Source organism: Prionailurus bengalensis, chromosome F2 (assembly GCF_016509475.1).
Source record: "Prionailurus bengalensis isolate Pbe53 chromosome F2, Fcat_Pben_1.1_paternal_pri, whole genome shotgun sequence".
Lineage (NCBI taxonomy): Eukaryota > Metazoa > Chordata > Mammalia > Carnivora > Felidae > Prionailurus > Prionailurus bengalensis.
In genome coordinates, this window is record NC_057353.1 from 41,912,582 (window position 1) to 41,984,670 (window position 72,089).

Here is a 72,089-nt window from a genome sequence, read left to right on the forward strand (position 1 = left end):
CTGCCTAGAGCTCTTGTGAGTGGAGGCTGTTTGTTCTCACACCTCCGATTTACATTAGGCCTCGAAGCCACTGTTGACATTCTTGTAACTTCTTATTGCTGTTTATAGGCAAATAAAGTTCCGTCCTTTGAGAACTATGCCATCCTCCTACACCGTCTGTAATATTTAGGCTTAGTTCTTCTGCTGACAGAAAACTAAAGTAGCAGTGTCTCAAACACATAAGACTTTATTTTTTAAGTTAGAGAAGTCTCAAAGGTAGATAGCCCAGAGCAATTAAGTTGGCTTCGTGAGGTCCTCAGGGAACCGGTCTTCTTCCTGCTCACTTCTCTGCCATTCCTAGTTTGAGACCCTGGTCCTCATGGCCCAAGACACAGCTCAAGCTTCAGTTGTTACACAGGACTTCCAGGTTGGCCACGGAGGGAAGGAGATAAGAAGGCTTATAGAAGTACCAGAGAGCAGTCACCTGGCCACCCCAAGATGCCAGCTAGGTTGGGAAATGTGCTTTTAAAGAGCCTGGGTGATGGTGGTTCCAGCCAAAAAGCAAACTCCGTATTGCAGAGGAAGAAAGGTCAGGTGGGTATTTGGCAGCAACTTTCAGTCTCTTCCATGCTCTTCTCTGCCATCCTTGTTGTGTCCTCCAGCTACTGCTTGGTTCTTCTTCACAAGCTCTGAGGACTTTAGTGCTTGCATCATCCTGGGAGACCTCAGCACCCCTGTCAACGACCGACTCTTTGACCTTCCTGTGCCAACAATCATTACTTCCATCCAGCCTTTCATCCCCATGGCCACAGCGTGGAGCTAGTTGCCCCACCTCAGAGAGGAGTGGGGTGTTGTCTGACCACAACCGCTTATCCTTCAAGCTCCCTCCTCCCTCCAACTGAGGGATTCTGTTCCGAGACCTCCTTAGATCTTGAGTTCCTTGACTCCTGCATTTAGCATCCTCAGTTCACTCCCCAGGGCACATGATGTCCTGCCCGTCTCTTCCCCACACCCCCAGGTCCCTCCCTCCCTGACTAACCCAGCCCATGCCTCTATCTGCAAAGCCCGCTCCTACAGATGCCATACAGCCCAGACTCATGGTGTCCAATGGCAGCTGCCTCCACACACTACTTTTAATGTCTCTTACGTGGACTTTGTCAGCTCCTTCTCCCAATTCTCTCTGCAGAGATTTCAAACCCTAATGCCTCCCTTAAGCCCTCCCTGCCCCCCAGTAATGACCCTGCTTCTGCTTTAGCAAAAGGGTCCTCCACCTCCTTCCCCCCGCTTGCAAGCTTCTTCAGTTTAGCCTTTTCCTTCTGCCCCCACCTCCAAGGAGGATGGGTCTCCTCACTGTGCCAAGGTTGAACCAGCTACAGGCAGTTATGCTTCTACTCTTCCTTTGAGTAGCCCCTCAATTCTTCTGTTCCTTCAACCTGTCTTCCTTGGCTTCTTCCTGCCTGAATAAGAATATGAAAAAGCCCTCGTGGGGGCTCCTGGCTGGCTCAGTCGGTTATGATCTCGCGGTTCATGGGTTTGAGCCTGGCATGGGGCCCTGTGCTGACAGCTCAGAGCCTGGAGCCTGCTTTGGATTCTGTGTCTCTCTCTGTCCTTCCTTGGCTCACATTCTCTGTCTCTCTCTCAAAATAAATAAACACTGAAAAAAAAAAAAAGCCCTCATGGATCTCACTCAATTGGCCTATAGAGATCCTTTCAGCCCAGTTTGCAGAAGAGTTGCCTACCTTCCCTTTCTCCACTTTCTCACCCCCTTCAGACTTCCACTCTTTCCTGTCTGGCTCCTACTCTTACTATTTGCTGGAAACTGGGCCAAGGTGCCTTTTCTTGGTGAGTCCCCTGGGGCAGGACTATCAGCCACTCCCTCCCTCCTTGGAAGTTCTCAGTCCCCTCACAGCTTTCCTGGCAACATCTTCTCTAGTTACCCTTTAAGGATCTCCTGTGTCAACTCCTTTTCCTCTGGCGTAGATAGGAGTAATTCATACACCCTGTGATATGGAGACTGCCCCCATGGCCTGAACCACATCACAAATCTAAATCAGCCCAACTGATGGAAATGCCTCACTGTTAAGAAAAGCTAACATGGACCAATCACAATCCTCTAACTCAGCTTTAGCTTACCTTTCCCTAGAAAATCGGACCTGATGGCCTTATAGGGAAATTCCTGACCTTGGCAATCATACCCTGTTCCCCAGTTGCTGCTTCTAAAGCTCTATATAACTTGCTATTGCCCAAACATCTCTCTGGAAGAGCGCTCCACTGCTTAAGGGGTACTGTATTCCCCATTCCACGGATTGTTTTCCCTTGCACAAAGGGCATCAGGCTCCTATTTTTGTCACCTGACAGAGTCTTGAGACGGTTGGGTTCTCCCTCCCCACCCCCCCCACCCCCCCCACCCCCCCCCACCCCCTACCCCTGTCCCTCAGGCCCACTGCTCTTCTCAGGGTCCATATCCCCTGTGATCTCCTTCTTACCCGCATCCCGGCAGGACTCTCTGGTTTGAACTGAACAAAGTCCCCTGGCTCTCAGGCATGTTTGGGCATGTCTGGGGGTCAGTTGGATGGGATTGGCTCAGGTCTGTTGAGTAGTGGACTAGAGGTCTCCTGGGGGAAAAACACGTTTAATGTTTCAACTTCCTCCATCGCAGATCAACAGACTGATCACAGAGCTAATCCAGTACACACTAACACTCATCTAGACACTGGTGGAGGGCACTGGGGGCTGGTCAGCAGGGAACAAAAAAGACAAAATCTTGCCTTCATGGACACAGGCATAAACAGCAAAATAAGGAAGATACATTGTGAGAAGTGCTAAGGAGAATAATCACACAAGGTGAAGGGATAGGAAGGGATAGGTGAAAGGATCGGAAGTGTGTGTGTACGTGTGTGTGTGTGGGGGGGGGGGCATTTGATATAGCATACTGAGATGGTGAGCCAAGACTGAAGGGGCAATGTGTGGCTGTATGAAGGGAGAGTATTCCAGGTGGAGAGAACAGGAAGTGTGAACGTCCTGAGAGGACAGAAAAGGTCCTTTGCTTGAGGACCAAAGGGAGCCAAGTGAATAAGGAAGAGCAGCTTAGAGATCATGTCAGAACATTATGAGATGTGTGTGTGTGCGCATGGCGGTGGGGCAGAAGGGGGCTGTGTTCAGGGCTTTGTAAAGACTTGGGTTTTATTTTGAGGTGGGAGGACAGGGGAGGGTTTTGAGCAGAGGAGCTACATGGTCTGATGGGTTTAAAAGTTCACTCAGATTGCCGTGTTAGGAATGGGTTAAAGGGCAGAAACAGGAAGACTAGTGAGGAGGCTGTTGCAATAATCCAAGTAAGACATAATGGTGTCTGGGGCTGGGCTGAGAACAATGGAGGTGGTTAAGTGGTTAGAATTTGGGTAGGCTTTGAGAGTAGTGCCAACAGAATTTGCTAATGGTGGACCCATAGACGATATTTAAGAATGAACGATCCAGACTCTGGGTTACTGATTATGGCCCACATGGACTATGCCTTTGGATTACACCATGTGAATGGGGTTAGGGATTTTTTTTTCCCCTGAAGCAAATTGATGTTTCCAACATCAATCATTGTGGAAAGGTGCCAATCCTGGGGTGGGAAGGAAGCCAGGCTTGGACTGGGGCCAGGCTGTGGAGATGCTAGGAGCATTCCTAGTGATGGTGGTGGTGGTTTAGGTGTTGGTGGCAGTGTGCGCTGAGTTAGTCCTGACCTAGGTGGGACCTGGCCTGCTAAGGGACTAGGGTATAATTGGGTTCTGTTGGTTTTCAGAGTAGCCACTTATAACAATGGTCATACTTGATTTGCTTGTTGCACATTTGTTCCTTTTTTTCTTTCTTTTTTCTCTTTTTCTTTTGGTTTTTGTTTTTGTTTGAGAGAGAGAGAGCGAGAGCGAGAGGGAGAGAGAGAGAGAGAGAGAGCACGTGAGCAGGCATATGTTCTAGTGGGGGAGGGGCAGGGAAGAGAATTTGAAAATGGCTCTGCACCTAGCGCTAGAGCTCACAGCGGGCCTTGTTCTCAAGACTGTGAGATCATGACCTGAGCTGAAATCAAGAGTTGGATGCTTAACTGACTGAACCACCCAGGAGCCCCTCATTTGTTCCTTTTCATTGTAGACATCAGTGCCCTGGATGGAGGACACTGGCTCCAGCTGGGTCATGGCTAGTGTCATGGCTCTTAGAGAGCACTGGGCCCTAGGCATGGCTGAGCCCAGGTGGCCCTCAGTGAGCAGAACAGGGCGGGGGATGGGGGGAAACCATGGATACCATGTGGCAGCAGAGGACTAGTTCATGAAGTAAGTTCATGTAACATACACCCTTTTCACACAGCCAGAGGTCCCCAGATTTCCCTGGGATGTGTGTGAGAGGGGCTGGACTTTCCTAGGAGCAGGAGGAGATCCAGGCACAGAAAGACCATATTGGGTGACTCACTGTCATGCTATTTTCCATGCCAGGCTTCTGTTGTCTGGGAAATGTGCCTTCTTCTAGCTGGCTGACTCCTGGTCTCTGGGTCCAGGCTTGCTTTCTCTCCTGGTATCCATACCTCCCGGGCATCTTGGCTCTGGATATTCAGGAGCTCAAGCCCAACATGTCCCATAGTGAGCTCTTCTTCCTCTGCCAACCTCTCTCTGTCCTTTCAGTCTCCAGAACAATACCATCACCCAGCCAGCTGCTGGCCAGACCCTGGAGTGAAACTTGACTCCCTCTTTCCTTTTGTCTGTCAAACCCAATTAATCAACTGGCTCTATGTGCCACCTCCCAAACACCTCGATTCCCTCTCCTTGTTTCCATCCTTGCTGCCCGGGCAGAGTTCTAGGGTGACCCCTGGCAGATTACCCTCCCACCCTCCTCACTCCACAGTGCCCAGAGTGAACTTCCTAGTCTTCCTAGTGCTATCACCACCCTGCTCACCATTTTTCAGTGGCTCCCCATCACCTTCAGGGATGAAGCTCTCCCTCACTGCACACTATATGAGGCCTTGTGTGGCCAGTGTGGCCTCCCTCTGCAGCACTTCCCATGGCAGCCACTCTGAACACTACTGGGATGGAGTGGGCTGGAGTGGGGGCAGTTATTCCCAAGGTCTTCTGTTTCTATAGACTGGAAGGAGTTTCAGACTCCCCAGAGGGAATGGTTTAGAAGATTTACAGCCCTCCCTCTGTTCTTCTGGGGCTGGCGTTGGGCCATTTGTTGACTTGGGAGAAAAACAACACTTTCAGCCAGGTATCTTCCCTTTCCTGTCCTGCAGAAAGGTGCATGTGGGCATGTTTTCCAATGTTTGTTGACTGAGGTGGGCTTTGCTTTGGGAAGGGGGAGGCCTGTGGTTTGGGGTGGGAGGAATTCACTTTATGGAGGACCCTTAGAAAGCCTACTCATTCCAGAGTGCTATTTATTATTCCCCTAAAACCCTTGCTAAATTAGGCACTCTCAAACCCTCATGCTTCAGCCTCTGCCCTTCCCTCCCTGAAAGGTCCTGCCCCTCTTCACTGTGAATTTCTTTCTTGTGTCTAATCTCACTCAGGTTCTGCATGAGCTGTGGTGGTCACCCCCAACCCCTTTCTCCAGGCCAACTCCAGGATCCTTCCTCTTGTTTCCACCATACTTGGTTAATCCTTCCATCCTTACAAGTTCCTAATTCTACTGCAATGTCTGTATGTCTAATGCAAGTTTTTGAAATTTCTTTGTTACCTCTTTTTCATCTTTGTTACCTCTTTTTCATCTTTGTAGCTCTTGTTCCTAGCACAAGCAAGGTCTGGCACGTTGTATTCTGCTTGGTGAAAGTTTGCTGAATAATTTAGTTTAATATTTGGTATAAATTATGTTCTAGGCAATCTAAGCATTGGGATACAAGAATGAATAAGATGGGGGCCCCTGGAGGTGTATGGTTCAGTGGAAAAGGCACCCATACTTGCAATTAAATAATTATCAAATATACTAAATCCTAAACCAAATCTATGGAAGATGCAGTTCCTATATGGTTAAGTACTGGATCTGGAGTTATGACCCAGGTTTTTCTTTCTTTCTTTTTTTTTTAAGTTTACGTATTTGTTTTTAAGAGGGAGAGCACAAGAACAAGAGGATGCACACAGGGGATGGGCAGAGAGAGAGAGGGAGACACAGAATCTGAAGCAGGCTCCATAAAGCACAGAGCCCAACAGGGGGCTCAAACCCAGGAACCATGAGATCATGACCTGAGCCAAAGTCAGATGCTTAACTGAGCTACCCAGGTGCCCCAGGACTCAGATTTAAATCCTAGCTCCACAACCTCTGTTTTCACAGCTGTGAAATGGGAGCAACAGTACCTCTCTCAATAGACTAAGGATAAAAGGAGATAAAATATGCAGAAACATCCTGAGGGGTTCCTGGGCCCATAACGGATGTCCAGTTAGGGTTTGCAGAATTGTCTCTGCTGCATCATGTGGGAGCCTAGTGTTGGGCAGACTTCATGGAGGAGTGACACTGGCACTGGTCTCAGAGACAGCGCTCTAAGTTGCATTTCTAGAGAGAAGTGTCTCTGTGAGGGGGGCTGTCACTCTGTGAAGCCTCAGGCAAGGCAGTTTCCAGGGGAGAAGTGAGTGCACAGGAACAGTAATGAGATCTGGGGTAATGTGTCCCCAGCCTGCCTCTGAAGTTGCTGAGTTAGGCCCAGGCCCAAAGGGCTCTGTTTTGCTCCGAGGGAACTTGTGGCTGAAGGGACAGGCCTGGGCAGGGCCGGGTGAAGGGACTTTGTGCCCAGTTGTTTCCTGGGAGCAGCTCAAAGCCCTGCCCTGCTGGGCCCCTCCCCTTCCTCCCACCCCTGCAGGCTGCAGCCTCCTCTCTACCCCCCACCCCGGGAGCCTCAGCCCAGATTCCTAAAGTGAGTTCCAGCTAGGATTTACGGTGGGGATGTTTTTTGGCCTGGGTTTTTTTTTTTTTTTTTTTTTTTTTGATCCAGCCCCCGAAGCAAAGAATTCTTGACTGGAAAGGTGGTTTCAGCCCGGGGTGAAATCCCAGGTCTTTGAGTTTCTAGCCTCGAGCGAGTAGTCTCGCCTCGTTAAGCCCATGCACTCTTCTGTAAAATGGAGAGACTACCACCAACCTCCCAGGATTGTTACCAGAATTAAGTAAGAAAAGCTGTGTTTTCTTACTTTGCACAAAGACCTTCATACTGAACATTTATTATTCTCAGGGGTCATTTGTGAGAGTGAAAGAAATGAACTAGAGACTCACCTCTGATCTAATCAAGCTTGGAGTTGCACAGAAATCAGTTTCCCAAACGTTCATGCCGCCCAGAGATCTGCACTATGGATTCTGATCCTGCAGGCCTGGGGTGGGAGCCGTATGTCTGTTTTTCTAACAAACTCCCAGCTAACAAGGGCTTCTCACCTCCTTCAGGGTTCCCTACCCTCTTCTCCTCATTGGCCTGGCTGTCTCCAGCCTTCCCCAACGCCCAAGTGGACCACTCATGATTGCCAGACAAATCTTACTGAGGCGAAGGAGGAAATTTCTGATGTACAGCCATGAACGATGGCAGAATTAGGGCATCTGTCTCAGGAGTGGATGGGCTTTTATCTAGCATAACATTTCGGAGGCTGCTTGGGTGTGGGAGGTGAATCACCCAGGGCTTGTTTTTTTGTTTTTTTTTTTTAATTTTTTTTTTCAACGTTTATTTATTTTTGGGACAGAGAGAGACAGAGCATGAACGGGGGAGGGGCAGAGAGAGAGGGAGACACAGAATCGGAAACAGGCTCCAGGCTCTGAGCCATCAGCCCAGAGCCTGACGCGGGGCTCGAACTCACGGACCGCAAGATCGTGACCTGGCTGAAGTCGGACGCTTAACTGACTGCGCCACCCAGGTGCGCCACCCAGTGCCCCACCCAGGGCTTGTTTTTAAGGAGACCTTAAGTGGTGTGAGGCAGAGCAAGAAAGGTGGCTATTTTTTTTTAATGTTTTATTTTTTTTTAAACTTTTTTTTTTTCAACGTTTATTTATTTTTGGGACAGAGAGAGACAGAGCATGAACGGGCGAGGGGCAGAGAGAGAGGGAGACAGATTCGGAAACAGGTTCCAGGCTCTGAGCCATCTGCCCAGAGCCCGACGCGGGGCTCGAACTCACGGACTGCGAGATCGTGACCTGGCTGAAGTCGGACGCTTAACCGACTGCGCCACCCAGGCACCCCTTAATGTTTTATTTTTGAGAGGGGGGTGCGGACAGAGGATCTGAAGTGGGCTCTGTGCTGATAGCGGAGAGCCTGATGCGGGGCTGGAACTCATGAACCTCAAGATTATGACCTGAGCCGGAGTCAGATGCTTAGCCAGCCAAGCCGCCCAGGTACCCTGAAAGGTGGCTATTTCAAATGTGACCTTTCTCCAAGTGGGGGATGGTTGCTGTTAGGCTTTTTGCTGGGACTCAGTTTCTCTGAGAAAAAGGCTGAACAGGTTTCTGGAATTCCTGGATGATTGGCAGTGAGGAAAACCTGTTCTAGGAGAAAGGCCAGATGCAAGGCCCAGAGTCAAATCTTTCTGCCCCCTCCCTGTTGAACTCCAGTGCCTCGTGGTGGGAGGAGGAGGAGAAGGCTTGGTTTAGTTCCTTAGCCTTTTAGAAACGATGATCACATAGGCATTCACACAGATCAAGGCCTGCATTAAAAAGCTGGCGGCCGTATCCACAGTGTGCTTGGAGATACTCTGGAGAAAAGAAGAAAATGGGCAGACAGGTGCTGGGGAATAGTGTAGGTGTCTCTGTGGTGTGGTTCCCAGCATTGCCAGGTTCTGGATCCCACACAGGCCTTCCCCTCAGCTGGGACGACTTCCCTGTTTTCTGGTAACTGTAGTGTCACCTAACAAGAACTGTGCTGCCTTCACATAGTTCAAATGTCAAGAAATATAAAATTGAGATTTAGTAAACTGAACAACACTGAAGGAGGAGTTGTGCCTGGGCAAGGAGGGGGGTGGCGCCTGGAGTTGTAGCCAAAGATTCCGCCACCAGGGGTTGGAGTGGTTGATTTCTAAGGTCAGATTCTAAGAGCAGATTCGGAGGAACGTAATTTTCTAGCTGACGAATGAGAAAATGCAGATGGCAATTACTGCATATAAACTGCATTCAGGACACTGGGGCCCCTGTGAAGCTTTATGCACTTTTTTGGTCTCCTTGCATAAAAGAGATGATTGGCGTGAGCCTGGCTGGTCTGTTAGCTAAACACAGATGTGTGCTTGCAGCTGCAGCTAGACTTCCCGGGGCCGTCAGGAAGAAATTGCGTATTGTGCATTAGTGAGAGACTAATCAAGGAGAGGAAGCTGACAGTCCACCAGTGGTGGCTCTGATTCCACTCTAACAACATGGACATAAGATAAGGAAATGCTTTAAAACACGGGAGGGCCTGGAGTTAATCTGGCAAATTATTTTACACCCATGGTGGCTCTGTGAAAAAAACAAACGAACAAAAAACCAATACAAAACCCAACCAAACCCATTTCACAATCTTCTTCTTCCATTTATTTATTAATTTACTTCCAGAAAGTAATGGAGGCAACTTACAATTAAAAACACATATATAGCGGTGCCTGGGTGGCCCAGGTTTAGCATCCAACTTCGGCTCAGGTCATGATCTTATGGTCTGTGAGTGCAAGCCTCGTGTCAGGCTCTATTCTGACAGCTCAGAGCCTGGAGCCTGTTTCAGATCCTGTGCCTCCCTCTCTCTCTCTGCCCCTCTCCTGCTTGTACTCTGTCTGCCTTTCTCTCTTTCAAAAATAAAATAAACATTAAAAAAAAAAAAAAACCACATATATGAACTGGATAGCTTAAATAGAGAGGAAACAGGGAGAAAATTCTGCCCAGAACCTAAGGTAAGGATTTTAGGCACTACTTGCTTGTTTTCTCCACCTTATATATGTGACCCTGAAGAAGTTGCATTTCCCATGGCTCCCTCCCAAAAGAAGTTACGAAAAATTTCTCAAGGAGTTCAAAGCTGGAGCCTGGATCAGCTCTCAGGAGCTTTCAGAGCCCAGGGAGAGAGTTCAGGACCATCCTTTTTGATTCTGTGGCCCAAGGCTGTGCTGCCTTCTCCTTGCCTGGAAAGGTCACTGCCCCATGTTTGTTCTTGACCACAGATCCTGTGAAAGTCCCTGTCCTTGTCTCAGCTCACAAGATGGAAGTCCATTTGAGAGGCAGCCTTGGCAAGTACAGGGAGGACAGGTGCTGCACCTGACAATAGGTCTTGAGGACAGGCCCTTGGCTGGTGCTTGCACCTGGACCAATTCCCCTCTGAATGCTCATCTGAGTTGGGGGTGTAGCACTAGCAACGCAGGGAGAAGCCAAGGTGGGAGAGACAGGAGGCTGGAGAGTGGACAGGGCACTGAAGGTCATGGTGAACATGGAATTCTTTGTTTTAAGCAGGGAATTGACCTGGGCAGATTTGATCCTCATACTCACATAGCACTGGGTCCCCAGGTACTGTGATGGATGACAGTCCTCAATGCTCCCATGGTCCCTGTCATTCCTCAGGCCTGCTCTCTGAGATTCTGTCATATTGTAAATCTTTAAGTTCCTCTAAGGGGCTTCATTCTTTCCCATACCTAGGCCTTTCCATGGGTTTCCCCTCCTATGAATATGAACCCACCACCTTCACTTGGCTGATGACTTCTCCTTCCTTAGGGAACATGTCCTTGATGCTTTACCCTGGGACAGGTGACCCATGGCACCTTGTAGTTTCCCTTTGAAATATTCTCCTCACTTGAATTACATGGATAGGGTGGATAGTGCCTATTTTTGTGGTCTAGCAGCCTATTTTGCATGTGTAGCTACTGTACCTTTGTTTTATTTTGGGGTACCACCTCACCTCCACTCTCAACCTATGTGCTTTGGGTAATGTTGACCCCTACCCTGGGCTCTGAGAGTGGAGCATTTGACCTAGACTAGACCAATCAGAATAGTCCATCCCCCTTGGTTTCAGTGATTGGCTCAGGAATGGGCAGGTGACCTAAATAAGCCTATCGGGGCTAAGGGCACTCAATTCCCGAATATTTGAGTTTTGGGGATCATTGACTCACTCACTTCTAATGGCCTAAGGTGGTAATCATATGAACCTCAGGTTGCCTGGGCCACCATTAATTGTGTGAGAATTGAACCAACTGAGAGGGAGCAGAGCCAAGATGGCTCCTAGTGACATCATTTAAGCTCTGAATCAAGCTGTTCCTAAAGCCAACTCTATCCTTCTAGGCTTCAGGTATAGGAGTCAGTCAATTCTCTTTTTAAAAAGATAAACCTGTTTGGGTTGGATTTACTGTCAGTTGCAGTTGAAATAATATAAATGAAAACTTTGGTCTATGTTGTCTTCCTTTTGCCCTGAGTGCAGGGACTACATCTCTGTCTCCAGGGCCTAGTTTAGTGTTTGACCCATAGGAATGTTCAACAAATGAATCAAAGAATAAAGAAAGGGGTCTAAGAGCTCCTCCAACTCCACCCCTCTTCCTTTCAGACTTGAAAATGAGGCAGTAGGTTGTGGTTCTCTCTGGGTGATGATCTTATTACAGACTCCCATTGGAACTAATTTTCATTAGAGCAGGGAACGTGGACTACAAGAAAGCAGCTGCTTATAAGTCATGTCCAAAGTGTTTTTGGGGCAGATCTGTTGCTCAATGAGATTTTTAGAATGTGTCAAGTTCTACTGTCAAGATTTCTCTGGATTACAATTCTGAGAATTCTTTTAAGAATTCTCCGTTAACACATATCTGTATCTGCTTATATGAGTACAAAGAAACTCTGAAAAGGTATAGAAATGGTTATCTGCAGAGTTGAGATGGGAATTGGCTCAATGGAAAGTAGGCATAGGAATGAAAATTTTTATATTGTTTGAATTTGAGCCATATGAATTGAGCCTTTCCAAAAACTAAGAAAAAAAAAAAAAAAGAATATCCATGAGTGCAGAACCACTAGGAGCCATTATCAGCTTTTAACAGCTGGGATGGGTAACATTTATTTATCACTTGTTTTTCAAGTGGGAGAGCTGGTTTCGGTGGAGGAGGCCACGATAGTCTGGATAGGAGTGGTTTGTCTTGGTTGAGGGAGGGGAGGTAGAAAGAGGGATGAAGAACCTGGGGAACCATCTGGTGAGGTCCAACCTAAGCAGGCCGCCCATCTGACTAGGTGAGAGTTAGGAGAATTAGGTCAAAGGGAGGGGTAGGGCATCAAAAATACTCTTTCCTAGGGGCCTAGGACTGCCTCCGGCTGGACTTGATAATTTCCAAGACTCCTCTTATCTAAAAAAGTTCCTGATGCTATTATCTGTATGTCTGTAGGCATGTCCTCTCAACTTTCTGAGATTGTTAACTTATCTATAAAATGAAGGGGCTCGATGTCTGATGTCCTTTTCAGTTCTGATGCTCTCATTCTAAAATGCTGTCTTCTCTTCTAGCAATCTGTTCTAAAGCCCTGCCCCATCCAGAAAAGACACAGGTTATAATCAGGGAATAATACATGTATCTTCAGGACATGCTTATAAAGTGTTTTTTTAGCGTTTATTTATTTTGAGAGAGAGAGTGAGCTGGGGGAGGAGCAGAGAGCAAGGGAGAGAGAGAGTCCCAAGCAGGCTCCGCTCAAACTCACAAACGATGAGATCATGCATGACCTGAGCTGAAATCAAGAGTTGAACCCTTAAGTGACTGAGCCACCCAGGCAACCCTAGGACATGCCAAGCTTAACCACTGAAGAGAGTTTGGGATTTATAGTATCTAGCAAGGACATTCACAGTTCCTTCCTGTATGTAAATGTTGCTCATGGAGGTTAAGTGGATAAGTGAGCATGTGAGCTGACTGTGCTATTGACACGCTGCCCGCCATGCTCACCCTGCACCTCTGAGTTTCGCTTGCAGACCCTCTAATGCCCTCCTGATGCAGCAGACTCCTTCACTGGCTAGCGGACTTTTGCAGAGCCAAAAACCTGTGCTGGTGACCATAACCCTAGAGAGGCTGCTGTCCCTCACCTCTGAGAGAATGGAGAAGGCCCTTACCTTAGAAGCGTAGCAGAGGTAGTTGCTGTGGTTGTCTGTCAGTGGCCAGGGGGCACCAAAGAGGGTACAGGTAGCATTTGGGGATGACTGGAAGAACATAGACCTGATGTAGGGTGATGGTGGAGAACCCAGGCTGGTTTGTGAGACTGGAAGATGGATGTGGACCCTTTGGCACAAGGTCTGTTAAGGAATGGAAAGACAGGAGGCCCAGAGGGCACATTCACCAAGTGCTCAGGTTTATATTTCGATATTACAGCAATAAATATAGGCACAGAGATATAGGGACAGGACTGGAAGGTGTCTGGCAGCTTCTGGCCTCCAGCTCTTATGGTAAAGCAAGAACAGCAGCAGCTGTTCACAGGTAGGAGAACAGAGCAGTAAAGAGAGTAAAGATGTCAATCAAGGCATGTAGGACCTACTGCCTATAATGTGCTGTTAAAAATAAAAGGAGGGGGTGCACCTGGGTCTCTCAGTTGGTTAAGCATCTGACCAGCTCAGGTCATGATCTCATAGTTCACGGGTTCGAGCCCTGTGTCAGGCTCCGACAGCTCAGAGCTCAGAGCCTGCTTCAGATTCTGTGTCTTCCTCTCTCTCTCCCCTCTCCTGTTCGTGCTTTGTCTCTCTCTGTTTCTCAAAAATAAGTAAACGTTAAAAAATATTTAAAAAAATTAAGAATCTGCAACTTACACTAAAAAATTAAACAAAAAACATAATTAAAAAGTATATACACACATACATTTTATATATCATATATAATATATATGTGATTAAATTCTGTAATAATCTTGTGTGGCTTGTACTTTTGTATTAATATAGTAATTTGCTCAATGTAATAATTTAAATGATATCAGAATTTTTGTGACCTTGTTTTGAGCATTCATTTTCTGAGTGACTGGGAAGCATAGCATGTACAGGCAGGCCAGGCTCTTCTCTGCCAGGAGGCCCTGTGGGGGAAACCGCTGTCCCCACTGAGCCCTCCTCTGCAGATGGTGGGCTTGAGTTTGCCCAGTCTGCTAATAGGACTCCATGTTTGTCTTTGTTAAAAAAAAAAAAAAAAAAAAAGTCAGTAAATATCCCTAATCATCCATCCATCCAGGAGGATGGGCACCAGATGAACAATGTTTACCTCTTGGAATAGTGGTGGGATGTCTGCATTTTTATACATTGTATTTCAATACCCAAAAACGTGAGAGTTACAAATGATTTTTTTTCTTTTTTGTTTTTCTGTACATTTAAATAAGCAAAATTAAAAATAAAGCCAGATCCCGGTATTCTGGGAATATTTGTGCTGAATAATCATGCTCTAAGGTCATGAAGATAATGGTTTCCCGGTCTTAGAAGGCTAGTCAGCACAAACTTGTTCACCCCTGCAGTCTCCTCAATGGCCTCTGCCAAGCCTGTCATCTGGATTTCCCATCTTTTGTTGGTGGTGAGGAATCATTTCATTGCTCCTCTCTAACTTTCGACCCACTTAGATTCCTTGAAGTACTTAAGGAGTCTTTTTTTTAATTAAAAAAAATTTTTTAATGTTTATTTATTTTTGAGAGAGAGAGAGAGAGAGCAAGCGAGCACAAGTGGGGGAGGGACAGAGAGAGAGGGAGACACAGAATCTGAAGCAGGCTCCAGGCTTTGAGCCCCAAGCTGTCAGCACAGAGCCTGACGTGGAGCTTGAACCCATGAACCTTGAGATTATAACCTGAGCTGAAGTTGGATGCTTAACTGACTGAGCCACCCAGATGCCCCAGGGAGTCAATTTTTTGAAGTGAATTATTTACATTGTTCCAATTTTCTTCTAGAGGTGGGGCCACAAGTCCAAGATGACAAGGGCTTTCATGTAGAGAGAGCTGTTAAACTTCCTCGGTAAAACATCTAGTGTTTAGTGCCCACTCTTTTCTCCTAAAAACAGACAGATGGTTTAGACTACAGAGGATTTCTAAATTTGGCCAGAGAAAAAACACTGAACTCCACCACTGCAGGATATCATTAACAACAGCAGGCAGACTGATGAAAAATGGAACGGATGATGTTTTAGAACAGTGTTATGGGTGCTTTTTCCAGACCACAGAACAACAAAGAAATTTTATCCCATTCTCAGTGCAGGTCTGCCCCCTATTGGCTAGATTCTCAATTTATTAGTTTCATGGCTTTTCTTAAATCCCTAAATCCCCAGAGTAAAATTTGTGTCTTTCTTCTCCACTGTAACTAGCTGTAGCTCCATAAAGACTTCTTCAGGACCGACCTCCTTCCTTTGCTGGGTTCTTCAGGCCTCAGGCATGGCCAGAGTTGGGTTCAGGATGTGACCCTATGACTCAACAGCTGACCTGAAATTACAGTAAGAATTTTAGACTATAAAAGGGGAAGTTTAAGCAAAGTGCTTTCCTTTCTCCTTGCCTGGGAGAAGTGTGTTTCTAGAACAATTACTGGCACATAGATTAGCAGTTTCCATTTGGTCACATTATAACCAATGATGAACAAATGGCAGGGGGTGTCCTGTGCTGAATTTTACTAGGTTGTGAAATTGTCTATGTGTACCAAGTCTGCCTGTAGATGTCTGTATTTTGATGTTTGGTATTCACCAGTCAGACACTGAACATAAAAGAACTCATTATTACAGTTCCTTAAGAAATAACCCACTTTTGGGGTGCCTGGGTGGATCAGTTGGTTAAGCGTCCAACTTTGGCTCAGGTCATGATCTCACGGTCCGTGAGTTTGAGCCCTGCGTCGGGCTCTGTGCTGACAGCTCAGAGCCTGGAGCCTGTTTCAGATTCTGTGTCTCCCTCTCTCTGACCCTCCCCTGTTCATGCTCTGTCTCTCTCTGTCTCAAAAATAAATAAATGTTAAAAAAAAAAAAAGAAATAACCCACTTTTTACCAACTCTACTCCTGGATATGACCAGCAACTCTGGGCCTGCTTGCTGCTAACCCAGCATAGTGCAGGTGGGCACTTTAAGTTAAACACACGTGTGATTTGAGGCTTCCTTTAAGTGGGTCATTTTGGGTTTCCGTATAAGAGGAAGCTTGGTGGTGGTGATACATGTTTAAGGCAAAATAGGAAGAGTGCCGAAGGAAAAATACCTATCTAGAATTGTGGCAGAAAGTAGTGTTTAAGGTATGCACTTTTACATTGACAGAACTCAGCAAAGAATTCACACTTACTAAGCACTTACTATGCGCCAGGTGCTAAAAGCTAAAAGCTTTCCATTGATTATTTCATTCGTTTCCTCACACTAATTCTGTGAGGTAAGCGTTCTTACAACCTCTGTTCCACTAGTCAGGAAGAAGAGTCTCAGGGAGGATAAGTGACCTGCAGAACATCACATGCCCTGAAGTTGCACGTGACAAGATTCAAATCCAGGCAGTCTGACTACGGGTCTGTGCTCCTAACCTCACCTACTATAGCAGCTTATTTAGGGTTCAAGCTCCTGATTATCGGGGGCAAAGGCATAAGGGGCATCTGGCTCCTTCACCGAGGACATGGTGCATAGCTCCGTTCGTGGACACATCTATGCCTTTACAGGTGGGGTCGTGCAAATCCTCTCCTTTTCAGTCCCTGGGTTTATCACTGGACCTGACATATTTCTGAATAAATTTGTGCTTGTAATTAGATTAAATATCCAACATTCTTCCATAAAAGCCGAGTGCAAAGTAAGCGGTCGAGGGAAACCAAGGCCAGAGATAAGGGACTTGGAAGACATTTGCTGGATCCTTCCGGGCACCAGATGTTGAGGCTGAAAATGATCATAATATGATATGCCTCAATCTACTGGGAAAAAACCTTGTTTAATCACCCATCCCTCAATAAAAATGTAAAAATAAGGCAGTACATTCTTTGAGAGCAGATCTTTTATAATTCTCCCTACACATCTTGTGGATGTCAATTAAAAAAATCTTCAGTATAAGAACTTAACGATGGCTTCTAAGTTATGTAAAATTTCTCTATTGATTTAAAATTGTTTGCTATCTACTTTCTAGAGTCCTGGTTTCTACTTAATATTAGTAGCAAGGGCTGCTCTTTGCAGTGGAAGATGGTGCCAGTGACTCACTTTCTGGAGGGCCACATGCTCGGAGTGGCTTCTCCTCGTGGGAAGGATTTGCATCCTTTACATTTGGAGGTTGACGTTCTTCCCCATGTAAGGTGAATAGGTCATCGTGGGACTCAAACCTTAAACTCAGCATTGACACCACACTGTTTCCATGGACTAAGAAAAGCACTAATGACAATATATGTTGAACCCTAAATGAAATACCTATTTTAGAATGATTATACCATGAAAAAGATTCATGAACATTTAATCCCAGAAGGGACGTTGAAAATCACCTACTGTAATCACCAGGGGCACCCAGGTGGCTCAGTTGGTTGAGCATTTGACTTCAGCTCAGGTCATGACCTTGTGGGTTCATGAGTTTGAGCCCCACTTCAGGCTCGCTGCTCTCAGCCTGTCAGGGCAAAGCCTCTGTCCCCCTCACTCTGCCTCTCCCCTGCTTGTACTCTCCCCCCAAACAAATAAATATTAAAAAAAAAATCACCTACTGTAAGCTTATATTTTTATACTGGCAGTAAGAGCTTTTAACAAATAACTCTTTAATTTATTTACTTAAGGATTTTTTAAAAACATTTATTCATTTTTGAGGGACTGAGACAGAGCACGAGTGGGGGGAGGGGCAGAGAGAGAGAGACACAGAATCTGAAGCAGGTTCCAGGCTCCATGCTGTCAGCACAGAGCCCAACATGGGGCTCGAACTTGTGAACCGTGAGATCATGACCTGAGCTGAAGTCGGACACTCAACTGACTGAGCCACCCAAATACTTTTTTTTTTTTTTTTAAATGGGTGAGAACAATAAGCACCCAGAGGAATGTGATGTGCCCAAGATCCTATTGCTACTAGTAATCAACCCTGACTGCACAATGGAGTAACTGGGAGAGTTCTTTAAAAATACTGATGCTTGGGCCACACTGTAGACAGATGAATCAGAATTTCTGGGCCTCCACCCTGGGTTCTGGCACTTTTTAAAAAGCTCCCAGGTGTCTTACTCTGAAGCCAAGAGTTGAGAACCACTGAGCTAGGCAAGAACCTAGAGTAATCAAATCCACTGTAGTCTGTCATTCCTCATCCCTGAGCCCATGACAGACTTGCCTAGTGGATCATGGAATGCTTTCCTGCTGTGCCTCACCTGGCCTCCTCCTCATACTGTTCCTGGAAGCTACCACCTGCCCATCAGCATTGGGTGACAACCTGAGACCTAGCTATTTCTGGGCACTCACGGTATCTTGCTTCCTCTAAACAAAATTCTAGAAAATATCTGAAGGTATTATTCTGGTCAAACCAGGATCGTATATTCTCATAGTCCAGCGTGGTCATCTGTTTGTCCATCAGGGCTCCGCTAGGGCATACCAGGGTGAAGTCCCTGGATTACTCAACTAAGGTTCTGCTCTAGCTCATCCTGTGGAAAACAATTTTCCCTTTCCCTCCACACACAGATGCAGTTGGGTTGATCTAGGTTTTTAAAAAATTATTTATTTTTTATTTATCTTAGGGAGAGAGAGAGAGAGCATGAGTCGGGGGGAGGTGCAGGGGGGAGAGAGAATCCTAAGCAGGCTCCATGCTCAGTGCAGAGCCCAATGCAGGGCTTGATTCCCATGACCCTGGGACCATGACCTGAGCAGAAATCAACAGTTGGATGTTCAATCGACTGAGCCACACAGGCACCCCAGGTTGATGGAGGTTTGAATCCTACTCTGCTATTTACAACCCATATGATTTTGGGCAAGTTCTTTATGTGTCAGTTTCCTCAACCCTTAGTAAGAATAATGATGAAACTGTCTCATGGGTTCATTCTTCTTGCCTCTCTTCTGGTATTGGTCTCTAGCAAATTGAGGCCTTCTTTATCTATCTGAATCCTCTGGGCTCCTTGATAACAGCTTGTTCTGACGAACAAATTCTTGACAAGAAAGGATTGGTGCTTAGGCCTCACTCCCTAGTACTCCAAGAGCCTATAATGGCCTTCTGAAGACAATGACTATGTTTCAACACATTTTTTTCTTGGGGACTTTGTACTCCCCTAGCCAGAGATAAGCTTTGAAATTTCCTAACAATCTGGATTATTTGAATCGATTCTATTCAAAACTGAGAGCAAAGGATGCAGACTTTTGATCTGGATGCAGGAAACAGCAGTCCAGCAGCCTGGGTCACCACTCAGGGCCATGAAAGAGTCACGCAGACACTGCCTTGTTTCTAATTGGAACCAGAGTTTCATTTAGATCCTTGAGGCAGGCCAATCCCCCAGAGCTCTGATCCCTATTGTTTTTTGGTTGAAGTGTGAAGTTCCTTCCAGCCTCTGCTTTCAACACTGCTCCATTCTTGGCCAACTCTGTTCACCACGAGTTCTGGAACTCCCATTCTATGGTAAACTCCACATGCTCTCCCTCTGCCTTCACTGAACATAGCTTTCCTGGGAATGCCTCCTTAAGATTCTTTCATTGTCAGGGTGTGGGATATCATTCTTAACCCTCTGAGCTCAACAGGTGAGGATGTGCAGTCCTCTTGGAGGGAGGGGAAAGAGTAATTGTGAACAAGAGCACCACACACACTCATGTCCCTCAGAAAAAGTGTTTGTCAGCTTTCTCTCTCAGCTGCTTCTCCCTGTTAGTTCAATTTCTATTCCATGGGACTGTAATGGACAGGTTTCCTCATTCAACCCTACTTGCCTGGGTAGCCTCAGATCTTACTGCTGCATTCCTCCACCCACATTCACTACAAAAAAATCAAACCATATCAATTTACTTGTAATTCTTCAAACACGTCAAGACAGCTTGAGAATAATCTTCTCCCAGGAGGAAGAACCTTCTTCTCTCCCAACCTGATTTAAATGCCTGTCCTTTGTAAGGACCCTGTTTACTTCTGAGAGCAGTCATGGTCTCTGTAGTAAGTGGTTCACTTGTTTCCCCCACTGACTGAAGGCTCTAAGAGGATGCATAGTGTCTTTTTGAAACCCATGTTTCTCTGACCCTAGAATCTGGGTACTTCTCCACTACAAGTACTGCACCTCTCAGTGTATGGATGGTACAACACTGGGTCCCCAAGTCCTTTTAAGAGGAACAGTATTCATACCATTTTCAAGGCAAAAGGAAACATGTTATTAAATCCAACTCTTATTTTATACATGGGCCAAAGACACAGTGGCTTCCCCATGGTGCCCCAGGAAGTTAGTGGCACAGCTGTCTCAGACAGTTCCTCATATACCAGTGAGAGATCATTCAAGACTTTAAAGAACTTGAAATCTAATCTTCAGGATGACTACAGTAAGCCACAAAAAATACAAGGTATTATATGAGAAAAAGTTTGAAAGCAGATGAAAGGGGGAGAAATCATATCTTCAGGCTGGCATGGGGTGTGGGTAAGGAGGATACAAAGGATTTGTAGAACAGCTCTCAACCTTTTTGGTCTCAAGACCCTTTTACACTCTTAAAAATTATGTGAACCCCAAAGAGCTTGTTTTTTGCAGTTATATCTATTGATATTTATATTAGAAATTAAAACTGAGAACATTATTAAAACTATTTAAAAGTAATGAACAATTATGTTGTTATATTTTTATGAAAATAACTATATTTTACAAAACAAATATAGTTAGAAGAGTGGAAATTTGGATTAATGGATTGGCTCAGTTGGTTAAGCATTCGACTCTTAATTTTGGCTCAGGTCATGATCTCACAGTCATGGGTTCAAGCCCTGTGTTGGGCTCTGCACTGATAGCGCAAAGCCTACTTGGGATTCTGTCTCCCTCTCTCTTTTTCTCGAGATAAATAAACTTAAAAAAAAAAAAGTGGCATTTCATGTTTCTGCCAATCCCTTTAACTCTGACTTACTAGAAGACAGCTAGGGTCTCATATCTACCACTGCCTTCACTCTTGAGATCTTGTTTTGGTTGAAGACTTAGACGAAAATTCAGCCTCATGTAGACATGTATTCGGAAAAGGGAAGAGTATTTTAAGAGCCTTTTCAGGTAACTGTGGCTCTTCTTCAATACTACATCAAAACTCGAAAAGTGCTAGTTTCTTAAAAGCCAGTTACCCTGTGGAAACGGAAATCCTATCGAACTTTTAGTACTCTCTTACATTAAAATCCATTGGTCTATCTTGTATCTTATTTGTATGTATGTATGTATGTATATATGTATGTATGTATGTGTGTGTGTATGTTTATCTTTGAGACGGAGAGACAGAGCATGAGCGGGGGAGGGGCAGAGAGAGAGGGAGACAGAATCCGAAGCAGGCTCCAGGCTCTGAGCTGTCAGCACAGAGCCCGACGCGGAGCTCAAACCTACTGTGAGATCATGACCTGAACCAAAGTCGGAGGCTTAACTGACTGAGCCACCCAGGTGCCCCATATCTTTCATTTTAAATGCATAGTTTTGTGATATCATGCGTTGGCCATTTAGCAATGTTGATTTGCTGAATTATACAGATTTTCCAAATATTTTCGCATTTCATTACATAGTATGGAAAAAAAAATCACTTGTCTATATCACCACTAGTCTCGTCAGGAAAGTCTTTAAGTATTCAGGATGATGTCATACAGTGCTCAATACCTTTTCCAGAATTCTTATTTTTGCTTTGAAGACTTGAATTTTATCATTGGCAACAAACACTGTCAGTTATTTTTTGGAGGTGACTCACTCAGTTTATTTTTGAGAAAACATATGCCAAATATTCAAGTCTGATTTTGCAGTGTTCTTTCATGCAAAAATGAATTTGATGGAAAAAGTGGTTTGTTCAGCTCACAACTCAATTGCACCAGTGCTTTTGGTGAACTCCCCATTTAGTCACACAGTGTATTAAAAAGATACGTTCTTGGGGCGCCTGGGTGGCGCAGTCGGTTAGGCATCCGACTTCAGCCAGGTCACGATCTCGCGGTCCGTGAGTTCGAGCCCCGCGTCAGGCTCTGGGCTGATGGCTCAGAGCCTGGAGCCTGTTTCCGATTCTGTGTCTCCCTCTCTCTCTGCCCCTCCCCCGTTCATGCTCTGTCTCTCTCTGTCCCAAAAATAAATAAACGTTGAAAAAAAAATTTTTTTAAAAGATACGTTCTTGAAGACCAAGATTAATAATTTTTACTGCCTTTACCAAGGACATTCTTAAGTAAAACTGGCTTTTTCTACTGCATATGCCTGTGCCACTCACTACTTTATATCACGCTCAATAAGGTGTCAGGAGGTGGGCCGACATTTGCACCGTCAGTATGAATGTCAACACAGGGAAAAGGGAAGTTAATGTCTTCGCGTTATGAAAATAGGTTTGACCGTGTGGACACTCCCCTGAGAGTGGACAAGGCTCTGACAACTATAAAAGGTACAGACTTTGAAAAATGAGTCAGATTTTGATAGGATAAGATGAAGGAGAGTAGGAACATCAAGAGGCTGTAAAATGTGAGCGTTATCTAAGGAATAGTGGGTAGGATATATGTCTGGTTGGAAGAGGAGGGAACCAGAGGCAGATAAGCTGAGGAGACACCCTGAAAGGCCCAGATGCCTTCATGACAGTTATTTAGGTTTAAACCAGACAGGAAGAGGAGGCTAGGGTGAGTGGTTTTTTTCTTTTGTTTCTGAAAGCTTTAGTTTCAAGTTATGTAAAAATAAAGCTTGCCATGTTTACATTTGCTAGTTATGAAATAAAAATGAAAGCATAGTTGTTTTCCTCATAAGTAATGTTAGGGAATGAAAAATAAACTTGTGGTCAAACGCTTTGCTATACAAAACATGCTGCACTATTTGATTTAGACAGTATTATTTTCAGAAGGAAAAAGAATAAGAACATTTATTAAGCACTTATTGTGAACTAAACACAATGCTAGTCACTTTTTGTATAATTTAATCCTTACAACAAGCTTATAAAACAGAGATCATTCATACAGATGAGGCAGAAAAACCCCAGAGAGTTGAGTAACTTTCCAAGGGACATGACTCAACTCTGATTTAGTAACATTTCATATTGTCACCTATTATTTCAACACATTTGGGGAGAGTCTGAAAACAAATTAACAACCACATACACATCAATATATCCATATATCCATTCAATCTTTCAAAATAGGGTATAAAATGGTGTCACAAACCCAAATAAATACATTAAATCTTTAAAAAGATGCATATTGAATTTTTCTTCCCTTCAAAAACTATTTTTTAAACAATAGGTAAAGCTGTATTACTAGTAGTGTGTTGGCTGACGGAAGTTTTGTTAAAATGTAGCATACGAGGGGTGCCTGGCTGGTCAGTTGGTAGAGCATGCAACTCTTGACTCTTGACCTCTTGACTCTTGATCTCAGAGTTGTGAGTTTGAGCCCCATAGTGGGCGTAGGGATTGCTTAAAAATAAAATCTTAAAAAAATAAAAAAGTAACAACAGAGAAAAGTCAGCATTTGAAAGTTACTGCTAAGCTTTACCATAGGACTTACTGGATGCAAACACCTTTTTATTCCATATTTTAAAATATCACAGAGAAAAGGAGGGAAAGCAATTCAAAATCATAGTCTGATGCAATCTTCTTTGGCCCAAGAGAAAAAAGACACCGAGTTCACAGACGTCAACAAGGGTGTAGACGTATACCACCATACCAACATGGCTCGTTCTTGTACTTGGACCTGCTCCTTTGAATGTCAATGCTCCAGAAGCTCCCTGCACAGTGTGGTTGTGTTTGCAGCCCGTGTGAGGAGGCACTTTGGAACCAGTCTCCTGGTGAGCAGCACACAGAAACCTGGAGCCGGTGGAGCCCACACCTAACCTGGAGCCCAGAAGGCCGTGAAGACAGTACCATTTCCTCAGTGGTGGACTGCTGCAGTAAGAATGTCTTTCCCCTCTCAGTTGAGCTGTCCTCCCATGGGAATCCCAGCACTCCCATCAGGGATCCCACCCCTACAGTTCCTGGCTTTCCTCCACCTGTACCTCCAGGGACTCCAATGAGTCCTGTACCAATGAACATTATGGCTGCTGCTGCTCCAAAGGTCTTAGTACCCACTGTGTCTATGGTTGGAAAGCGTTTGGGAATAAGAAAGGATTATCCAGGCTTAAAGACTAAAGAAAATGATGAAAACTGTGATCCCACCACTACAGTTTTTTTGGTAACACTTCTGAGTAAGCCTTGGACATGCTTATAAGACAACTCCTTGCTAAATGTGGCTTGGTTTTGAGCTGGAAGAGAGTACAAGGTGAATCTGGAAAACTTCAAGCCTTCAGATTCTGTGAGTATAAGGAGCCTGAATCTATCCCTATGGCATTCAGGTTATGGCATGAACTGCAGATTGGATGGTAGAAGCTACTTGTTAAAGTAGATGCAAAGACAAAGGCACAACTGGATGAGTGGAAAACAAAGAAGAAAGCTTCTGATGAAAATGCCAGGCCAGAAACTCACTAACGATAAGAAGCCTCAGATGAAGAAGCAAAGAGATCAAATGGGCCTTTGGGCCTTTGAACTTTTAATACTGAATACTCCAGTGAACTAAATGCCCCCCTCACAAGAATTTGACTCTCACCCCATGAAGAAGAAAAGAAGCACATTTTCCTCAGAATTCCAGCAGCTCCACTAATCCCTTACCCACTCACCACTAAGGAGGATATAAATGCTATAGAAATGTTAGAAGACAAGAGACCTGAGATCAGTAAGTTCAGACACACACACAAGAAACTGGGAGAAAGGAAAAAAGGAAATGGAGAGACAGGAAATTGACAAAGGACAGAGAGAAGGAGAGAAGGAATGTGAAGGGGAGCAAGAAAGGTGAGAGTGGGCATGAAAAAGGGAGAGAATGTGAATGAGGAGAGGAGAAGGCATGGGCGAACAGGATAGGGACTGTGACTATGATTGGGAGAGGAGCTCACATAGGAATAAGCATTGGAGTTGATCAGGAGAAAAGAGCAGAGATTCTGAAAGGGAATGGGGAGAAAGAATGTAGAGAGAGAAAGGAAGTGGGAGTGCAGGGGGAGAAGACAAGAAGCAGGACTGTGAAGAGGGTGAAGATGCAGATGAATGAAGAAAACCTGAAAACTTTGAGAGAAAGAAGCTTCTTACCAAGAGTCCCTTAAGAAATGGGAATGCAGAGACTGGAAGAAAACCCAGGAGTATGAGAAAGAGGCTGAAAGAGAAGAGAGAAGAGAAATGGCAAAAGAAATTGAATGCCTAACGGAGTTCTTGGAAGATTATGATGGTAAAGATGACCGAGTATTACAGAGGAGCTTCCTTCAGAAAAGGGTGCATGATAGGGAAAAGGAAATGGAAGCAGATGAACGGGATTGAGGAGAGAGAAGGAAGAACTAGAGGAAATCAGGCAGGGCCTTCTGGCTGAAGGGCGCCAGGATCCAGATGCAGAGCTCCAGAGGACGCAATGAGACGGTGAGAGGGTGCAGACAAGCACAAGAAAAGCAAGAACCAGAACCAGAGGAAGGAGAAAAGCAAGAAAAAGAAGAAAAATGAGAAGAACCCATGAAAGAGGAAGAGCCAGAGCAAAAGCCTGGTCTCAAACTCACTCTGAGGCCATCAGTTCTGCCCCATCTGTTCCCTCTGCCAGTGGCAATGCAACCCCCAAAAGTCTTGGGGATGAGTTTCCCTGTGATATTATTATTGCTCATGAAGACTCCCCAGATCAACAACAACCTGAAGAACATAGGCCAAACAATAGGGCTAAGTCTTTTTTTTTTTTAATATTAATGTTTACTTACTTTTTGGGGGGGGGGAGGGGCAGAGAGAGAGGGAGACACAGAATCGAAAGCAGGTTCCAGGCTCTGAGCGGCCAGTACAGAGCCCCACGCGGGGCTCAAACTCACAAACCATGAGATAATGAAATGAGCTGAAGTCGGATGCCTACCCAACTGAGCCAGACAGGTACCCATGAGTAGGGCTAAGTCTCAAATGGGGTACTTCCAACAGTCTGGTCAGTCTAATTCTGTGAAGGGAGAGAAACTCCCCATAGATGGTGTCTCAAACAAATTTGAGGATGAAGTCAGTGATGATATACTATGAAAAAGGAAACTTGGATTACCGTGAGGATGACAAAATGCTGCCCAAAGGCACGGTAAACACTGAAGAAAAGCACAAACGTGTAAGAGTCTCACTGAGAAGATCCTTACAACCAAACCTGAGCTCTCTGCGTATCTCCCAGGTTGGTCTATTGTGGATTCTCTATTGACAGAAGGACAGATTAGACCATTGATTAATAAGAAAATCATAGAAGGGGCACCTGGGTGGTTCACTCAGTTGAGTGTCTGGCTCTTGGTTTCGCCCCAGGTCATGATCCCAGTGTTGTAAGATCGAGTCCCGTGTTGGGCTCCTTGCTGAGCATGGAGCCTGCTTAAGATTCTCTCTCTCCCTCTGCCTCTCTCCCCTGATCACTCTTTCTCTCTTAAAAATAGATAAATAAATAAATGAAAATCATAGAATACATAGGTGAAAAAGGAGCTACATGAGTTGTTTTTGTCTGTTCCAACGTTATGGCTCACAGTTTACCTCTAAGTATTTTCGATGATGTTGCCATGGCACTTGATAAAGAAACAGGAAGTTTTTATATCAAAACGTGGAGATTACTGATATATGAAACAAAAAAATTGGTCCCGTGAAGTGAGACTCTTTTTCACATTAGAAAAAAAAATACCACTGCTCTTTTATCATACATGTACACACACACACTTAAACTTATGGCATGTTTCTCTTCTCCAATGTAAATAAATAAATTCTCTGATCAACTGGATGGTTTGAAACTCTTGTTATCATTTTAAAAGAAATTACCGAAATTATTTCAAATTAATCCTCATATGAATATTTTACTATAAAATAAAACAACTAAATACAGAATAAAGCTATTTATTATTTATAGGCAGGATTTATTATTTACTTATTATTCTAGGCAGGATAAGGATCTGAGAGTATAATACAGCTCAAGGAAAGTAGCTACCTAGCTTGACAAAAAATAGGTAATTGCTAAAGTAGAAAATGAGAAATATTGAAAACAAATAGGCAAAACATCTTGAAAGTTTTATAGACTTTAAATTTTAAAATTATAACTTATCAGAAACTATACTTTTCTTATGCATTGTTACTAAAATAGTTGCATTTTGGCTTAAATTATTTATCCATCAGTATACAAACATAATATTCTTTCTACATTTTAGATTACAGATTGTACAACTGCCAACAACAATGTGAGCTCATATATATATTTCTGACATTGGGGAATTATGTTATGGAATGCCAAACATGAGCAATGTATCTAGGATATAGAATAGGTATGAAACAATAAAAAAGAAAAAAATTTTCAAATTAATGATTTAGTAAATTTGCACATTTGAATATAAAGAAAATGTCATCATTATGACCAATGGTTTCTCAATCAAATCCCCTTGTTTCTCATATAATTACACACAGATAAAATTTTAGGGAGTAAAAACTTTTTATTCAAAAATAAAGTAAGTAAGGTCTGTATACATTGTCAATACAAAAATGTAAGCATCTGCCACTATGAGTTCCGTTGCAATGCTAGACCTACTAGAGTAAGTTTTACAGGTAAGTAAATGTGTCACGGCTAGGAAAAGGATTTTAATGGCCGATCCTTCTTCTTACTTGAATCAGGTGACTGGAATGGATTCAGCTTAAGACTAAGCAATCACAACTTTGCTTCAATTACTCTCTTTCAGCATACCTTGTGTCATACATTTGAATGATATCTTAGACACATGCAACAAAGAGCTTATGGTAGATTGGAAAGCCCCCAAAATTTCTTGATGGTGCTGGGAACTGATAGTTTTTAGGTAACTGACTTCCTGAATGGGCTGCTATTGTAGGGTTTCTCAAGTCTCAGTGATGTAAAGGAGAAGCCTAACAGATCACCTGTTGGTTCAATTATGCTTTATTTCTCTTTCATGCACTCCTGTAGTAAATAATGTATTAACCTAATCCTACCAAAAAATCAACAGGCTGCCTGAGAAAATATCTTACTTGATGTTCACTTGATGGAATTTTAGGCACTGAAGGCTAGAAAGTACTTGGAAAAAATCTAACAATGATCTATCTGTATTAGGATTTTTCCTTGTGATTTTAGGTGCATCAAAAAAAATTTTTTTTATATATAAATGGATTATTTGTTAAAATAGCAAACTAAGTAACTTTTGATATCTAAATCAAAAAAAGAAGAAATAAGTTAAAACTAGTAATACATATTTATCATTATTATGCATATCACTGTGAGTTGTTGAGGTAAGGTCAGATATAGGCAGTGTTTTCATTTACAGCATACCAGTACTCCTAAAAATCCTTCAGTGAGCCACTGATCACATGGTTTCTGCCATGTATAAATTATGATTTTTGGCAACAATAGATTTGACCGGAGGAGATGATGTATACACCCCTCAGTGACCTCTCTACACTGGCTGGCTTTATCCCCTTTAAATATTATACGTGAGGAATATTTAGCTAAATGTATTAGCAGTGACTAATACTGCAGTTGCTAATGAATGGCTATATGTTTGTATAAAACGTCATAATTAAACTTCCATTTAACAGGAGATAGGTTAGCAAAGAATTTGGATGAACTGCTATCTTATTTACTAAGTAAAATGCCCATATATCGAAAAGAAATAACTCCAAAATTATTGGACACATTATCTTCTCAAGTCCATTTGGTCTTTGAAAATCTGTGCTGTATAGCTATTAAATGAAATTTCCTGTCTTTTTCCAAAGGGCATGATACTGCTATGTACCTTTACCTAAATATGATGATGATTAGTGGAGATTGCTCTCACGGATACATTTGTTTAAACACAAAAAGTTTGCATTCTTAATGTTTACCACAAACCCAACGAAGCTGATGTTCAGTCTGAAGGTCAGTCAGTTCTTCAATAGTTCTCCAGCTGCACTGGCAGGCATATGCCCGTGTTCCTTTCTTCTTTACCAACTTTGTTCTTAATTTGTGGAATTCTGGCATGTTGTTCCTATTAATAAAAAATGAAGATTTTAGCATAGTGGCTTTGTCTTATCAGAGATGACATGATATGAGAAGAGAGTAGGAGGGATGGTGGTTCATCTCCTACCTCAAATACTCACCTATACCATATTTTTAAAAGCCTGCAATATGGTCAGTGGAAGGCACATAAGAGGCATAAAGACAATAGGCTTCTGATGGGTTAACTATAGCAATTTTTCATTAATAGAGAAAAAGTGCCTGCTTTTTCTATTTGTTGAACTAATACTGTATCTTTCATTTATCAGAAAGATATACTATTAGCAACAGAATAAATGTCTATGCTGCATTAATGTTTATTCATTTTTGAGAGAGGCAGAGAGATAGAGCATGAGCTGGGGGAGGAGCAGAGAGAGAGGGAGACACAGAACCTGAAGCAGGCTCCAGGCTCTGAGCTGTCAGCACAGAGCCTGACATGGGGCTCGAACTCACAAATTGTGAGATCATGACCTGAGCCAAAGTCGCATGCTTAACTGACTGAGCCATCCAGGAGCCCCTGTCAGTAATGTTAAAACAATTAAATCAATGGGCAGGACCATTATAAAAAGTGATAACTATCTGACTTGATGCTACTATAAAAAAAAAAAGAAGTTAATTTAAGTTTAATTAACTGAAAATCAATTATGGTTTTCATGATAATCAATGTATCAAATTTATGTAACAGAAAAAAAGGAAAAATTCAAAATGAAGTGATGAAAAAGTACAAAGCAAAATTATGAAACACAGTATAAATATTAAAAAAAGAGACAAAAAGTGCTATTACCTTTGAGGTCACTGCAATGGAAGGCAGGCTACAAAGTGCCCTCTGGTGGCCAGTGGGCACCATACTCAGTACTGTATTGTACTAAACCCAGGCATAATTTAGGTTTGAACCTAACAAAATCTCAGAGATTTTCCTGGCCAACTTTGTTTTCAGAAAACTGACACTTTGACTAGGTAAGTGTTACAGCAAACTAGGGGAAAAAATGAATAATCTAAGTTTTATCAGAAGGGAAAAAACTCCACAAAACTGTGTTTAATGAAAACTAAGTGGTTAAATGAAGAAAAAAAAGTTCTTTATTCAAGCTGTAATATATTGTGACAAATTTAACATTTGATACTTGACTGAATCCTTAACTGGAGATTTTATGAGCAGGAGTCATGAATAGCCAGGAAACTAATTAATGTATTCCGAATTTTTTTTAAGGAAGCACATATCTTAAAAGCTTAGAGGGATCCCTGTTGGGGGGGCTCAGTCAGTTATAAGCATTCAACTTTGGCTCAGGTCATGATCTTATGGTTTGCGAGTTTGAGCCCTACGTTGGGCTCTCTGCTGTCAGCACAGAGCCTGCTTTGGATCCTCTGTCTCCTTCTCTCTCTGCTCCTCCTCCACTTGTTCTCTCTCTCTCTTTCTCAAAATAAAGAAATAAAAAAAAAGCTTAGAAATATAATTTTCTGTAAAGAAAATGATTTAGTAGAAAAACACAAGCACTTTATTTAGCTATTATGGCAGGATGATCAAGTAGAGCTTATACTTCTCTTTGAAAATTCCAGAACTTGTCAAAGCTAGAATACACTATTTCTCTCATCTATAAAATAAGGACAATAAAACAAACCAAGGTACAGACTGACACCACTATAAATGGTTCCCTGTGTTGTCAGGCAATTAACGGCATCCTGCAAACGTTTTAACTTGCCTTCTTTGGTGACCACCTACTTGTGCTTTTCTTCAGCTGTGATTCCTTACCCTCCTCAAATGTTTCATCTTCCCTCCAGTCCTTTACTTTCTGTAGATCACATCCCCATTCAGACAGCTAGGCCATCAAATGTGAAAAATCTTCCATTTCCTAGCTTTCCCCCTGAATACATCACTATTTTACCTCCCTCTACTCAGTCACAGAGGGCTCATCCCAGCATTGATACTACATGCATTCTATTATTCTACACTAGTTTTATAAAAATTTATGGTTTATACTGGTGACATATGGGGGTTACTGACCACTCATTACATTAACCGGAAATTAGTATAGAGCAGAGGATTGAGAAAAGTCAGAAATGGCAAAACGGATCTGAAATCACAAGCTAAGTTTTCCAACTCTAGAATTAACAAGTGGGCTAACCTGATCTGGGATTTGGGGACTTCACTAGGCTTTATTTGGGTTGGGAAATGTGAAACCTCTCAAACTGTAATTTTTCCATGTACTTGTATATTTGAAGTTTTGTGAAGCGGATTCACAGTTTTCATAAGATTTTGAAAGCGGTTTGATGTGAGACAGTTTAAAAATAATTCAAGTAGAGAAGATTCCTATGGATTTACATGAGAATGGCTGCCAAAAGAGGTGCAGAAGAAACTCTCACCTTTTTCCTTCTCTTCACTACTGGAGACAGCTGCAATATATTCTGATTACTTGTATCAGAAAATACAATTCTTATTCAGGCCCAGGTTTGGGCGGGGGAGAGGGGGTGCAAAATGCATGCCTTATGCGCTTTTATTAGTTTTTAGCTCTTAATTTTTATTTGAAAATGTGAAGTACAATTCAGATACATTTTTATAACTTACATCATCTTAAAAATGTTAGGTATGGTGTAAGTATTCAAGAATTTACACACTGTGGGGCACCTGGGTGGCTCAGTCGGTTAAGGGTTTGACTTGATTTCAGCTCAGGTCATGATTTCACGGTTCATGAGTTTGAGCCCCGTATCGGGCTCTGTGCTGACAGCAAGGAGCCTGCTTGGGATTCTCTCTCTCTGCCCTTCTGCCACTCACACCAGTGCACTCTCTCTCTCTGAAAAGAGTCTGCCACTCGCACCAGTGCACTCTCTCTCTCAAAAGTAAATAAACATTAAAAAAAAAAAAAGAATGTGCAAACTGCAAAATATGAGTAAGACACTATCCTGAGCACAAGGAGGAAGGCAGACGTATACCAACTAAGATTTTCAATCTTCTATTCCAGTGAGTGCTATGATAGGTACAAAGTGCTGTGGAGACACAGGAAAAAACGAAATTACTTCCAAGTTGACAGGAGTGGTGAGGGAATCATGGAAGACACGCAATGAACTGTACCCTGAGGGGCAGTTCAGGTTTAAGTAGATAAATGGTGGGATGGTGGGAAGGTGTCCCAGGACGGGAAGAGCTTGCACTGTCCGAAGAAATGGCAGTACTGAGTACTCTGACGCAGCAAAAATCTTGTGAAGGTGAGAAGTAAACTGGGGAAGGACAAGGTGGATGACAGACAGATGGGGGCTGGCTTGTGAAGGGTCTTGCTCTGTACTAAGGAACCTGGACATGCTTCCATAAGCAGAAGACTTTTGGGCAAGAGAATGGCACCCTCAGAGTTATGCTTTAATTCTCAGCAAGGAAAGGGTGGTCAGAAAGAAGAGAAGGTAGGCAGAAAAATCAGTGAGGAGGCTCTTTCTACACTCCTGCCAGAAGTAACAAATCGTCACATAGCCTGACAGCAGATGGAGAGATGAAATGGTCAAGAGGTGGAGGCTACATGATCTTGCCAAGTCCACCAAGAGACATTAGAGCAAAATAAGAAATAAAAAGGTATACTGGTACGTTTTTTCACAGAGGGAAGTTCTCTGGAAACATACCTGAAAAACAGATAATCGCATGATTTGTCCCACATAAAGTCGTCGTAGCTTACTACCCAGAAATCACATGCTACACAACGCAGATGGTCACAAGCTCTGTTCAGAGAAAAAGAACAGTACGTTAAAGATTACTGGTAAAATTAAATAGGGAATTCTGGTGATTTATTAATAGGATACACCACATATTAGAGATGACTGAGTAAACAACAGAAAAGTAAAGATTAATGTGATTACATCTTATTTTTTAACTAAAGGACTGATTATTTTTCAGGTAAAAATTTTCAGGTTAAATTTCTGCACAAACTTGCAGGTTTGATTTCTGTACAAACCTACATATTTTACTAAGATCTTACATACTGATACACACACACACATGCATACTGTACAGATATAAGACAGACAAAAGGGATGTGCAGATCTTTTAGTTCAGTGGTTTTCAAATTGTGTCTGAGGGAGATCTTCACTTAGGATAACTTCTTTAAGTTGCTTCCCTTCCTATTGAAAATTCCAGGGGCGCCCCTATCACAGAATTTGCCACATTATATGGAAATGAATCTATCACCCCATAAGCTACTTAAATGCTGGGACAGTATCTTACTTGCTTCAGTTGCCCCACTATTTGGCATTAATGTATTCATTCAGTCACTTAAAAGATATTTACCCAAAGAATACTATGTGCTGGTAACACTCTGTCTTCATGGAGCTTAGATTCTAATGAGAGAAGAAATAAACAATACTCATAATAACTAAATAATATAGTATGTTAGAAGGTGAAAAGTGCTTCCAGTTTTTGAAATGATAAGTAGAGTAAATAAAATTGGGAGTATCGGGAGGGAGTGGATTGCAATTTTAAGTAGTCTGCACAGGCCTCACTGAGAAGTACATCTGAGCAGGTTCTTTAAAGGGAGTGAGAGGTGGTTAATAAAACGGGTTAAGAGAAGGTTATATTTAAGAAGCCAGGAAAAAAAGCGTATTTTTATGTTGATGGTAAAGACGCAGAGAAAAGAGAAACACTGATGATACAGGAGAAAGAGGGCAGAATGGCTGGAATGACACTTAACAGGTACTAGGTACTTACTGAAAATGTGAGGAATTGAAATGTCACATGTTTCTCAAAACTCATACTACACAGTAAGTTTAGGAGTAAAATGACAATATGTGGAAATACTTATGAACTGCTGCTGCAAACAATTTGATTTGTATAGTGACTGTGATTTACTTTAAAAAAGAAGACATTTCCTCCACTGTTTGAAGTATTTAAAAACTAGAATCAATGTACGGGGTGCCTGTGTGGCTCAGTTGGTTAAGCGCCATACTTCAGCTCAGGGCATGACCTCACGCCTTTGTGGGTTCGAGCCCCGAGTCGGGCTCTGTGCTGACAGCTTGGAGCCTGGAGCCTGCTTTGGATTCTGTGTCTCCCTCTCTCTCTGCCCCTCCCCCGCTCATTCATTCTCTCTCTCTCTCTCTTAAAAATAAATAAACATTAAAAAAAAATTAAACAAACTAGAATCAATGTAGATACACATTTGATCATCTAAAAATTAAAAGGAAATAAAAAGAGGCTTTAAGATACCAAAAACAAAGTGAAAAGACCAGTGGTGACAGAGTGGAAGAAAATATTTTCAACACATTGCTGAATACTTAACGCTATAAAAGAGTGCTTACAAGTGACAACAACAACAACAAAAAACCCTTAAAAAAAATTCAATCTCTCTAATTCAGGCATCATAGTATAGACGTGGAGATAGACTGCCTAGCTTCAAATGTGATTCTACTATTTACTAGCTGTAGTCAAAAAACTTCATTGTGACTCAGTTTCCCATCTATAAAATGGGGGTAATAAGAATACTTCTATACCTCCTAGAATTATTATTGGGACCTAATGAGTTAATACCGGTAAAGTGCTAGTAACAGTGCCTGGCATAGTGTTTGTTAAATAGTTAAAAAATAACATAATTAAAATTTAAAGCAACCACAAATAAATGTTTTAATCTAGCACTTTCAGACATTCCTGGTGGGTATGTAAATTGCTATAACCTTTTGGGAAAAATCTTAGCACTATCTTAAAATCAAAATTACCGCTAGCTGTTGCACTAGCAATCCCATTTTTGGGCACCTATTACATATAAACAAAAACATCAGTATATAAGCATTTATCGGGAATCTGTACTGAACTGCAGCACTGCTGAAGTGGCAAAAACAGGATAGCACCTGGATACTTATTAAAAAGGGAAAAGACTGAACAACATGAAATATATTTATACTATGGAATATTAGGTAGCTGGATGATAAAGAGAATTAGATTTATCTATTGACCTAGAGGGATGTCTAAAGTAAGGTGCACAGTTAACATATATGGCATGATCCTATTTTTGTAAAAACAACTGAAAAAATTTCCTGTATAGGTGTTTGCAGGTTTGGAAGAACATGGAGAAAAGTGTGGAAGGTTATATACTATGTGACTAACACTGGCTGCCTCAGGGGTAGTGGGAATGGAGGGGAGAGAAGATTATTACCTTTCTCTTCATACATTTTTAAATTTCGTTTTTATTTTTTAAAATAAGCATTCAAGACATCTGCAATTAAAAAATAATAAAAAAAACCCCATCATTATATATATTTTTCACTTCTCTCTAAAATTCAGATATGGTAACTTCAAAATTGCGAATATTTTTTGTGCTGACAATTTCTTTGAAAATAAATGCTTTTATTTTAAAAATGATTACTCATAAAAAAATAAACACTCAAAATCTATACAAGTTTCATAAACAATTCTGTATTTTCTTTCAAACTGTTAACAATTTATAGGGTTGTATTTGTACATATGGAAATTTAACACAATTACATTCGTACGTATTTGAACTTGGAGTTTGAACGTACAAGTCAGGAAATGCAAAATGATGATTCCCAAAGCTGCCGTAACTTGCTTTCTTATGCATATGTAGTTTATTACATGATTGCACAGAGTGTTAACTTTAATGCCTTAATACATATGTGCAATTTGGCTAAATTATTGCTGTTGCGGGAACTATAATTTAGAATCTCCTGACATTTTGTATGTGTAAAATCTCAACCATAATGTTAAATATAGCTTTTTAATTTAATTTAAAATTTAGTAGTTTATTCAAATCTACTCACACTACCACATTTTCCTACAAACACTGCCCTGTGAGAAAAATAAAACTAACTTGCAGCTAAGAAATCATTCTGCTGCTACGATTCACTCTATTAGATCATAATTAGTAGCAGCCTATGAAATAATCCAGTCTTAAAAGTAGTTTAAAAAATAGGAGAGTAAAATTCGATCTGGCTTGAAAATAACACTTTGGTTTTATCTATACTTTACTAATGCCACCATGCTTCCTGCTACTACTCTTTCTCCTTTCCACCAACTGGGTAAAAGACTCAAATCTTCACACTCTAAATTCATTCAGCATTACTCCCAAACCAGAGCTCCAGCTAGAAATCAGACAAATAAAACATATGGAAAATTAGACTCAATTTCCTTTATGCCCTTGGCATGTAAATAAGTGCTTATTTTTAGGGCTTAAATACATTTCTCTCTCATAACTATGTACATATTAGAGCACCTCTAAAAAAAAAAAAAAAGGCATGATTCCAATGAAAGATAAATTGTCAGGATTCTTCCTCCAAAATGTGGAGGGAACTCAAATACCAAGTTGTCACCATCAGCTTTGTCCTTTTGTCCAGCTAGTAAGTATAATCTTTACAATTTTAAAGATGTTCATGATGGGAATACCCAAAATACAGTCCAATATAGTCTTCTGCTTAGACGCTGGTTCTCAGTTAAATCCTGTCAGATATGCACAGTGGACTAGGAAGCCTTGATGTTTGGCAGTTGGAAAATGACAGTAGCAGCAATAGAAAAAACATCTAAGATTCATCCCTTTTGCATATATTACATGGTCTGCTGCAAACTGGTATACTAGAAAGCATCATAGGCCAAGAACACGTTACATATTTGAGTCCTCGATTTGTAATAATTTTTGTGACCTTGGCAAGGCGCATTACTTGGGGTGTCATTCTTGACAATGTTCTCTCTTAATTCCCATAGCCATTTAAACACTGAGTTCTGTCAGTTCTAGATTCTAAATAGCATAGACATGACACCTTTTCCCTACAGCTACTGTCACCACTCAGGTTACAGCTACCATCACTGTCTCTTTCCTGGAGCACCATAACTACTACCTGCTGACTGGTCTCCCTGTGTCCTCACCAGTCTTGTCCCTCCAACTTCTTATCTATGTTCCATTCAGCAGCCAAAATGACTTCCTTTATCAATACAAGTATGATTGTCACTCCATCTGCTAAAAACAAAATCCAGTCCTCCCTTCCCCAAACAAACAAAACAACTAATGGCTTCCACTGCATATATCAATACATTTTCTAAAATCCTCCAGAGGGCTACAGGACCCCAAACAAAAATGTCCCTCAACTACCTTGCCAGCCCCATCAAGAGCCATTCTCTCCCCCACTCACTATGCTCCAGCTCACCTGGCTGTCCTGTGCTACTCCAAAACTCCTTCCCAGCTCAGGGATCATCTAACACCATGTGCCCTCTGGCTCTAATGGTCCTCTCTTTGCTAATTCATTTTTCATGCTGTAGTCTGGTTAAATGTTATTTGCTTAGGGAAGCATTCTCTAACCCTTCCTATTAACTGGGTGCTAATTATCTACGCTTATAGTACCCTGCACTTTCCCTTCAAATTATGTATTATATGGAAATTAAATACTTATTTGTGGAATTACCTATTTAAAGTCTCTCTCCTTATCTAGACTGATAACTCACTGAGAGCAGAGAAGTGTGCATTTATTTATCATTGACAACCTAGGACCTAGTAAACAGGTGGCTAATATGTGTTCAATGAATTTGACACCAGTGTCTCAATTTCCTTATTTATAAAATGGGGTTAAAAAATCTTGCTCTATTTGGATCCTGGTTTTTTTCCTGTGGAGTTGAACCAATAAGCATATTTAAAACAGTGCTCTGGACAGCATAAAGTACTTCACACATAAAATGTTTTACATGCATATGAACAGGTCTATCCTTCCCCTCCTGTGGGTATAGATCTGTGTTATGAAGAGGATGGTCTATGAGGGTATCTTTGTAATGGTAAGGAAGAAAAGATCCATGAATATAAACATTTATCTATGCATATATATGATAACAGTATGTGTTTTTTCCTTTTGTAGCTGTGCAGAAAGTAGGAAGGGGTTTGATAGATATTGGCATGCTCATGGGTCAATATTATCTAATAGGATCCCCCAGGTATAAAAATAGGCTGTTCTTTTGTCTACTTAAATTCCATCTGGAGCAAGACTCTTCTGTGCTAGAACCAAAGTACATGTAAAAAACACCATATAAAAGAAAATCTTCATGAAATATTTACTTTTTGGAAGTGAACCAGAATGTATTATCTTAGAGACCATTTGTAAAATCAGAAGACACCTGTAAGTAAACACTGATACATATTTCCTGAGATAAAATGGAAAAGTAGTAGGAGAATATAGGACTAGCAGCACTGCCATTTGAGAAAGACCCACAAATAATTGCAAACTATTACTCAAAGTATCTTAGCTATGTTTTGCACCATCGGCATACTCTAATGTACCATTGCATTTAATCCTCACGATATCTCCATGGAGTATGTTCAGTTTTTACAGGTGAGGAAAATGAAGTTTTAGAAGATAGATCCCTTCTCTCAAGGCTTCCCATCTCGCAAGTGGCACAGTGAAGGATCTGAACTCAGGCATTCTACCATCAGGGCCCTTTCTCTTCATGCTCTGCAGGGGTCATCATTTGCTTCTTTACCAGTTCCTCTCCTGGATAGGGTTGTATGTATGTATGTATGTATGTATGTATGTATTTATTTATTATTTTTGGCATCTAGTATTTAGTATAAGGGCTGGGACATGCTGGGCATTTTAAGAATATCATATAAAGAAAAGAAAAAAGAAGCTCAAATAGAATGAGAATGAGAAAAAAATTTGTAGATAAGCAAAGACAGCAAGGACATACATTAGAAAGGACAGCCATTCTAGAAAAAGGAATAAATGTGAAAAACATTCAGAGGCAGAAAAATGTAAGTGGAAAGTAGAGGATAACAAATGTTCTGGTGGAAGTGAAGTATCCTAACCCGGCTTTCACTGGAGGTGAAGCCAGGAAGAACACGATCTGGCAAAGCAAATAATGACTCTAGAGTTAATGTGAGATGAATGGTAGCTTTCATTTTCCCTCTGAACAGGGGAGATGTGCTCAAAAGAATATGTTAGGGATATTATCCTTCATGTTATATATGGGCGAAGCTAGAGAAGAAGGAGTGGGTGGTAACGGGGAAACTACTGCAGTTCCTAGGTGATCTGAGAGAAGCTGGGGTTGGAGGGGGTGTGGTCTGGAAACATGGAGACAAGTCCCAGTGGCTCCACATGGGTAAGTAAGGACTGCCAGCAAGCAGACTGTACTCTTCTGTGAGGGCCAGCTTGTGTTTCTAATTCTTTGAATAGATGGCCCTCAACGCACAATGATTCAAGTGCTATTGTTATTTACAGCCCTTACAGCAGACAGCACCCTGGGGGACTTCTAGTAGCCCATCTGAGCCATTCTGCTGCCTGTTGTTTCCAATACAGGGTTCCCCACACTCCCAACCTCCCTTCAGTCCCATGGCCTTTCTTTCTAGGCTTCCTAGGATCTAGGCCAGCACCACTACAAACCCTCCTACAATGACGTTTTAGATCCCACTTCTATTATTCAGTATAACCATTATTCCTCCTAAAATGTGGTCAACATGCAATTATATATCTCATTCTTTTCTTTCTTAAAAAATTAACAGAAAGTAGAAAAGTGTTTTAGAAACGACTAGACAAAATATAATAACCTAGACAAACAGGCCTCTGCAAAAACAGAATCAACAGTCTCAGGACAACAGAAAGATATGCTTAAACCAATTTGTTTCCCTACATTATGACAATAATAATGGACTATTCTAGCAGTAATGGGGTGGGTGGTATCAGGACCATAAGACTGTCCTGAAAGAAGTCATGAATGAGACAGTGGGTGTAAGGGGTGGGGAAGAGACAAATAAAGGAGGGTTTCTGCTTTTTAGGCATGTAAAATCAAGTGACTATGTTTGAGAACTTTCTGGGTACTGAAGACCCAGCTTTCTTATGCTGTTTGGCCAAGACAGTGGGTAACACATCATGTAGCTGCACGGCCACATTTGCCTGTCTCATCCACTGGCTTCTACTGCCCAGAAGGGAAAAATGGCAAGGCAGAAGCTCTCTCTTGGTGTCCTGTGGAAAGCAGACTTGGATGGGAATGAACCAGGCACTTCACGTGGGGCTTAGAAATGGGCATCAACACAATGAACAGCACACACCCAACATCACAGCTTTCATCAGCTATCGCCCAGAATAACAAACATTTCAGTATAGTGTTCTTAACCTGGCTAATAAAATACACCTCTCATTACAAAACAGATGGATGCCAAGATGATAAGAGCTACATTTTAAGGACAGGGTATCAACTGGGAAAAACCTAGTTAAGAAAGATAATCTATTTCTGACCTCCTACCTCTGTGAAGTATTTGTTCCAATTCCACATGGAGCAGTGCTTCCACCAAGGTACACTGGGCTGCAGCTAGACGTGTTCAATAGATGGGAGAAAAAATTACAATAAAAAAACATGAGAAGTGAGTTTGGCCTCATTGACTCTATATACTTGTAATCAAACAGTATATTTTGCTGATCAGGCTAATTTTCAAAGAAGAGGTATTTATTCCAGAATCATTGTGTTATTGGATATAACCTGTACATTCCGGAACACTCAAGGAGTTAAAATGAGTCACAGAAAAATGTGTTTGCCAAATAATATAAGGGACAAAGTAAACACTGAAGAATATAACAGAACATTAATTTTGAGGAACTGTTCACACTTATTTTTTTTTCATGTGGCAGAAAATTATTTACAATGCAATAATCTTCCATTCAAGTTCTTTTACACTGTGGGGTCACAGACCGTAAGAACACCGAAGATATTGCTATTGGTCTTTCTCTTGAAAACCAACCAGTGCTTTGTTGTTCAATGTCACTGTTGTTTAAATGGTTACAAAATCTACTAGACTATGCTCATAGTGTTTGCTCACTAGTGTGTATAATTCACTAAAGCAATCTCAACTTACCTTTTACCAAGGCCTTGAATGGGAGCTCTGACAGATGTGTTACCTGAAGATTTAGATTTTAATTTCTGTTAAAAAAACAAAACAATAAAGGCCAAGGGTAACTTGAAGAATTCTAACATAAAATCTAATATTCTTTATTTTATAACAAGAATATTTTTTAAATGACTTAAATACAAATTTTGTATAATTTTAAAGTTACTGAAATAAAAACAATGATCAAAACCTTTTAAAGGCAAAAGGGAAGTAGACCTCCCTAAGGAATTTGTAAATTACTCAGCTTTTAGTCTAGGAAACTGATATACTGCCATTATTAGCATGCTAAGATTTAGAGTCACTTTATAACTCTTCAGTTAATACTAAGTTCAATGATTTAATATGAAGGACCTGCTATTTAAAACTTCATCCTGGAAAAATTCAATTGAGGAGGAAAAAAAACCTCAGACTCATTTTTAAAGGCTGTAAATGGTACTCACCTGAACTGAAAATAAACTAACCAAACTCCTGGGTAACTTCAGAAATATTAATTTTGATCAAATGGAATGGTACCAACCAATAGACATTCAAGGAAATTGTAGAACTACCTAGTTACAACCATACAGTAGTTCCTATATGGTTACATAACATCATCATTATTAGCAAGCATTTATTAAGTGTTAACTGGTATATGGTACCAAACAACATAAACCAACCACATACCAGGACCACCGCCAAGGAAAGGAAGTAAGATGGAGAAAATGCAATTTAAACTATGCAGAGACATGACTTTATTTTACCTAGTAGGTGAGGAAATTTAACGGAGGCAGAAGTATTTTGTTTCACTTTTTTTTTTATTTGATGTTAAACAGAACTGGAAAAATTTTTGATGCATGCCTAAAAGATAAAAACGTGGATGAGTCTTTTTTTTTTTTAATTTGGGGGAACATGTTTCATGTACCATCCAGGCTTGCACGCACAGTATTTGTTGTTCTTGGGCTTTCTTGTGTGGGTCTGAGAACAGTTCAGAAATTCAACAGGAGTGAGCAATGGGGGAGGAAGCAGTGCTCTCTTCTCTGGAAGATGAGCTGCTAAGATAAGAATAAGGTGGGGACAGATACCTCTTCAAAGACACCTCTCTTCCTCACCCAATCCATGTTTTACATAGATCTGCTCTCCTCCAGAAGTTTATTTAGATTGTTTTTTTCCCCTCACGATCTGGAGAACTGAATACAATAACTAAAAAAAGGGAGTATCAGAAAAAATGCAAAGAAGTTCACCTACCCACAATTGTAGAAATTATTTCAATTTAGTGTATTTTAAAGCCAAAGCAGAGAAGTATTTCCGTCTCCTTCTGAACTGTCTTGAAATAAAGAGATAGTACCTCACACACAGATACATGCCCTATGGTACTTAGTAACAAATTGTTCAGATCCTTGAGTAACAAGAACATCATGCAGTTTTATCCTACTATTGATTAAATTAGCATTGCTATTTGGCATTTATGATGCATTCTTGTTTGCAGAGTACTCATCATTCTTACTATGTTGATATGTTAATCAACTGGGTCATCAGCCTATTAATTTACCATCTGCTTATGAACAGAAAATGTTAAATTTAGAGAAATAAAGATCTTAAGCTCTATACTAGTCATTTGATTTTTAGTCTGGCTACCAAAAATAAAAGTGGCTCTTATCTCTATCCTTACCACCACCACTGCCTAGTAATTTTCCCCTTTAAAAAAAACCCTCTTTGAGGGGCGCTTGGGTGGCTCAGTTGGTTGAGCGTCTGACTTTGACTTTGGCCTGGGTCATGATCTCACAGTTTGTGAGTTCGAGCTCTGCACTGACAGCTCAGCGCCTGGAGCTGCTTCAGATTCTGTCTCCCTTTCTCTTCCTTCCTCAGCTTGTGCTCTCTCAAAAATAAATAAACATTAAAAAAGCCCTCTATGATAATATATTTTTCTTTCTTTTTTTTATGTTTATTTTTTGAGAGCAAGCAAGCGAGCGTGAGCACACAAGCAAGGGAATGGCAGAGAGAGGGACAGAAGATCTGAAGTGGACTCTGTGACTGATAGCAGAGGGCCTGATGTGGGGCTCCAACTTATGAACCATGAGATCATGACCTGAGCTGAAATCAGGAGTCAGATGCTTAACTGAGCCACCCAAGCGCCCTGGTATTATATTTATCTCTTAGATTTTTTTTCCCTTCGTGGTCCCCGTAATTTAGACTTCCATCTGGCCTCCTTCTCTTAAATTTCACAAATGTATTTTCACCAAACCAGTAAAAATTAATGTATACAGACTCTCATCCACTGCTGGCCACAATAGAAATGGTATAGTCACTTTAGAAAACGTTTGGCAATGGGTAGAAAAGTTGAAGATAAGCACACCTTATGACCTAGCAATTCCTCCTCTAGGTTTGTGCACCCTAGAGAAACTCTCGTACGTGGATAAAAGAAGCCATGCAAAGATTATTTGAAGAAGCAATGTTCCTAAATGCAACAACTGGTCACAATCTAAAGGTCTATTACCAGGGAAGTGGGTAAACAAACTGTGGCAGAATTACATAATGGACTATTGTACATCAGTTAAAATGGTTTAGGATTATATAAGTATGTAACTAAAATATAAAAGTATAGATGGAAAGGATAGGTTACCTGTGGGAAGGAAGGCAGTAGAGTAGGATTTGGAGTTCTTAAACTATAATTTTTATTTCTTTAAAAATAAATCCAGAGAAGCGAATATGACAAAACATTAAGATATGTTCACTATGGGTGGTAAATATATAGCTGGCAGTTATATTATTTTATAAGCTTTTTATAAGGTTGATAGATACAAAAGCACTCAAACATTAAAATACAAACAATGTACTCATTGGTTCATGGGATAACAGCAATGTCATTGCATCTGGAACATTAAGCATATTTCTATAATTAAAGCTGTTTTCAATCTTTTATTTATTTTTATTTTGTTTTTAGAGAGACAGAGCACGGGTAGGGGAGAGGGGCAGGGAGACAGGGGTAGAGGGAGAGAGACAGACAATCTTAAGCGGGCTCCACATGGGGCTCAATCCCACAACCCCGGATCATGACCTGAGCAGAAATCAAGGATCTGATGCCCAGGTACCCGCTTTCAGTCTTTTAGAAAAGCATTCTTAGAGTATACAAATAAATGTAAGAAACCTATTTCATCTGTGAGCTGACTTCTGCTCTAACAGCTTTTCTAGTTTCATTCTTGCTGAGAAATGAACAGCAAAACACATACTGAGAGTTTTTAATATTTTATTTTTTCTATAACTCTGAGTAGAATAATTCCTTTAAAATAATTGTATTTCTCAGAATTCAAAGGACTACAGATACTTGTGCATTCTATACATTTACAGACTATTCTAAACATGTCTTGAAATAATGAAAGAATTACTGCACATTTATAATACTTGACTTACAAAAGGTTTTTTGTCAAAGTTGGGCTCTTCAAATATTTCACTAATAAGACTGTCAAGATCATCTTCTTTTGCAAATGTTTCTGTTGATCTGAAAACAAAACAGCTGAAGCTTAAGTGCAGATAAAGTCAGTCAGTATCAGAAGAATTTTGTCTAATTGGTTTATTATTAGAGTTGATAACAGGAGGATAAATGTGATGTTAATTATTTTCCTTCTATAGACATAGTTGAAGACTGTTGACACAAAGATGCAGTTTATCAGGTACAAATTCATATATGTACTTTACTATTTCACACTTAAAATAAAACATTTAAAGCTATATTCAAGAGAAAGCTGGGCATTACCTTTCTAAATTACATCAACCACTTATTTAAAGAACACAAGATACGTACAATTATAAGTAGAACCTGAGAATTATAAACAAAGATAATTTTAATTAGTCTTTCTAATTGTTTCCCTAAGAGTTCCATTGTAAGTCAATAACCGTATCTCTTAACTACAGGAGCTGAATGTTATATAATCAAATGATCTATCTATCTATCTATCTATCTATCTATCTATCTATCTATCTATCTATCTAACAAGAGCATTCACTTGACAGAATATCTCAACTACCTTTCTACTTTGTGCAGGGAAAGCCATCACAGGACTATTGATATGAACTGTTACTGCACAAAACTCTTTAATAGCTAACTAACATTTACTGAATACATACTATATAGATGAAGAAGCAGGGACTGAGAGATTCAGAAACTCACCCAATATCATACAACTAGTGGGAAGAGAGGTTTGGAATTCAATCTAGGGCAGTCCGCACACCTAATGCTAAACAAGAGGAACTCTTTTTAGAGTTTGTTATAGATGCTTTATATCAACTCCATAACTTAATTAGACCATTAAAGTGTATATTTTAGGAGATAAGTTTAGTCAGACTGATTTCAGAAATGTATCTACTCTGAAAATTCTTTTATTTATTTATTTATTTATTTATTTATTTATTTAAGAGAGAGAATCTTCAGCAGGTTTCACACTCAGCACAGAGCCTGATGTGGGGCTCGATCACATGACCTTGGGATCATGACCTGAGCTGAAATCAGGAGTTGGACGCTCAAGCAACTGAGCTACCCAAGTGCTCCTGAAAATTCTTAACTTCAGGATTATAATCCTTCTTTGTTATTGCCTGGAGTAATTAACCCAATGTAAGAAAATCCAGACACTGAATGTCTGATTCCATCTATCTCCAGGCTTTGCCTCTTCAGTTGTTCCCTCTATAACTTTTACCCTTAAATTCTTCCACTCTATACTGGCTCGTTCCCTTGACTTACAAGTATATACAGGACTCCAAAAATTCTCTTGAGCTGCCACCCTCTCACTCGCTCCTGAAGTCTATATCCATTATTTCTACTCTCTCACAAATATATGGGATGGTGATCTGGGTGAGGGTTTCTCAAACATAGAACTACTGACATTTGGGACCACATCATTCTTTGGTGTGTGTGTGTGTGTGTGTGTGTGTGTGTGTGTGTGGTGGTGGTGGTGGTGGTAGAAGCAGGGCTGTTGTGCACTGCAGGATGTTTTACAGCATCCCTAACTTCTACTCAATAGATGCCAGTAGCATACCCCTCCCCAGTTGTGACAAATATGCCAAGACATTGCCAAATGCCCTTGAGTGGTAAAATCATCACTGGTTGAGAGCTACTGACCTAGTTTAAACTCTCTGAACCTCAGATATTTTACCTGTAAAAATGAGATCTAGATAACTATTTAAGACTTTTTCCAGGTTTAATACACTATCTCTGGCCTCTACATCCCTCAACTGTAGTGAAACTTTTCTCTCAAATGTCAACACTGCCTACATCACTAAATTTAATGGCTGCTTTCAGTTCCACCCCCCTTTAATCTTTCGAAAATGCCCAAGGCTGTGAGGCACCAATTCCTTCAATTTCTTTTATGACAGCAGGTTGCTAAGTTGTTCTCCTGAAATTCTCTCCTCCTTTAGTTTTTAGGATATTCACAATTTCAAGAATCAGATGCACTCAAACTTTATGAACCCAATAGAACTATTAGGGATCCACACTTACATAAGATTCTGGTCTGTTATACCATTTCATGATGCATACAATTGCCTATGCTTTATTATAGAAATGAAAAAAAGAAGAAAAGAATGCCATTATTTCAGTGAGAACTCATACAAATTTTAATGGATCCTATGATACTTTTTTTTGGTCTTTTGATGCTATAATACAGTAATCTTTTTTTTAGTTCATTTACTTATTTTTTTAGTAATCTCTACATCCAACATGGGGCTCGAATTCATGACCCCAAGATCAAGAGTTGCATGCTTTTCCAACTGAGCCACGAGGCATTCCTATAATACAATAATCTTAATCAAAGGTTAATAAACACTTATTGGTCCCCCCCAACTTGGCTTCTTATATTCTAATCTTGATTAAAGATACAGTTTTTGTCAAAAGTAAAAGGCATACTCTAAAATATATATACATATATATTTATATATATACTATATATATAGTATATATATAAAGTATATATATATATATATATATATATATATACACACACACACACACACACACACACACACACATATAAACAGTTGAGACCCAAATGAAATGTAAACGGTATATATAAAAGCTTAAATCTAGATCTACAATATCCTGGTAGGCCTGGAAATATGACCTTGGGCAAGTAACTTTTACTTAGTTTGGTCAGTGAAATGGGGATAATAATATTATTTACCTCACAGGGTTGTGGATATTAAATGATATGACACACACAAAGCACTTAGCATATAGAAATGACTCAATAAATGTTGGCTATTATTATAGCTATCATCTAGGAGGTTATGATATTATCTGTAAATATTCCCATCTGTATCATCCTGAACCACTTTAGTCCTATTGCAGTTCAACCCAGTTTTTTTTTTTTTAAACTAACCAGTCCTTCTCTTTATCATTTTGAATACTTCAACAAATTGTATAGGTTTTGACCTCTTACATAAGCAGTTGTTCCTGGTATCCAGATGTAGCATGGTCATTTATTATTTGTGGAGCTATCATTTTAAGAGACAATTTCAGTATTTTAACTCTTATAAGGGGAAGAGATACTGGCTACATTGCTATACAATTGACAGGTAGTCTGTTAACAAATTCATAAAAAAATAGGTTCCTAATTTTTTTTAAACATTTTAAAAACAATTTTATTTATTTTTGAGAGAGTGAGAGACAGAGTGAGAGCAGGAGAGGAACAGAGAGAGAGGGAGACACAGAATCTGAAGCAGGCTCCAGGCTCTGAGCGGTCAGCACAGAGCCTGACATGGGGCTCAAACTCACGGACTGTGAGATCATGACCTGAGCTGAAGTCGGGCACTCAATGAGTGAGCCACCCAGGTGCCCCGGTTCCTAATTTTTAGTATCAGTTTTGGCTCATGATAAAATTTTAATGTTTGACCTCATATACCAGGTAGGGACTGTATTTGGTTTTAGGTTTAGGGCCTTTGCTGCTGTTTTTTGCATAATTTACCTTTACAAGTACATGGCCAAATGAAAAGTTTTAACACACAAATAACAGCAGTACTGGTTTGCTACAACTTTTATAAAAGTATTACTTAAAAATCTGATGTAGTAAGATGGGATGGGATGCTAGAAACATTATGGATGGATTTTAGTAGTGCAAGAACAGGCCATGGAGAGGCATAAAGGACCCGTTTTTAAAGAGGATCCACCTCAGCAGCCCTTTCTATTTTGAGCAGCATGCTCCAAGACATCCTATCCATCCGCATGCTAGCTCTCCTAAGATGAAGGCTTTGGAAAGCTCTTTGATAAATTCTCTCCATCCCCCAAAGGAATGAACAAAAAGAACCAAAGAAATTGTAAAATAACATTGCTGTGGAATGTGGACGGTGGGATGTACTGGGAATGAATACATAAGACCTCCAGCATACAAGGCAAAAATATATAAATTAATGAGTGATATTTGCATAACTGTTCAGTCAAATAAGTATTAGCTCCTTCAAAGTAGTCATTTTAGTTGGCTCTACATTTGTTTTTTCAGAATACTGCCCAGTACTTAACTAATTTTTAGAATTTGTTTCTGAACTTTAGAATCTTTTCAATGTTTTTTATCTTCTGAGGGTCAATTTTTATAAACAAATGTCACTAGAGGTTAGGTCGGGTAATTTGGGTACCAATGTTGGGTAAATACTTCTGGGAAATCATGCACCTGTACATCAAGGCCAAACAAAACCAAACTACAGACTCAGTCATAAATTGACAAGAATGACTTTCTTGAGTTATTCCAAAGCTGCCTCTGTGTAATTACACAAACATTTCCAACATAGTCACTACAGAGATTCCCAGGTCATCACTTTGAAGGGCAATATTCATTCTGACACAAAAATTTTGACTTTTTGGGATTGAGGAAAAAGAAGTCTTATTATTTCATGATTATACAGAATCAAAAAGATGGACAAATTTGAAAGGTAGTTTTTAGGATCAAAACCCAGAATACTTAAGAAATCTCCTGAAATTTCAATTTGGATGCCTGAGATTCCCTGAGACCCTTACCTGGGGGCCACAGGGAGAAGATAGGTGGCTGTACTAACATTGTATTCACAATAATTAACTATTTATCCAAAATTTAATATTACTCACTTCTCTGAGTTTAAAAAAAATTAGCTAATGATGACACAGTATAGAACGGAATCGTTTTCTCGAACAACCGGCCCAAGGATTATTCTGCCTGGGGAATTGGGTCAGAGGCGATAGGCTGAGGTTCTTTGTGCGAACGAATCTTACAGTGGGATGAGGACTCACGCTAAGGCAAAGACCCTGGTCAGAGTGGTCCTCTAGGGCGGGTCTCAGGAGAGGACCCCAAAGCTGCACCTCGCACTCCCCCGCCCCATTTGAGCCCCCGGGACCTGTCTAGGTGAAAGAGACTGGCTGAGGGCTCTCACGGGGGGATCGCTGGTCCTTGCTAAGAAATGCCCAAATCCTCCCGGACAGGGAGTTGACGTGTATGCTGCCCTAGGAGTGGGAGCTCAGGATCTCGGCCCGACTAGGGAGAGGAGCTGGAGATCGTGGGCAGCGGGCGGCTTTAGGGCGTGTAGCAGGCTTTACCCAGGACAGCTCACCCCTCCCGCCTGTTAACCTGAGATTTTCTTTCGCTTCGGCTTGGTTCCGGTCGTTGCTGAGGATGCCGCCGACGCAGCCTCTGGGCCGCTCGACCATGCCCAGTCTGAGTGGGTCTGGTCTGCAAAACTTGGATTCGACCTCATCCAAGAGCTCGTCCAGGTCCTTCGCCATCTTGAATCGTTACGTCTTTCTCCCGTTCCCGTCGCGACAGCGCCGGGTGGTTTCCAGGGGCAACGCGAGGATATTACAGATCGCGCTCTCGCTCGCGGCCACTCCCGCGCATGCGCTTGTCGTCCCAAGGCAGCCCAGGCGTCCGAGACGCCCGGACGCTGACGTGCTCGCGCAAAAGGGCGCAGGGGGTCCGCGAGTCCTGGCGGAGCTGGCCAGCCCGCGGGGCCGGAGGTCGGAGCTGTCCCTTTTTGCGCGACCTCGCGACGCTTTGCTTTTCTCCGCTCCATATTGGCGTGTTTTGTTCCGTCTCCCCCTCCTGGGCTCAGGTTGTAACCACAATCACGCGACACCCTAGCTCCCTCACGCGCTCCTTTTACGGTCCCATTGGGGTCCCCATTGTATTCCAACCGTTCAAAATTCCTTAAATAATCTGCGGGAAACACTGGGAAGAACTCTCCGAAACGAAAACAAGTATCGGCAGCAAAAGTTCACCTTCCCGTAGTCGGCAGGATTCGAACCTGCGCGGGGAGACCCCAATGGATTTCTAGTCCATCGCCTTAACCACTCGGCCACGACTACTGCTGCTGTTAATTTTGGCAGTGAGATCTATGTAGGCTCTTCACACGAGTGTGTACAGTGTAACAGGTATGTTTGGATCGGGGAGAAAAACCATTCAAAGCTGTTCTGTCAGATAAAAGCGTATTTGAATGTTATGGTTCTAATTTATGAGGGATTCTTAGAGGATATCCCGTCCAACTCTTTTCTATCAGAAAAAACTGAGTTCTAGTCTGACTTCTTAAGTTAGAGTCAGAAAACAGGAGGGAGCTAGGAAAGCCTGGTACTAACGTACACCTGCTTTCTCAGTAATGGAGCCGTTTCCGGGACGGAATCTGGAACCTAGGGGCTCTGGCCAGCTCTAAGCTTCCTTGCCTGGCTCCCAGTTCCTTCCTTACACTTCTCTCTTGTACGGATAGCTCCCAGGAATTTCTTTTCATGCACCAGACACTAAAATGCTATTATTACTCACCGATTTAAATTCACTACGCAGGATCAGACTGTCCCATCGTGCCCTAAACTTGAAGAGTGTAATGCGTGATACAAATGTAAGGTGTTGTCATTTAATGGTATCCCTGTAAATACTACCCACAGTGTAACCCTTGGAATCCCTGAAAATAGTTTGATCCAGGTGATTTAGTAGCTTCATTTATTTGGTTTGTTGTTTGTTTAAAATGTCTTTAATGTCCCTGAAGAACAAAATGCAGTGGTGTGCTGGAGCCAATGGTACCTGCTCACTAGAGCCCACCTTTATATTTTTATGAATTTTGGGAGCCAATTGTTAAATGCAACCATTAATTAGAACTAAATTATATAAACTTACAATTAAAATAACGACACTAAAAACAACAGTAATGCTCAAAATTCACCATAGTCTAGTTATTTCCCCACATTTTATTATAATTTATGCTGTTGAGATTAGTTATGTCTTTGTGTCTGAAATATACAGAGGTTGTTACGGTGAATCTCATGCAGGGATATCACTTTGGGTAGTTTGAAATCAGCCTTCATGGGTGTAATAACACCAGGGAAATTGCAAATGCTATAAAACATGGCTTTTTCTCCATAAGAGCTGATTGTCAAGCATCTACCAGCAACTACTAATGTTACTATCAGACCAACTGAATATTCCCAGCAAGGCAACACTCCTCTTATCTGTAGGGCTGCCCTGCTTATTCTCCCTGCAGCTTTGTTTTAGCCATAAGAATCCTGACATACTGTCTGATTTCCTACTCAGTTCTTTAAAGTTCCCCTCCCTTGCCCCCCCTCCAAGTTGCCTTACTAGGTGATTGTACTCGGAAATGGCCTCCAGCAGAACGACAGGAGTAAGCCATTTGATACTGAAGTTGCCCTTGCAACGTGGGTTCCAGGGGGAGTAATGCACAGTCGCCATCCAGTTTAACAGGCTTAAATTAATGATTTGATTTTTCTCTAGAAATGATGACATCTGAGGTGGTATGGCCAATAGTTGAAAGATCTATTAGCATGTAGAAGATTTGCATGAAGGACCGTGAAAAGTTAAAAGTGGAAATGCTTGTAGTTGTGTGTTTTGTTTGTTATGAATATTAGAAAAAATTGGAGCTTGTTTCCATCTTCTTCCACTCACATCCTCATTTTAATAAAATACCACGTATGGATAGATCATCCAGAGGTTGGTGCTTTCAGAATTTTGCTTACAGCTCATTCAACTCTCCATTGGGTCTCTTGACTTTAGTCATGTTGTCTTTCTGGTTTGCCTTAGAGAAAAGTTCAGTGTTTACAAGGAGAAATGTCACATGTCACATATGTGTGTGGCTATGTGATAAACTGTAAATCATAGAGAGTAGACTATTAAAAATCTCTAGGTGTCAGGAGTGATACCAGGTGTGCTTCAGTGGACTGTAAACAATGGAAGTGGATGTACATGATGAATGTATACATAATTTTAGAAGATTCTACATTCATGCAAATCATATTAGATTAAAAAAAACTATTATATATGCATTTTTGGTATTTTCTTTTTGTTTTCCAAAGTGAGGAATCTTATTTATTATTTCTATAGTTGTTAATATGTGTAGACAGTTATGTAAATCCTTGTCCCCTAAGTCTTTCCCAGTTTTGGAAAGTGTAGTGTCAGATGTGTCGTAAGGGAGAATAGCCAAGTGTCTTCAGATGATACAATTATTAAACATGGTAAAAGGAGCATGCTGTGTATTATTACATTACTTAGTATTCCAAGGAAGTATTTTAGAAAAAAGTGTCCAAAATAAGAAAATAAAGCCCTGTTGGCTTTTCCAAGTAACTGAAGAAAGCTCTGAGCCTGCCTTCTTGCTAGCACTGTTCTAAATGAGTTAGGGGTGGTGATACAGCTGGTTCTGTTGTCCCACACAGCTCCAGGCCAACCTCTTCAGTTACAAGGTGTTTTATAATCCTCTTGGCCTTTCACATAATGAATTGCAAGGCCTCTTTAAATTCCCATGTACTTGAGTTTAATTTCCCCAGCCCTGCTTTTCACCCACACACCCCAGACCTTCTAAATGAACATCCACTGTTGCCCAATGACAGTGGTGCGAGGGGAGGCATCCTCCCAGAACATTTGCCAGCCCCCCAGCAGCTGATGCTGTGGAAGAAACAGAACAGCACTGAGGCAGCTCCGGTTCTTTTAAGTGGTCCCTGAGTTAGGCCTCGATGTCGTGTAGGTAAATTCAGTCCAGAACACGCAGGATCTTTATTGGAATTTGCCCATTCTACTCTCACAGCTGTGGAGAGTTTAGACTAATCACAACCCTCACTGGGATACTATCATCTTCATAATTTGAAAAAGGATCAGGAGCCTGCAGGCTTGGAACATCTTGAGAAAACTCTGGCCCCAAAATACATCATCACACGTGGGGGACACCACTCACAGCATCATCGCAGAGGGCTTAAGAATGCTGAAATCAAGTATTTCTCTGGCGTGATTTCAAATGGCCTGAGAAATCTGAGAACTGCTTTTTTTTTTTATCTTTAAATCTTTTTTTACTGCAAAACAGATTCTTTCCTCTTCCATCAACCCTGTTGCTGTCAATGTGTCCGATGTTAGGTGCCAGAAATGAGCATAGCCTCTTAATGATAACAATGCCAAGGTTAACATGGCCGCCAGGGGCTCTCTCAGAAATCTGTTAGGGTGTATTTTGATCCACAGACACGTTCGGAAGGCGTGCACCTCCTTAGTCTTTCCAGTCTCAGTACATTTCTCTTCAGCAGACTGGATAAAACCTGTCACTTTTTGCCAGACCTTCTCATGCTTGGGGGCCCTTGGACACTATTTTTCATTGACCCCATGTGTCCATATGGCAGAGCTAGGTTCAAAGTTGGTATTTGGGAAGCAGCCTCTGACAGCACAGAAGCCTGGTGAACTATGGTCATTTGTTCAAAAGGCCAGTATTCACAGATGTGCTCTAAGAGTGTAATACAATTTTTGACCCCACCCAAATAGATATTTTATCACCCTCCATATAGCAACCAACCAACAGATCAGTCTGAGGAGGCCAGTGCTAATGTATGTGGCTCAAACCACTTAGCCCTCTGAGGAGTCAGTAGTCCAGCCTTTCTTTTGAGACTTAAACATTAAAATGTTCCTTTCAGTTCTACAGTTCTCTGAGTACAGCTCCCTTTCCCCCAATTCCTGTTTCATATTAGTTTTTTCTTTATGATTTTCAACCTTCAGAAAGTTAAACCTGACTCAAGAGAAAAAAAAAAAAAAGGATCAATTGGAGAACTATGTGGGAGGGGGAGTAGGAATTACAGCTGGGTGTTAGAATGAAAGCAAAGTGAGAACCAAACTGACGAGGCAATCAGAAATGTCTCAAGGCCAGGGCTTAAGTTTTGTGTCTATCAGTCTTCCATTCCCTGATTGGCCATATTGCCTTCTAGGGAGGAACCCAGAGTTTTAAGCAGACCTGTCTGCTCTGTTTTCTCAGTCACATTTCCACATGTCAGCCATTCTATGGCCTTAAAAAAAAGATGTCTATAGGTTTCTGAAAATCCAAAAGTTCTCCACATCCACAAAAAACTCGTGGAAGTCCCTAAGGATAAAGCCAACAGGGCTATCTCTCTTATGGTAAACTGCCCAAAGAATATTTGGAAGCTGGAAAAGACTTTGGTGATTATGTATAAAACTCCTCCATTTTATAGAAGGAGCAATCAAGGCCAGAGAATTGAAACAATCAAAAAAATTTTTTTTGATTAAAATTTTGATTAAAATTTTGATTTTTTTTAATGTTTATTTATTTTTGAGACAGAGACAGAGCATGAATGGGGGGAGGGTCAGAGAGAGAGGGAGACACAGAGTCTGAAGCAGGCTCCAGGCTCTGAGCTGTCAGCCCAGAGCCCGACGTGGGGCTTGAACTCGTGGACCAAGAGATCATGACCTGAGCTGAAGTCAGACACTTAACTGACTGAGCCACCCAGGCGCCCCTTAAAAAATTTTTTTTAACATTTATTTATTTTTTTGAGAGACAGATAGAGGCAGAGCATGAGCAGGGGAGGGGGAGAGAGATACAGAATCTGAAGCAGGCTCCAGGCTCTGAGCTGTTTGTTAGCACAGAGACTGACGTGGGGCTCGAATTCATGAACTGCAAGACCGTGACCTGAGCTGAAGTTGGACACTCAACCGACTGAGCCACCCAGGCACCCCGAGAATTGAAATAATTTAGAAATTCTTTGATTATTAAGAGTTTTTCATTGCAGCCATTACATTGTCTTATTTCATTATCATGCTGGGTTATTCTGGATAAGACTCTTTCTGGTGGCCATGAATGATGATACAAGTTTAATATCAGATTGCCACATTTAGGAACCCTTTCATGCCTGCATTGATATATCAATAAAAACATCTCTTATCCCTTCAAGTTCTTTAATCTCTGATTGTCTGTGTCACTCTAATGTACCCACTGCTTTATAGTTTAGTGGTTATGTGTAGACCTCATATTACATATGAGAGCACAGGCTTCTTGAAGTACAGGGATGCATATCTGTTTGTATGCAGATGTAACTGATGCATATCTGTTTCTTTTGTAGTGCCTAGGAGGGAGAAGTATGGCTTTTGAGAAAATCTAAGCTGAAATCCTATTATAATGGTACTTTTAAGGGTCAGGGAATCCTGCTGTCTTCTAACAATAAGACAGATTCTGTGACTTGTGACTTGGAAGCCTATAGAGATGGTCAGTTCTTCCTTTCCCTGATTCTTCTTTCTTGCTAACATGGGCATAAAATGCCACAGAAACTTTTGGCTGACTGAAGGAGAATGAGTCTTGTCGCACATGCAGGGAGGTCTTGTTCTAAGAGAGACTGGGGGGGGGGGGGTGCTACGGGGGGGCACTGACCGGAGGTGGAGCTCCAGGAGGGCAAAGCCTGGCCTCAGCTCTGTGCTTCTAGTGCTGGCATGTGCCTAGCATGTGACTTCTCCATTGTAGGAGAAGCATGTTTTGTGGCTTTTTTATCCCTCCGCCGAAACCAACTCATCTTAGACTGCATATGACCAGGTTCTACAAGATATTTATCATTTATTAGCAGAACATCACTGATTGCTCTGTCCGTTCCTGTTTGCCTGCTCTCCTGTGGGTACTGAAATATCTCACCTGAAGGATGAACTCCACCAGCCTCTGAGTCAGCTCAGCACTTGCTCACTCTATCAGGGTTCAATCTGGAATTGGTCTGGATAGCCTAACTCTGGTATCTGGTAAGTGAAAGGCCATGCTGCTGTCTGCCCCATGAACTCCTGTGTGATGGACTTCTCTTCTACCATTAGATTGAACTCTGTTTCTATTCTTGGGCTTGAACTTCACCCAAACCTCAAAACACTGTCCAGGGCTGCAGTAGTTTGCTAGTGCTGCCAATAACAAATTGCCACAAACTTGGTGGTTTAAAAGAACAGAAATTATTCTCTCAGTTCTGGAGGCCAGATGTCTGAAATCAAGTTGTGGGCAAGACCACACTCCGTCTGAAGGTTCAAGGAACAATCTATTCCTTGCCTCTTCCAGCTTCCAATGGCTATTAGCATTCCTTGGCTTATAGGCTCATCACTCCAATCTCTGCCTCTGTCTTCACACTGCCTTCTCCTCTGTGTGTCTTCTCCTGTGTGTCAGTTTTAAAGGAGACATGTGATTGCCTTTAGGCACTCCCAGATAATCCAGGATGAGCTCCTTCTTTCAGGATCCTTAACTTAATTACATCTGCAGAGACACCCCCCCCCTTTTCTAAATAAGGTAACATTTATAGAGTCCAGGGGTTTAACATGGATAGGTTTTTGGGGGCCATTTCTTTTTTCTTTTTAATTTTTAAAAATGTTTTTATTTATTTTTGAGACAGATAGAGACAGAGCATGAGCAGGGGAGGGGCAGAAAGAGAGGGAGACACAGAGTCCGAAGCAGGCTCCAGGCTCTGAGCTGTCAGCACAGAGCCTGACTTGGGGCTTGAACTCACAGACTGTGAGATAATGACCTGAGCCGAAGTTGGACGCTCAACCGACTGAGCCACCCAGGCACCCCTTTGGGGGCCATTTCTTAGCTTACCACAAGGACCCTGACAAATTCCTGGCCCATGCTGACCTCTTGTCTCTTGTGGTTATGACATTCAACATGAATGAGTCTGTCTGGAATCAAATTCTGTCATACACTTAACTATGAATATCTCCACAGCTCACACATTCTTACTGCCTTTCCAGGCCTCCACTTCCATCCTCTTGGGTATCAGTGTCAGGCTGGATCAGATCCAAGCTTGCCTTTGAATACTATGATTTTTTTCCTGGTGGACTCCTTTTCTACAAATAAGTCCAGAGTCAGGTCAGTTCTTTTAGCCTCAGCCAAACTGCAATGGTTTTTATCCTCTTGTCAGCCTGGCAGTGAGGTGTCCACATGCCTCAGGGCAGTGATCATTTGGGTGTAGTAGTCTCATGTCTATAATATAATTTATTGTACGTACACTTACCATTTTCTGATGTCTTTCTATAACTTATTTTATTTAATTGTCACAGCTGAAGAACTAGGGACAGAGAGGTAGAGTTACTTGCCCAAAGTCATATAGCTTGGGTTTTGAAATTGGGTCTAAGTCATGTTCATTTTACCATGTCATACTATAGTTTACATGTTTTCATTATTTATTTTAAGGTAATTTTACTCCTCCCCATTAAAAAAAGAAACTGAGGCAAGGGTAGGTTTGCTTTCTTTTTTTGTTTTTAAAGTTTATTTATTTATTTTGAGAGTGAGAGAGAGAGAGAGACCATGCACGTGCCAGTGAGGGAAAGGGCAAAGAGAGAAAATCCCAAGCAGACTCTGAACTGACAGTGGGGCTTGAACTCACAAACCACGAGATCATGACCTGAGCCAAAATCAAGAATCAGATGTGTAACCGACAAAGCCACCCAGGTGCTCCAGATAACTTAATTCTTAAAAAAATTTTTTTTTAACATTTATTTATTTTTGAGAGAGAGAGACAGAGCGCAAACAGGGAAGAGGCAGACAGAGAGGGAGACAGAGAATCCAAAGCAGGCTCCAGGCTCTGAACTGTCAGCACAGAGCCTGACGTGGAGCTCAAACTCATGAACTGAGAAATCATGACCTGAGCTGAAGTCAGACGCTTACCTGACTGAGCCACCCAGGCGCCCCAGACAACTTAATTCTTAAATTTTGTCTGTGGGAGATCTTTTTAGTTCAGGGTCTTTGAGTGTATATAAGTTCATATGTCTCTTCCTAGTTGACATTATTCCACAGTTATTGCGATTCCCCACTGTGTGTAGAATCTGTCTGTACCCTCTTAACATTCTCCAGCAACCATCTGTGTACACGGAGAGGATGAGATGTAGTGTAAAGGAAAATGCTAACAAGTTCAATCAGCCAGAAAGAGTTTAAAAGTGTATTTCAGGGAAGAAGTTGTGCAATGAATTTATACACTGGCTTCTGAAAAATTCAGACCAATGTCTATGCTCTGAGTACAGTTAGATTAAAATTCTTTGAACCAACAGCTGTTTGTCACTTAGCCCTGCTAGCCTTGGTCTTGGATCTAGCTCTGTCACTGGCTTATGTCTTAGACGAGACATTGAAACTTCTTGTTTTTTAGTCTTCCGATTGAATACCTGATATGCTTCCATACCTTAGCTTTCTGTGGCACAGTACAGTAAAATCAATCTTAAAAAATTTAAACTTTCCTAATATAAAGGAAACATAATCTAATGAAAGGCAGTGTGTCAATGGTAGTAAACACGTGACCTTAGAAGTCACATGGACCTGGGTTGCAATCTCATTTCTCCTCTTTACTAGCTGAGAGTGGTGGGTACTTGAAGACATTGCTTATCTTCTCTGTCAGTTTCTTCATCTGTTAAAAAATGGAGTTACTAATATAGTACTTATGTGACAAGGATGCTGTGAGGGCTGAATGGGAGCCCAGGGTGGAGGCAACAGAAGTGCAGAGCTACTGAGAGAGTCATGAAGGCCTCTAATGATGAGCCCAAGAGGAAAAGACCATCTTCAGGGCCATCCACCTCTCTGGGCTTGTCTAATGTTTTGTCCCCAAATCCAGGATATATTTTGTAACAGACAGGTTACTGGACCAACGAGAGAGAAGTTACTTTCATTATTTTAAAACAACCCTACACGTCAGTGACTGCTTTGCTTGAGCTCTGGGGAGGGGTGCAACGTGGAAGTTAAGTCTTCTGCTAGGAAATAGGCAGGCAAGTCAGAAGGGGCCTTCAAAGGACCCCTGTAGAGGGCACAGAGAACAGGAGAATGAGGTCGAGTGTAGATGAAGTCAGAGAAAACATGCATGTATTACACAAAACCCTTTCTGTTGAATTCAGCTGCTATCACCCAATTCAGTCTTCTCCATGACTAAAATATCTACAAATATCCTCTCACTGGTTTCCCTGCCCTCAGACACTCTTCCTCTAATCAGATCAGTTTGCTTGCACTCCTGGCAATCTTCTTAGAGCTGATGGCTTCCCACTTTTGGACCCTGACCTACAGTAAGAAGGATGGATCTATCTATCCATCCATCCATCCATCCATCCATCCATCCATCCATCCAATCACTTACTTACTTACCTGTATGTTACCTATCTAAAGTGAGACAGAAGTTTTATAAAATTGTATTTTAGTCAACAAGAGATGCATTCTAATATTTTCTATTTCAATCTGTTCTTTTTATTAAAAAAAGGTGCTAGTTAAAACCCACTTAAATAGATCCCATGATGTACTAATAAATAGTAACCCACAGTTTGAAGTATTCTGTTCTTAGAGCATTGCTCTGATTATGTCCTTAGTTTCTTACTAAATCTTTGATGTCCTTACTTTGCCTGCCATATGAAGTCCAGGCATCTGGTACCCCCTCAGATCCATTTCCCATTACTCCTGGCAGGTGACAGAGTGTAGTGGGGCCTTTAGAGTCAGATGGGCCACAACTGAAGGCTGGTCAGTGACACTTACCAGTGCTGTGGCCTTGAACAAGTTAACTTAATTTTTTATATCCCTGTACCCTTACCTGTAAGGGAATAATGGTGTCTACCTCGTCAGGCTGTTGTGAGGATCAGATGAGAATGTACACACTAAATACTGAGTAAATGTTAATGGTGTCGTTATTCTGCTCAGTATAGGCTCCAGTTTCTAACATACTCCATTATTGGCTATTTTCCAGAAGCATTTGGTGTTTTCCATGACTCCTTCCCTGACAATACTGTCTTTTTTGGGAAATCTTATCAATCTTTTATTATTCAGCTAAAAGAGACCACTACTTTAGTCTTCCCTGACCAGTCGATGAGAAGTATTTCACTCCTCTCTTGAGTATCTGTACCCCTATAACTACATTGTGGCACTTATTATTGTTGTCTGTCATCGTTCTTTCTTTTTTTTTTTTAATGTTTATTTTTGAGAGAGACAGAATGTGAATGGGGGAGGGGCAGAGAGAGAGGGAGACACAGACTCTGAAGCAGGCTCCAGCCCGATACAGGGCTCCAAACCTCGAACCGTGAAATCATGACCTGAGTCAAAGTCAGATGCTTAACCAACTGAGCCATCCAGGCACCCCTGTCATTGTTACTTCTGATGTCACAGGGATGTGAGATCCATGAGGATGGGGAATGTTTTCATCCCATGTGTGCTTCCCTAGTGTACACCCCCTCAAAACAGCTAGCACAGATAATATGGTGAACGATCATATAGAATTGCCACTTGCTATAGGAGGCTGAGGTGAGTATGGCTCCAAGTTTTCCAGTTAAAATAGAATGTCTGATACTGTGTATCTGAGGATGTCTTGCTTACCCTGTATTTTTAATTCCACTAGAAATAAAGTAAAAATAATCTTTGGTTGTCTGAACTTTCCATATAGACACAAACTACCCAGGTAAATGACCAGCTTGTGGCTGGTTTTATATCAATGATATCAATACTGTCAATACTGATTGTCATTCCTAGAACTGTCTTGTGTGCATGTGTATATATGTGCTCTAACTCTTGTAACAATGCATGGTGGGGGAAATGAGTTAGCAAAACAACAGAATGGCACAGTTCTGGAATGAATCCTGGCTTAAGAACACAGGGTGGTGGTTATGGGTTAGGCTCTGGGCCTAAACCTCCTGAATTTAAACCCTATTTTAAGGGACATCTGGGTGGCTCAGTCCCTTCAGCATCTGACTTTGGCTCAGGTCCTGATATCATGGTTTGTGGGTTTGAGCCTGTGTTGGGCTCTGCCTGGAGCCTGGAGCCTGCTTCGGATTCTCTGTCTCCTTCTCTCTCTGCCCTTCCCCCACTTGTGTGTGTGCGCTCCCCCTCTCTCTCAAATAGGTAAACATTTAAAAAATAAACCATATTTAAATAGAATTCATCTATTTACTGGCTGTGTTATTTAACGTATTTAATTTTCAGTGCTTCTATTTCCGCTTCTGTAAAAATGGGGACCAATGATATCACTCTCACTGTTAGGACTGTTACGAGGATTCAGTGAATTAATACATGTGAAGCACTTAAACCGTATTTGGTTAGTGTCTGCTAGTGGAACAATGCATATCGTATGTGCTGGCAATTCCACTTCTAGGTGTATATATAATATATATGAATACATGTATTTACCAAAAGACATGTTCTAGAATGTTCACAGTTGCAGGATTTATAATAGCCTCAAACTGGAAGCTACCAAATGCCCATCAACAGTGGAATGGATAAATAAACGGCAGTGTATTTATGTAATAGAATATTATATGGCAACAATAATGAATAAACTGTATGTACTTGCAAAAAAATAAATGAATCTTGGGGTACCTGGGTGGCTCAGTCGGTTAAGCATCTGACTCTGGATTTCGGCTCAGGTCATGGTCTCATGTTTAATGAGTTTGAAGCCTGAGTCAGGCTCTGTGCTGACAGTGCAGATCCTGCTTGGGATTTTCTCTCTCTCTCCCTCTTTCTCTGCCCCTCCCTGGCTTGTGCTTTCTCTCTCAAAATAAATAAATAAACTTAAAAAAAAATTAAAAAACATGGATGAATCTCACAATGTATTGTAGAATAAAAGAACCAGATACAAAAGGTAAATGCAGTGTGATTTTATTTATATAAAGATCAGAAACAGGCAAAACTAGAAAATAGGATAGTGACTGCCCTAGTTGGGGAGAATGACTAGCTAGTGGCATGAGGAGGGTTTTTGGGGGTGCTAGAAATGTTGTGTTCCCTGTTGTGGTACTGACTACGTGGGTGTGCTCAGTTTTTGAAAATTCACCAAGCCGCATATTTGTGATTTGTGTACTTTTCTGTATGTACATTAATTAAAAAAATTTTTTGGGGCGCCTGGGTGGCGCAGTCGGTTAAGCGTCCGACTTCAGCCAGGTCACGATCTCGCAGTCCATGAGTTCGAGCCCCGCGTCAGGCTCTGGGCTGATGGCTCAGAGCCTGGAGCCTGTTTCCGATTCTGTGTCTCCCTCTCTCTCTGCCCCTCCCCCGTTCATGCTCTGTCTCTCTCTGTCCCAAAAATAAAATAAACGTTGAAAAAAAAAAAAATTAAAATTAAAAAAAAATTTTTTTTTAAAGTACATAGTGATATAAAGTGCTTAATGCACATTAGATATTATTATTATCAGCCAAAAAGCCCAAGTTTCGAGTGCTGACTTTGTGGTTATTGAGATGGCCCAATTTTTTATTTAAATTTAAATTAAATTAAATTTAATTTTTAAATATAATTTATTGTCAAGTTAGCTAACATACAGTGTATACAGTGTGTTCTTGGTTTCGGGAGTAGATTTCCATGATTCATCGCTTACATATAATACCCAGGGCTATCCCAACAAGTGCCCTCCTCAATGCCCATCATCCATTTTCTCTCCCCAACCCCCCCACCCCCCGCCTTGTTATACGAATCTCTTATGGTTTGATTCCCTCTCTGTTTGAAACTATTTTCTTCCCTTCCCTTCCCCCATGGTCTTCTGTTAAGTTTCTCAACTTCCACATATGAATGAAAACATTTGATATCTGTCTTTCTCTGACTGACTTATTTCACCTAGCATAATACCCTCCAGTTCCATCCACATTGCTGCAAATGGCAAGATTTCATTCTTTCTCATTGCCAAGTAGTATTTCATTGTATCTATAAACCACATCTTTATCTATTCATCAGTTGATGGAGACAGCCCCATTTTTTAATTCTTCCTTTTTAAAACTCCTCCTTTAAAATTCTTTTAAATTCTTCCCTTCTAAAACAATAAACAGAAATCATGATGCCTGTCTTGAGGAGATTTAGGTGCTATTGAGAACTAGTGAGATGAGATTTTTACACACTTTTAAAAAAAGTTTTATTTATTTTGAGAGAGAGAGCAAGAGAGAGAGGGAAAGAGAGAGATATTAAGCACACATGCAAGCAGGGGAGGGGTAGAGAGAGAGAGAGAGGGAGAGAGAGAATCCCAAGCAGGCTCTGCACTATCAGTGCAGAATCCAACAGGTAGGGCTCAAGCTCATGAACCGAGAGATCATGAGCTGAAATCAAGAGTCAGACCCGTAATTGACTGAACCACCAAGGTGCCCTGGTGAGATGAAATTTTTAAAATGGAACCAGCCTCTAATGTCCACCAGCAGCCGTAGAGCCAATTTTTATTATAATAGGAAAAGTCATGTGAGTGCCTCCCTTGGTTGTGAAAAAGTAAGGCCAGTAACCTCTTACCCCTGAGGTAATATTATTAAGGTATTTTTGTTTATGGCTTGACAAAGCCTCACCATAGAACTTGGTAAATAGAACTTGGTGATTTTGCCAATGTTTAGTATGCCCATGATATAGCCACGAAAGCAATGGTACCTGGTGAGCTAGTAGAACATTCTAGTTATTTCTCTCATCTGGCATTTGGAAGTATGATTGACCTTTTATTTTACTTATTTTATTTATTTTAAATGCTTATTATTTATTTATTTATTTATTTAACGTTTATTTAAAAATTTTTTTTTCAATGTTTATTTATTTTTGGGACAGAGAGAGACAGAGCATGAACGGGGGAGGGGCAGAGAGAGAGGGAGACACAGAATCAGAAACAGGCTCCAGGCTCCGAGCCATCAGCCCAGAGCCCGACGCGGGGCTCGAACTCACGGACCGCGAGATCGTGACCTGGCTGAAGTCGGACGCTTAACTGACTGCGCCACCCAGGTGCCCCTTTAACGTTTATTTTTATTTGTGAGACAGAGAGAGACAGAGCATGAATGGGGGAGGGTCAGAGAAAGAGGGAGACACAGAATCCGAAACAGGCTCCAGGCTCTGAGCTGTCAGCACAGAGCCCGACACGGGGCTTGAACTCACGGACAGCGAGATCATGACCTGAGCTGAAGTCGGACGCTTAACCAACTGAGCCACCCAGGCGCCCCTAAATGTTTATTTTTGAGAGAGACAGAGACAGAGTGGGGGAGGGGCAGAAGGAGGGGGAGGGGCAGAGAGAGAGGGAGACACAGAATCCCAAGCAGCCTCCAGGCTGTCAGCACAGAGCCCGAAGCAGGGCTTGAATTCATGAATGGTGAGATCATGACCTGAGCTGAAGTCAGACACTCAACCAACTGAACCAACCAGATGCCGCTGATTGACCTTTTAGAACTGAAAAAGGCCCTAGGATGTTGAGCCGTGTAAGGATGGAGGAATGGGGAAGGCCCTAAGGAAGGAGTTCCAGACTTCCTGCTGATCTCAAGCAGTTCTTTGGGTCTCCAGCAGTTCACTAGAAGGGTAAAATGTATTCTGAGTTAGTAAAGCATACATACTGGTTAAGAATAATAGCTCTGGGGCACCTGGATGGCTCAGTGGGTTAAGCATCTGACTTTGGCTCAGGTCATGATCTTGTGGTCCATGAGTTCAAGCCCTGTATTGGGTTCTGTGCTGACACCTCAGAGCCTGGAACCTGTTTTGAGTTCTGTGTCTCCCCATCTCTGCCCTTTCCTGCTCGCTCTCTGTCTGTCTCAAAAATAAGTGAACATTAAAAAAAATAATTATAGCTCTACTAAAAGCTATCATTTATTGGACACTTACTGTGTGTCCAGCATGGAGACTGATTTTTGTTCACCACAATTTGTCCTCTCCTCCTTCCTAGACATGTGACTAGACTAACTTTCTCAACATCCTTTGAGTTACCTGTCATTCTGTGACTAATTTCAGAGGAGCAACATTGTATAGTACTTCTGGTGTTAGACCTCAGGGCAATTGAAGGTTCTCCTCTGGTGCTCTCTTCTCCTGCTGCTGTTTGGACTCCATAGTTATCCAGGCAGTAGTTAGCAATGTCCTAGGGATAACAGAGCAACATAAAGGAAAGAAGCTGGGTCCCTGAATGACTGTGTGGAGTTAGGCTTCCCTGCTACTCTGCACAGGAACTGTTATGATAGGAAAAGTAAATTTCTTTGATTTCTGAGCTTGCATTTCCCAGCTTTAAGGGGCACAAAAATTACTTGGGGATCTTGTTAAAGTGCAAATCCTGATTCAGTAGGTCTTGACTGGGGGTTTGAGAGTCTGCATTTCTAATGAGTTCCTAAGTGATACTAGTGATATTAATGATGTTGGTAGTCCATGTGTACTTTAAATCCTTCCCCTGGGAATTCGGATTTAATTCGATAGGGTGGGGTTCAGGGACATATGGTACTAATCGCCTTCCACCCCCACCCCTCCCCAGGTGATTCTAATTTACAGACAGGATTAAAACCCACTGGATAGGAGGAATGTTTTCTGAGGGTTCAGGAATCCTTTTCCGTTCCTGGTGCCCTTCAGAGGAGGAGATTATTCCTTATAGCTCTTCTAAGCAACCTTGTCATCCTATCTTTTTATTAACCACTTATGGGTAATGCTTCTGGTTACTTGTCTGCACTGTTGGGAGTACTTGTCTTCCTAAACTTCATTTCAGCCAGAAACTTCTTTTTTTTGACATCTTCTTGTTTGACATCTTGTTTTGGATGCTCAGCCTTGTCTTTGAACAAAATAATTCAAGATGGTGATGTACAGAGAAGCTGATTGTTGGCTGTTCCCAAAACCTGCCTTTAGGGACCACATATTGAGCACTGAGTCTTAAACCCTGCAGCAACAGTCTAACCTGGGATCTCAGTGCTGAGACAGACACTCTCCATTACGGAGATGGATGATGTAATAATTAAACTACTATTTTGTGCAATCAGTTTCACCTGAAGGTTCTAAAGCCTTAAGAACATCTGGTGGCAATTTGTAGTTAACACAACATTATTTTGCATTTATTAAGTGTTGATAATGCCCTAGGTGTTGTTACAGAATACAATCCCTGTTCAGAGGTCAAGACAGAGGGCAAATATGTCCCATAAGAAAGGAGGTGAGGCTCATAATAGTTAAGGACTTTTCCTAAAAACCCCTCTATCTAGGTTAGTTGAAACTTTATAATTTTGGAAAAGGCTGCCATTTGTATAAATTTTCTGCAGTTTATAAAATGTTTTTACATAGATTATCTAATTTTAGGTAATGTCTATTTCATAGGGGAGTGGGAGGGTGGAGGGGTGACCTACAGTGACAGGCTTGGGTGCCTGAACCAATTACTGGCAAGGAAGGATGGGATTATTATGATTGGCATAGACTATTCAGGATCCACTCTTGGAGCTGAGCATGGAGTTCATTACCCTTGGGTCACATGGAGCAGGGGAGATGAATGAATAAAGTCAGGGTACTGATAGGAAATAAGCAGGGGGGAATGGTTGCTGGTAACTCTCAATGGGGTGTAGTCCAAGTATTTGGTGTCACTTTATAGAGGAAAAACACCTGGGGTTATGGAAGTTGAGTGACTGCCCAAGTTAGGTGGGTGGCAGAACAGAGACTTATTATAAACTGTTGTCCACCTTAATGGTAGAACCAACACAAGGTGCTCCTCAAAGCGGAGGTTTGTCTGAAGTGCCTCCTTTCCTCCTACTCTCTCAACCTGTTTCCCTTACAGTTTAGGGGGAAAAAGCATTTACTGGCATTGTTGTGTCCTCCCAGCCTATACAGTGATGCTCTCAGCTAAAAATGCCTGAGGCATTTGCCAAGCCCAGCTGGTATTATTTGTAGGAAGCCCCTGCAGACATTTCCCTAGCCTGGGCCAATGTTGTGGCTGTACTGGCCCTTGTGGTTTTTATTATGATTATGGCATGCACTCAGCAAAACCATCAGGGAATTTTGAGGATCAGGGTTTATTACTCATGAGTCCTGAAGGGTACACGGCACACCCAAAGGCCACAGTGAAGTGAAAAGCAAGAGGGTGAGGTGGAGAGAGAGAGAAAGAGGGTGGCGGGGGTGCAGGGAGGGGAGAGGAAATGAACCTGGGATTTTGTTTTGGTTAGGGTCTGAGGGTAGGATGTCCAAGGTTTGCAAGTTCACTTTTTATTGGCTAATTTAGAGCACAAGAGCAGGAATTAGGGTGTGGGAAGGATGAAGCAAGGTCACTCGGGTGGTCAGTTATTTGGGTTACCCAGGGCTTTCTGAAAGATCAAACTTCATGGTGGGGGCAGCCTAATTCCTTATCTGGTTGTTTTGCTGGTACCTGTTTCACACAGCTGATAATATATTTATTTAAGATGGATGTCTTTTAAAATGGATGCCTTGGCAATCAAAAACTTAATGTTAGGCACTCACAGTATAGGCATGAAGATACCAGTATCTGCACTGTCATGAACCCTAGACCTTTGGGCACATTATTTTGATTCTTTGGGTTTCCATTCTTCAAGGAGAGCATTAGAACTATTGTAGCATTTGCTGAGAATTCCAATTTTCATGCATTTTATAATTCTTTCCTCCCTCATCCCCCATTTCCCCTGAAGCCTCTATTTATGAGTGGTTTCAGACTTTTTTGGTAAATACACATGGTCAGGTGTGTATTTTATAGGAAGACTTAGTGCATGTGTGGACACACACATATACACGAACGCCCCTGAATTAAAAACTTCATTGAACAATATTTATTCTTAGTATAGAATGTAATTCACTCTTCTAGTATAGTCTATTTTAGTTTACTTTATATCTTACCCTGTCTTAACCTATTCTATTCCATCTTATCTTATTGCTGTTTTTTTTTTTAATTCTAGAGAAAAATGGACTACATTGATTTCATGACCCTTCCATGGATCTCAAGCTGTAGTAAATCTTTCAGGGTCAACCTTTGACTCTTTGGGCCTTAGACTTGGCAAGTCTGTACTCTCTCAGTCTCCCTATCCAGTACCTGACACTTGACACCAAATTTCTCAATCTTGCATTTTATTTCCTTGCCATTATGGCTCCTGCTTTGCCCTGTGACAATTTGTTAGATACACTGGCTCACCATTGTGCTCTAACAATCTTTATTCTGCCCAACCCTCTCTGGCCCAAAGTATTATGGAAGCCACTGGTTAGATCTGGTTGAGTTCTCACAGGGCATTTAGTTACAGTTGGGTCTCTCTTGACTTCTGATAACTATAAGTCATAAATGAGACAGAAAGAAACTTCTTTTTTAGAAGAGATAAAAGAATAGATTAAAGCATTAAGAAAAGTGAACCACTTCTTTCCTCAGAATTCTGTAAAATCAGCTCCTCTCTTTCTTCTTTTTCTACTTCACTCCATGCCCTTCATCTTTTCCTCTCCTCAGAGTGAGGTGGTCAAGTCTAAGACTTAGTAATGGTTTATCCCACCTAAATATTGAACCTCATCGCCATGAAACTTTGATGTTTGGTTTGCCTGTAGAACTGTAGCTCTGCCTAGAATTCCTGCAGAAATGCTGGATTCGTGCAGGTTCACCAGCAACTTTCACCCCCAGAAATCAAGTCCAGTCTAGCTATTCGTAAGTACATAAATCATTTTAGGGAAGGTGAAAGTTCATCTGGCCCAATATTTCTCCTCTGTTTTTGGTTTATCTTAATCCCGTTTCGCTATTTTTTCACCACGCCCTCAATCTTCTCTGTCTCCAAAAGAAGCATAACTGCCCCTCCTCAACTTTTACAAACTCTGTTAGAGCCGCTTTCTTCAGTAACTTATTCCATATGTTGCATCCGCGAGCTCCATCAGGATCCTCCCTCCCCCGCTCTGCTTCCCTATTTTGGTGTGGCATCCCTCAGTGTTTGAATCATTACAAGTAAGGGTAGAAAATACTCTCCAATCCCACAGCAATGGGACCTTTCTCTTTTGTGTGTTCAGTCATTTAAAAGGCTTTGTGGAAATTTTTCCTTTTTTATTTAAATGTTTATTATTTATTTTGAGATAGAGACAGTGTGAGGGAGAGTGGGAGTGCACACGGGGGAGGGGCAGAGAGAGGCTCCACCCTCAGTGAGGAGCTGTATGTAGGGCTCTATGCGGGGCTTGATCTCATGACCAGGAAATCACTACCCGAGTAGTGATATCAAGAGTCGGAAGCTTAACCGACTGAGCCACCCAGGTGCCTTCACTGTCCTCCTTCTTCCCTTAAAAGCCACATGTGGCTTGGGTGGTGCTGCTCCCTGCTCAGGACACTGTGCTTCCTAGGATAAAGGACAGAATAGGCTTCCCTCTTCCTTACAGGGGTCCAATAAGAACTCTGAGCAGACACAGGGCACCTCTCTGGTATTCCAGTCAATTCCTTTTGTAAACATACTTCCAGATTTTAGCTGTTTTTCAGTGCAACTGGGTATGGGACTGATGATTTTTTAAAACAGATTTTTTTTTCTTTTTCTAAATAGCTACACTTCTTTCCTTTTGGTTCTTTTTCTGATCTGTGCCCAGGAGAGACATGCTGTGTTGTCTCTCTGCTCCCAGAGTATTCCATTGTCTTCTAGTAATAATTATTTTCCCTTTCAGGTAGATATAGTTTCTGCTTGTGATGAGATCTTTTCTGTGCACAGCAGGCTTTATCACCCTTTATCTCCTTCCAAATCTCTCTGAAACGGGGCTTTGCCCACCCTGCCCTGAGGCCAGGGCCCCACAGGTGCCAGGAGCTGCCAACAGTTCACAGGGCCTGGCAGGGCTGCAGGCAGGGAGTTGCACTTCATTATTGTTGATTTGTAAGTCTGACCTTTCTTCTATACTGCCAGGAAGCTACTTTAGAGTATTTGCCATGCCTCAGAGGCATGGTACCCTGTGGATGTGGTCAGCCTATAGAGGCTGTACCAAGGTTTATGAAAGGGAGAGTGATGAGTGGTATTTTTTCACAGTACCAAAGTCTTCCTTCCTTTCCCCCTCAGTCTTCTATTTTTTAATTTTTAAATGTTTATTTATTTTGGGAGAGAGAACTCGTGAGCAGGGGAGGGGCAGAGAGAGGAGAGAGAGTATCTGAAGCAGGATCTACACTTTTAGCACAGAGCCTGACACAGGTCTCAATCCCATGAACTGAGAGATCATGACTTGAGCCTGAGCTGAAATCAAGAGTTGAATGCTCAACCCACTAGCCACCCATGTGCCCCGCCCCTTTCCAGTTTTGGTTTGCTCCACAGGTCCAAATGACTAACCTCTTTACAAACACTGCGCTTATATGTGCTGATGCTCATTGTTGGAGGCACTTTAAAGGCAAAGGGGATTTGATAGATTGCTTTCTCATTTGACCCCTTAGTGCATTTATTTAAGTGGATTCTTTTGTTTAGCCCCTAATATAGTAGTTAAATAAATAAACTCTGACACCATACTGCCTAGATAAAATATCCCAGCTCTGCTACTTACTGTGGATCTTGGGGAAGTTACTTAATTTTTCTGTATCTCAGTTTCCTCACCTGTAAGATGAGGCTGATTACACTACTCTCCTGAGAAATAAAGGGGTTAATCTATGAGAGTGCTTAGAAGAGGGCCTGGCACACAGTAGGCATCCAGCACATCTTGGCTATTGTTATTTGGCATTTCTGAGTTCTAGCTCCATTCTCCAGCCCATCCCTCCAACCCCCCGACACATTCATGAATGGACAGTTAGGAGAGCTCTGTTAGGTCACAGTGGTCCCTGGAAATGTATTATTTTTTCCTATCTCTGGTTTTATTTTGCTAACTTCTGAGGTTCTAGACTTATGCATAGTTTGGACACAGGATTTTTGCATTTGTGACTCCCTGTAGGGAAAACAAAAGAAGTGTTCAGCCAGTCTCTGTCTCTCCAGGGAGGCAGTTATATCATTTCCCCAGTTGACTCAAGGGAATCAGTTCCATCCAGGTGTCTCTGCCTAATTACCCTTATTACCTGCTCTGATTCAGCTGTAACTTTGGTATTTATTAATTATGCTGTGACCGGTATGTCTTTTGTTTATGCAACTTAGCCAGGATCATGTTTTGGGGTGGTAATGATAAACAGCTGCTATAGCTTGACTCTCTAAGCTCTTTCCATACCTAACTTTTAGTTTATGTTGGTAATTTATGAAATAATGTAATCACTTTCTAACCCTTGTGTATTTCCCTGGGGGAACTGCCATTTTACAACGTTTTTTTATTTTTTATTTTTTTTATTTTTGGGACAGAGAGAGACAGAGCATGAATGGGGGAGGGGCAGAGAGAGAGGGAGACACAGAATCGGAAACAGGCTCCAGGCTCTGAGCCATCAGCCCAGAGCCTGACGCGGGGCTCGAACTCACGGACCGGGAGATCGTGACCTGGCTGAAGTCGGACGCTTAACCGACTGCGCCACCCAGGCGCCCCTGAACTGCCATTTTAATTGGCAAGTGAGCCATAGGTAAAATCTGTGGTTATCACAAAGCGTGTCGAATACCTTTGACTGAATTGAACACAAAATTAGCTGAATCTTTTACTAAATTGGCAAGTTAATTGAATGAATTAATTGATTTATTAGTTTCTGCAGTCAACTTTCTTGAGTAGTTGGTTTGTTATCATATACATAGAACCTGCAATAGTTTTACTTCCCCTAGCTTCTTGTAAACACAAGTATTGATTCGCTGTAGTTTCTCAAGCAGCACTTCTCAAAACCCTGCTTCAGGGGATATTTTCAGATACCATTACATGGATTGTCTTTGGAACTCTTCTTACTCCATGTGTGAATCAGGTCATCAGAATAACAGATTTGTCTGAACCACCAGGCAGTTTCTCTGACTTGAATCATTTGTCAAGTCGTTTTGACCTTGAAGGGCAAAACTTAGCATTGGCATGTGTCCTTTCTTTATCACCAAGCAGACCAATTCTATAGGCACTTGGGGGCAAGAGAAGTCTCTGAAGATGGCTTATTTCTTAGCTTGGGTATGCTATTGTGTCAGTGTTTGTGGGTAACTCAGTTCTTATCGTTATAGAGTCTGCCTTCTAGCTTTATAGGCCTCAATATTTGTTAATTTCCAGGCAGTGATAATAACTACAACATAACCCTTACTATGTAGGCACAGCTCTAAGTACTTTAGATGTGTTTCTCCTTTTTCAACAGCCCTATGTTTTCAACAGCCCTATGAGGTAAGTTCTATTATTATACCCACTTCACAGATGAGGAAACAAAAAGTGCCTCAGAGAGATGAGGTTCTGCCTGAGGTCCTATAGCAAGTGAATGGTAAAATCCAAGGTTTCAGAGCTAGTGAGGGTAGTGCTAGGATTTAAACTCAAGCAGACTGGTTCTGAGTCATATATACTATACTGAGGGGCTGATTTAACTCCTGCTGAAACCAGAATGGAAGTTGATTTATTTGCAACAGAAGATGTAATAA

At 41.6% G+C, this 72,089-nt stretch overlaps 1 protein-coding gene and 1 non-coding gene across 3 annotated transcripts; both read right to left on the reverse strand.

Annotated features, from left to right (window-relative positions):
• Window positions 1-26,800: 26,800 nt before the first annotated feature.
• Window positions 26,801-49,542, reverse strand: CFAP418 (cilia and flagella associated protein 418). Of its 2 annotated transcripts, XM_043601417.1 has the most exons (6): window positions 49,331-49,524; window positions 44,163-44,250; window positions 40,743-40,807; window positions 40,136-40,201; window positions 32,545-32,640; window positions 26,801-28,939 (listed from the first exon to the last, which is right to left on the reverse strand). In XM_043601417.1, the coding sequence occupies exons 1-6, from the start codon at window positions 49,483-49,485 to the stop codon at window positions 28,786-28,788; spliced, it is 624 nt and encodes a 207-aa protein (XP_043457352.1). In that variant the 5' UTR covers window positions 49,486-49,524; the 3' UTR covers window positions 26,801-28,785. The 2 variants fall into 2 exon arrangements, with proteins under 2 accessions (XP_043457352.1, XP_043457353.1); XM_043601418.1 differs by lacking the exon at window positions 32,545-32,640 and having other exon boundaries at window positions 49,331-49,542.
• A 440-nt stretch (window positions 49,543-49,982) lies between these two features.
• Window positions 49,983-50,064, reverse strand: TRNAS-AGA. The gene has a single exon. It is a non-coding gene; the product is annotated as a tRNA-Ser (tRNA).
• Between the last annotated feature and the right edge of the window lie 22,025 nt (window positions 50,065-72,089).

Coding starts and splice junctions, on each gene's coding strand:
- CFAP418 (XM_043601417.1), bottom strand. CDS start 49,485: ATGGCGAAGGACCTGGACGAGCTCTTGGATGAGGTCGAATCCAAGTTT. Junction 44,251..49,330: donor GAAGCGAAAGAAAATCTCAG/GTTAACAGGCGG, acceptor TTTTGTTTTCAG/ATCAACAGAAACATTTGCAA. Junction 28,940..32,544: donor TGCGATTATCTGTTTTTCAG/GTATGTTTCCAG, acceptor TTTTATTAATAG/GAACAACATGCCAGAATTCC.